Below are 60,948 nucleotides of genomic sequence, written 5' to 3'. Positions count from 1 at the left end.
GTTTCAACTATGAATTTTTTTTTTAAAGTGAAAGCACATTCTTAGAAGTTTTTTCTTCATGGTGATAACATACGGATTTGATGATCTAGGTGGTCGTAAATAACTGAAAACGAAAAAGTAGTTTACAATCCATATTTGCAAAAATATTAAAACTTGAAGAAAAACAAAAGCTTGAAAATGTATGGAATTTTATATTCTATAATTTGATGTAAGCGTGTAGTGTGAGAACTGGTGAGTTTTAAAGATATTCAAGAAAAACTAACATGGGAACCAGAAAACATCGCTGCAACATCAATACCGATGTTCGGAGAGAGCGTTGACAAATTCAGAGCAAGGACAATAGGCATTAAGTAGATGAAAAATTACCAGAAAACATAGGGTTGTCGATACTGTTTATTCAGTGAAAATCGCAAAAACAGACGCCGAAAAGACAATGAGTCTGGCGAAGAGAATCGTCCTATGAATGCAAGGATTAAGAACAAGGTAATCGAGAAGAAGACTTCCCGTACGTAAATTTTTCATGCTTTCGAAAGAAACAAAAGCAGCGAATAAGTATTCATTAATGAGCATTGCAGAATTGATGGTCGTTAAACTTCATTCGCAAACAACAAGTCATATTTCACGAATGTAACTAAAACTTGCTGGTGCTCCATCATGCCTTAACCAAATGTTCTGGCATACAATTGTCGGTGCTCCGTGCAGTAAATCCGGAGGAATGTGCTGCAAGAAAACAAGGTACTTTGTGCCGCTGAGGCATGCAAAACACGATCCAAATAGAGGACTCTGCCCAAATGTTAATGCGTGTTGTGCTTTCGACGAAATAGTGATGAGGGGATTTTCGAATGACCAAATATTCGCATTTTGTATGTTGAACACACCTTCTCTCGTAAAACAGGCTTCATCCGAGAATAAAAGTTTAGCAGAAAAGTGTGCATCTTCCTGTGTGGCATCAATCATCCAGCGTGTGGACTCCAACAGATTACCGATTTTCATTGAAAAACGTTGCCTGCGAACCTGTGTTTTCTGGTAATTTTTCATCTACTTAATGCCTATTATCCTTGCTCTGAATTTATCTTTCGAGTTTGATAACGCTCTCTGCGAACATCGGTACTAATGTTGTAGCGATGTTTTCTGGTTCCCATTTTAATTTTTCTTGAATATCTTTAAAACTCCCCAGTTTTCATATTGCACCCATATATCAAATTATAGAATATAAAATTGCTTACATTTTATATTCTATTGCTCTTATTTTTCTTCAAGTTTTAATATTTTTGCAAATATGGATTCTAATTTACTTTTATGTTTTCAGTAATTTACGACCCTTTGGATCATCAATTGGGTATGTTACCTACATGGGAAAGAAAAAAAAAACTTTTAAGAATGTGCTTTCACTTAAAAAAAATTCATTGTTGAAACACCATTTGTTATTTTTTAAAAATTAATTTTTTAGTTTCCAACAGTTCTCCGACTTTCCATATTTTTGCGGCTTTCACCTACTAAACGAGGTTTGGGACCCCATACCCCAAGTTGTATGGTGATTACTTATCGTCTTGATGCCTACTATCACCCTTCCGAATCTGTCGATCGAATTCGGCAACACCCTGTATGTGTGTGTGTGTCTTTCGAATTCAAGGAAGTCTGAAGCATGGAGATTTATCAAAAGATCGAGATGGAATTTACAGTGACGATTATAATATTTTTTATACCAGGAAATAAAAAAAAATTGGCCAACATACAACATGTACTGAAAAATGTCCACAGTAAATATCTTAGTGGTTAATGAAGGTACTTAAAATATTTATTATTTTTTTTATTAATAATGATATTATACCACTATTTTTATAGAAGCCTCATTATTTGTGCTTCAGATATTTTTTTTCCCACCTTAATTTTGTGTTATATGTTGGTACCAATTCTTAGGCTTCCTGCGCTGGTTTTAGTTAATCGAATTATTGTTATTCGAGGTCAGACAGTAACATAATGATCTGGATTATTTTTGTTGCCACACACGCAACGATCATGGCAAACATTAACTGAATCGATTTAGATAGGTCACAAATAACCCATGTCCTATGATGAACTGATTAAATTTCAAATTGAGAAAAGCTCGGTTAATATTAACAAGATTCATTTACCTGGACAAATTTAAAGGATCATGCTTCAACGCGTCATCAAATTTCATGCATCAGCTCATTATATTGGATAGTCATAAACCAATTCACATCTGATTAGTGGAATAATGAAGGTGCAGCAGAAAGTGCAAAAGACATCACTGTTTGGGGACGCAAAATTGAAGAATAAATAACTGGCAATTAAGAGAAAATAATATTTCATTTTCAGACTCTCCTTACTTAGAAATTCTGCTAACTGAATTGAATCTGAAGAATCAATTTAAAATAAATCTCTCTAAAAATAAAAGTACTCAACTTGCTACTGAAAGTATATCTAAAATAAAACTATGAAAACTTTACAATGATAAAAGACGGCAAAGAGAATGATTTTAAAAAGTAGTTTTGTCCTAATCTTTAAAATTAATAATTTTCAATTTTTATCTATTCAATTAAAATAACTTTATTAAAATAATTCATACTGTTAATCTAACATGTAATTAAGTAAATCATTTCATTATCTAGGCATCAAATAATTCAAAATTAGTTGAATGAATACAGAAAGGCGAATGATCGGAATATACATCACTGCTCCTGTAAGGTTACAGTATTGAAACCTTCTATGGAAATGAAAATAACTGTTGTTATAATAGTTATATTATTTTAGGTCTTATGAAAAATCATTAAAATTATTTATTTATTATTAAAATTTCATAAGATTATTATCCGTCTCTTCATGATTAATCAACTGTATTTTGAGTAATTGGGGTCAGCTCTGGGGAATTTCATTACTATTCTACTACTCCGATTTCTTAATCAGGATGCGTAACGTCATGAAATGTGGTAAAATTTGAATTCATTTTTAAGCTCCTTAAAAGTGCTTAATTTTCTCATGAAGAACAAAGTATGTTTTTTGTTTTGTTTTCCCCCTCACAAGTTGAATATGATAATTCGTAATCATGGTCGTAAAGGTTTGTTTACCGGATGTATCAAAAAAAAAAAAAAAAAGAAACCAACAAAATGGAAGAATTCGAAGAAGTATTCCAGGGGTTCCAGCACATATTCATATAATGCTTAATTATTTTTTCTTTCTTTTATAAATTTATTTATTTATTTTGCTCCTTTTTTTCTTCAACAACGTGCAGTGCCATTTATTAAAATACTGGAATTGAGGTTTACATGCATTGACCAGTCAGGACCTAAAGCACTGCCCATAACAGATTCTGGATGAGAATCATCTACATAAGATATAAATAAAATTTCATAATTAATAAAATGTAGAATGAAGAGACATATATCAATATAATAATAATATATCTTTCAACAAAATAAAAAGAGAAAAATATCAAAATCATGACTAATTCTAAAAGAATTACTTATTTATCAATATGCATTATGAATCTGACCCGATGATACTTTTTTTTTGTTTTATTGCCAAAAAATCCAAATCATATACATGAAAGAAATATTTTTATAAATATCATTTTATATCATTTAAATCTTAATATAGAAAATGTTTGTTGCAGAAACAATTTTTATCACAAAGCTTGCAATACCATTGTTTACGTATTAAAAAGAAGGAAAATGAAAAAAGAAGGTAAACCATTACATAATGATATACATAGATATAATTAAATAATTATATTTCAGGGAATTAATATATTACTTCTAATAGTACTATCCTAGTCAAATTTACTATTGGTTTTAACAATCAGAAGCACAAAATTATTAATAGATTTTTTTTATTAGTAGATTCTAATTTATAATAGTTTTTAGAGATGAGAAGTACAAATCATAAATAATTACTTTAAATTTTAATTGAATAATATTAATCACATATGCTATTTCATTTCAATTAACTATTTTTAAAAATTGTAGCAGTAACATAACATAATTGTAGTAGAAATATGTTTCATAATATTTGCAGTATCTGGGGGCACGGCAGTGCCCCCGCCAAGTCGAGCAAAAACAAGCGGCGCGGCGTAACATCCTTTTCTCGAAGCAGTTCAGGCCATTTTTGACCCCCTATAACTTCATTGTGAATAAAACTAGAAGCCTGAATTTTCAGAATCCAAGCAGGCATTATATAAATACGGTATGTTTCAAATTTACTTAAATTTGAACCAGTAGTTTAAGAATTATAACTAGTCAAAGTTTGTGAATTTTGTCACTGACTGACCGATCATCAAAACTCTAAGGCACTTCTAGCAGACATAGAAGCTTCAAATTTAGAATACAATTAGTGTTTAGTGTACAAATCAAGGAAAAACTAAAATATGCGTGAAATAATGGACGGATTGATAAATTTTTCGAAGTTTCGATCATTATCTATTTTATCAGCAAATTAGTCGCCAAGTTTGTCACCAAGCTCTGGGATCACTGGCTCGGCATCCGACAGCATTCAATACAGATTAATGTAAAACGGTCTTTCTTATGATGACACTATTCTCGCTGGGAAGCAAAATTACAGGTTTGTAACAATATCTAATTTGAAATAATTCAATTTGAAGCAGTGGAAGCTGCAAACGCAATGGGTGACTTTCAGAGAATCAATCCGGTAGAAGAAGAGCAAACTGATTTCCAAAGTATGATCGCAAAACTTAATGCCGATCAAAAAAGAGTCTTCGATATGATCACAAATAAAATGAACACAACTGATAATAACGCTGACGTTTTATGCTGTTTTGTGAGTGGAACTGGTGGCAATGGAAAGAGCTTTTTAATAAAAACTCTGAAAGTTTGGGTTAAGACGTATTTAAACAAAAAAAAGTGGCAGTTAGTGCTCCAACAGGAATAACTGCATTCAATGTGAAAGGATTGACAATACATAGACTATTGCAGCTGCCTGTAGAACACAAGCAAACACCGAAGTACAAGCCACTTTCTGATAAAGTGCACCAAGTTCTGAGATCAGATTTGAAAGAAGTAGTGTTGTTTATCATAGACGAAGTGTCGATGATATCCAATGTTACTTTAACATATATTCATTTACGCTTATCTGAAATATTCGACACAAGTGATGATCAGAATCGGTGGTTTGGAAAAAAACATCTTGTACTTTTCGGAGATCTCTTACAGCTTCCGCCGATAAGAGAAAAGTCACCTTTTGAAAAACTATCAACTGCTGAAACTAACAAATTGTTAGGTTCCCTCAGTATACCGAATCTGTCGATTGAATTGTTCATATGCGATGAACTTACAATTAACATGCGACAGCTCAATGATTCTAACTTTGTTGAAATGCTAAATAGAATAAGATTAGGTGTGACTACAGAAAAAGACCGCGACTTACTCTCGATTAGATTAATAACTCTCAAATCCAATTCAAATGAAAACAGATTAATTGAAATAATTAAACACCTCTTGAAATTTCCTGATGATACCGTTTGCTTATTACCTACAAAAAACATGTGTCAACAATTAAATACTGCAATGCTTAAATCTCTTCCACATCCCGAAATAAAACTTACAGCTGTAGATACCATAGATTGCCCCAGATACCTAACAAAAAGAGCTCGTGAATGCATAAAAAAATATGAAGACGATGCTTCTATGACTGCAGGTCTCAAAGAGAACATAATTATAAAAATAGGAGCAAAAGTCATGTTAAGGCGAAATATTGACGTGAGTCTTGGTTTAGTTAATGGTTCTATCGGTATAGTGCAAAGAGTAAAAGTTGTTCCGGAAAATACAAAAATAATTAAGAAAATATACATTACATTTAATAAAGAACATGTTTACGAGCTTAGTCCGGTCAAAACTAAATTTGAAATTATTAATAGAGCTTATGTTCATCGCGAACAGTTTTCCATATGTATAGCCTATGCTATAACCATACACAAAAGTCAAGGCCTAAGTCTAAATAATGCACTGATGGATATAGGTTCTGCAGTATTAACATCCGGTCAAGCTTACGTGGCACTTTCGAGAGTTACAAGTCTGGATGGCTTACATCTAATTAATGTCGACTTAGGAAGTATTAAAGCGTAGGAATCCTCAATTTGTGAATACAAGAGACTAAGAAGCATTTACCATCCAGACTTGTCAAAAATTGTAACATCAAAGCTTACGAGAAAAACCCATAGAGACAGGGAGTGGGCTTTAAGAAAAAATGTAGCTGAAGCTCAAGAAGTAGTACCGGAAAAGAAAAAGAGGAAGACTACATACAAAAAAAAAAAAAAAAAAAAATGAGATGCCATCAAAAACATAACTTGTAAAAAAAACCAAGTCTCGCACCTCAGTTCTTCTATCGTAAAAAGTTGTGAGATCCATTTAATACCAAGTCGGTCAATTTATTCAGTCCCTACTTAAGGGTGCTTCTGTCTTAAGTTATTACGTAATTAGCTAACTTAACAACATCTTATAGTAACCATATCAATATTAAAAATCTTTTATGGTTAAAATAAATAGATTGACTTGGCAATCGCTCTAAATAATCTAATTTAATATAATATGTTAATGTAATCTAATTTAATGTAAAGATACATTGTGATTTCATGCGATGGGGTCTCATCCCGAAGTTCACCGAGAAGCCAAGTCAATCTATGCGATGGTCAAGTCAATCTATTTATTTTAACCATAAAAGATTTTTAATATTGATATGGTTACTATAAGATGTTGTTAGGTTAGCTAATTACGTAATAACTTAAGACAGAAGCACCCTTAAGTAGGGACTGAATAAATTGACCGACTTGGTATTAAATGGATCTCACAACTTTTTACGATAAAAGAACTGAGTTGCGAGACTTGGTTTTTTTTACAAGTTATGTTTTTGATGGCATAGAGTTTTATGACAATAAAACATCAACAATACTTTTTGTCATTTTATAAAATTAGAAGCAATAACAAAAAATAGAATAAAACATAATTATATCAATTTGTCATCATTATCAATTTTTAAATTACTAAATGTTCATGTTGTTTATTAGTCTGCTCAAGAAATTATTTTAAATTTCAAATAAATATCAGAAAAATAACACTTTATAAAATATCATATTTTTTTAAAAAATTGACTCATAAACTGCAGAATGAAATACATATATTTACAAGAAAGTGTATAGAGAGTGAAATTTTTTTTATTCATTATAGTTTCTTAAATCATAATACACAGCAAATATAGAAATGTAGATTATTTCCCAAATTACCTTCTTTCAAATTCTTCAATATAATAGATTTCATTAAAATTCATTATATAACTATATTTAATTTAATTTTTAGTTGTCATTAATTAATTATTCATTTTTTAAATTTATTTTTTCTTATAAGTAGTATTTTTTTTTTTTTTTACAAAAAAGGTCCCAAAAATTCTTGCAAAGAGATGTTGCAAAAGTAAGCTTGATGTATAATATTAAAACAGGTTTGCACACAGTTTCCTTTTTAACATCACATGGATAAAAGATTCACATTCATTAATAATTTCTTTCATTTTACCTTCCAATTCATACTTCAGCCTTTTGGACACAGTAGGGCCTTCTTCCTTGACTTCTTTTAAACAAGGCAAAAAGAAGTTTGCTGCTCCAGCATCAAAGAAAGTAGCTCCCACAGATTTATCTTTGACGGCCCATATTATCTGACAATTTTCAATTTCATACCTTTAAAAAAATATTGTCAAAACTTTTTTCTATAAAAAAAAAAAGCTTTATAATAGTTTTAATAATGAATACAAACAAAATTATATATATATATATATATATATATATATATATATATATATATATATATATATATATATATATATATATATATATATATATATATATATATATATATATATATATATATCGATTTAAAGTTAAAATTAATGTTTTAATCAACAACTTTTCTAACACATGACTAGAACAAAAAAGACTTCAATATTAAAATATTTTTACTCAATAAATTTTAAATTATTTTTTCATTACCATTTTATAGGCTTTATGTAAAATAATAAGATTGTTTGCAATAATTATTACACTAATTCAATTGCAATTCCTCCATTTCCCACAATCAACACTCTTTTAGCAGCTGAAAGCCTTTTCTGGAACACCAATAAAAATAAAAGACATTAAAATATTTTAATTAAAAATAAGTTTCAATGTAAAACATGATGAATCTTTAAAAAAATTTCAAGAATTATAGATTACCCAACTTTAACCATAGTGAGACAATATATTTCAAAAGTTTTAATTAATTCTATTTAAATCATTTTATTTCAAAAATTTTAAATAATTTATTCCTTTTAACCTGAGGCAACAAAAAAAATTAATTATTAAAAAATCAAAAAGTAGTATCAATACAAACTATCAAAGTAGAAATATTATCAAAAAAGTTAGAACAATTCAAAACAATAAATATAAAAATTACACACACACACACATATATATATATGGTCATACTAATAATAAAGATGAATATGCGTGTGTTGGCATTCTACAGGCCAGACTGTTTGAACAACAGTTACCAAATTTGGCATATGAATATATATACCTCATATACACTCATGTCCATAAATTAAGGATAATGCAAGTTCAGGAAAAGAAAGAGTCAGAAGCAAAACAAATGTGACTTATTTGTAAAGCCTATTTATTAAACAAAAGGTAAAGAGCAAAAACGCTATATGTTTGATATCATTAATAAAAATTGCGATTTTTTACTCCCTGGAGCAAATTACAAAAAGAAACCTATTTACAAAAACCAGTATTACATGGTTTGTATGATGGTTAATACATAGTATGTCTCCCAGACGATGCAATACAGTCCGTACAACGCCTAGGCATGCTGAGTATCAATTATCTTGATTGAAGAATATTACATCACTCATCAAACAATGCGCTCCGAAGTTCCGGTAGACATGTAGGAGGTAGCTGACGGGCTGCAACTCGTCGGCCAAGCATGTCCCACCCATGATCTACTGGATTCAAGTCCGGTGAGAATGCTGGCCAGTCCATACGGGAGATATCCTCCGATCGAAGGTATTTGTTTACGATGTTTGCACGGTAAGGACGGGCGTTGTCATCCATAAACACGAATTCTGCGCCCATGGCGCCCTGAAACAAACGTACATGTTTGTGATGCCTCTATGTATTATTATTTGTCAGCAGCCGGTTTTTCTTCTTCTGTAGTGGAAACATTGTAGAAGTTTGGAAATCAAAATAAATGGAGTCGATTTTTTTTTTTTTTTTTTTCATGGATTGATGTTTGAAAAGAGTTATAAGTAGTTTAAGTAACTAACAAACTCTATTTTCTCTATCAGGTAAATATTTAAGGCGGAGCAGGATATTTTGGGTAAATATATTCCACGCTCGCAACATTGTGGTGAACTCTAGACGTGATCACAGATTTTTAGTGCGCTACGCTGATCACCGAAACAAAAGTCAGTGATTCATATTGTTTCAAATCTCTTATTAGAAGTTAAAAATGGACTTATTAGTTATGCAAAGAGCGCCTATTCGCTCTTCATTTACGAAGGCATATAATAATTTCAAGAAAAATTTAGCGGTTGAAGAACCGAGAGTCATATGGCTAACATTGAGCGTCTGTATGAAAACTTAGAAGTTCTTGATGAAAAAATATGTGATATTTTGTTGCAAGATATAACTTTAGCAGATAAATATAACTCTGAATACGAAAATATAGAAGAATATCGCGAAAAGCTTACTGAATCCCAGGCTGCTATGGAAATATTTGTACATAATTTGAATAAAGCTGTGTTAGAGCCGGATGTTTTGGTTAAGAAAACGAAACTTCTCAAAATAGAATTTTTTAAATTTGAAGTTGATTTAAAAGACTGATTAGCCTTTTGGAGCCAGTTCAGCAAAATTCATAACGAATCCGAGATGGCTTCTGAAGATAAATTTCAGTATCTAATCCAATCAATGGTGCCAGGTAGCCGAGCAAGGGAAATAGTTGAGAGCTTTCCTCCCACCGTAGAAAATTATGAGAAAATAGTTGAAGCATTAAAGGGACTATTTGGTAGGGAAGAATTGCTGATCGAATTCTATTTTACAGAGTCACATGGACTTGTTATAAAAAATGCCATGTCAATGAAATCAAAATTAAATACCGCTCAGCTATATGACAGACTGGAATCGCATTTAAGAGCACTCGAATCCATTGGTGTGACGTCAGATAAATACGCTGCCATGCTTTTCCCATTAGTTGAATCGTGCATTCCGGAAGAAATCCTTCGAGTATGACTACGAAGTCCTGTTGTAGTTAAAGGGGATCAAAATAGCTACAATGAGAAATTGAAAAATGCATTGCTTTTTCTGAAGTTGAGGGCGAAGAGCGAATTTCTTTGGCCAAGACAGGATTTAAACAAGAAAAGAATCCTAAGGTGGAAAATGTAAAATGAAATGTTCCTGTCGTATCAACAGCAAATGAGTTGCTTATTGGATCGAAACCTATTGAAAATATAAACTTTGTACTTTGCGGGGAAAATTGCAAAGTAGAAAACTGTTTTAAAGCTCAGAAAATGCCAGTGAGTGAAAAACTGGAGCTCTTGAAACAGAAAAAATGTTGTTTTACTTGTAGGTCACCGTTCCAAGTTCTGCAAAAAGTCAAATATTAGATGTATGGTATATTCCAAGAGACATTTAATCGTCATGTACCCTGAAATTGTGAAGAAAAATTCAGAGAGTGAGATGAATAATACTCTGTCTAATAAATGTTACTCTGAGGTGTTTCTACAAACATTACTCCTTAAACTTTCTTTTCAAAAAAAAAGGAAAAGATAGTGAGAGTACTACTCGATATTGAGTCTCAAAGATCGTATATTTTAGATAGTACTATTCAAGAAATGGGATTTAAGCCATTTTCTACCGAAATGTTAACCCAAGTAGTCTTCGGCGGAGTAACCGCAAGAAAAGAGCATTCAAGTTACAACGTATGTTTGAACAGTCTCCATAATGATTACTCGATTAAGATTCAAGCGCTGAACCAGCCAGTTAATCAACCAACCATCGAAATACTCATAGTATCTGATTTCGCTGGTAAAATATATACTGGAGTAATTAATGAGCTCGCGGATGGATTGTTCGCAGTACAGACGTGATTAGGATGGATGATAATGAGAAAGACTCTCGAAAAACCTGAGTAAGAATCTTATGGATCAGCTTTAACTTCTCTATTAATACATTCCAGCGATGTGACAAACTTGTAGCATTGGTATTACTGACCCGGTGGAAACTCAATCCAAAGAAGAGATGGAATGTGCAGTTGAAAAACATTTCAAAGAAACTATTTTTGTTCATGAAGAGGGACGGTACTCGGTCAGTCTTCCTTGGGTGTATGATCATAAAGAGTTACCCATAAACTTTGAAGTTGCTGAGGAAAAATTGGTTTCAACGACTTACAAACTTAGGAAGGTTGAAAAGTTTATTGATTATGATAAATCGTTTGAGAGCTATAAAGAAGATGGAATAATAACCGAGTGCTCTATGGAGGGAGGATACTTTTTAACTCACCGGGGAGTGTTCAAGAGTCATTCTACGACCCCTGTACTCCCGGTTTTCGACGCGTCGTATAAACAAAAGGATCAATTATCGTTGAACGATTGTTTAGCGAAGGATCCAAACCTCCTTAAAAGGATACCATCAATTCTTTTTAAGTTTCGAGAGAAGAAAATAGGAGTAATTTCCGATATCAAGGACCGGAATTTTCTAAAATTCCTTTGGTGGGAAAAGGAAGACCAAGCTTTGGAAGCATTTCAGCACTGCAGAGTAGTGTTTGGTTTAAACTGCAGGCCTTATCTTGTTATAGCAGTTATCAAACACCACTTGGACCAATATTCATATTCTGTACTCGCCGATATTGCTAAAAAGATAAAAGAAGCCTTCTATGTTGATAACTGTATTACATCAGTAGATACTGAGGAAGATTTAAAACGTTTCATCCAGTTGTCAAATCATATCATGAATGCAGAGAAGTTTGACCTTAGAGGCTGGGAGCATACAAGTCTACATTGCAGTTCCATAAAATCTGGTCCTGTTCCTGTGTTCGGAGTTTTGTGGGACAAATATGCTGATCTGTTGTTTTGTAACGTCAGCCAAGCTAAAAAAAACCCGGAGGATCTATTACCAGAAGGTTATCCTTTCCATCACACACAAGATTTTTGATCCTTTATGTGTAATTTGTCCTGTAACGTTGTGTCCAAAGCTGTTATTGCAAGTTGGAAGACTGAGTTGGGACACAGAGGTCCCTGAAGAAATTTCAAGAACATTTCTAAAATGGTTTGACGAATTGCAATTTTTGACTGAAGTGAAAATAACTCGAGATGTTTCTCTCCGTATCAATTCTAAGATCTCCTTACATGCATTTTGTGATGCTGCCGTTGTGAAACAGAACAGAATATTTCTGTACAACTGCTCATTGCAAAGAGTAGAATAGTTCCTTTGAAAAGGACGTCAATTCCTCGATTGGCATTGGAGCCCGTTTGACGTATTTCATGAAAAACAACAAGCAAGGATATGATTTCGAAGAGTATTATTGGAAGGATCCATCCACGGCATTGTACTGGACCGTCGACAGTATTTGTAAAAAACAGGGTTGATGAGATACGCAAGTTGACAAACACAAAAAATTGGAAACATGTTCCTGGGAAAGAAAATCCCGCCGACTTACCTTCAAGAGGTCGTACAATGACGAAACTGATCAAATCGAGATGGTGGAAGGGACCATTGTGGTTAAAATTGGAAAAGGGAGACTGGCCACATTTCGAACTCTCAGCTGAAGAAGATGAAATTCTCAACGAAAAACGAAGTAACGTAATGATTAGTGCAATAGAAAATTCATGGCTCGTTTTCTATTTTTCAACCTCAGGCAAAATTGTGAGAATGGATGGTTGGATCTTGAGATTTATCCACAACGCCAATAAGAGTAAACTACAGAGGTTGACCCTTATCACCAGATGAACTTAAAGACGCTGAAGTTAGAATTTACCGAATAGTTCAGCGCGAATCATTTGTATCAAACGATTTGAGTAGATTAAAATCTCTAAGTGTTTATGAAGACGAGACAGGTGTCTTACGAGTCAAAATAAAATTAATCGAACGTAAAGATGAAGACGAATTTAAGTAACCAGTCCTTTAACCAAGCCAATACAAACTAGAACTCCTCATTAGAGACACGTTTAAGAAAATTTCATTCTGCGTTGCGTGAGAAATACTAGATATTAAGTGAACGACGCACTATTAGTAGAATAATATCTCAGTCTGTGAAATGAAAAAGATTTGCAGTCAAACCTTTTGAGACAGTTCCAGTTCCCCTTCCAGAGAATAGGGTGCGGGATGCTTGCATTTTCGAAGTCGTCGGCGTGGATTTGGCGGGCCCTTTCATTCTAAGGAATGGAGAAAAGACATGGATCGTACTTTACACCTGTGCCGTGTTCAAAGCGATACATCTAGAAATTGTAACCTCTTTATCAATGAAAACGTTCCTTCTGAACTTACGACGATTTATAGCTCGCCGTGACCATAATAGTTTCATCTACAATGACAACGGGATCAACTTTTTTGGGGGCTGAAAACCTGTTTGAGACCATCAATCGTAGTAAGCAACAGCAAAACGAATCAATTGAATTTTCAATACCCCATCTGTCGCTTGGTGGAGGGCGGGGACGTTTGATTCAAATGGTAAAGAAATTGCTAACACGTATTTTGAGAAATGCTTCGTTGAGTTATGAAGAAAGATCACTATCCTGTGATGTTGAGTCGACAGTCAATTCTAGATCCTGACTTAGTAACAGAAGACCCCAATGCATTGATCCCATTAACACCTCCGATGTTTTTCCAACACATCCCTATAGTGGGAGTTCCTCATCTCGATCGTCTAGATAGTATTGACCTAAACAAAAGACTTAGGTATCAACAATCCTTAAGACAGCAACTGAGACGAAGATTTCGCCTAGAATATCTGGGGCAATTTGCTCTTCGTGGTAGTCAAACAAAGATAAGAACAGTTGAAGTAGGATAAGTTGTTTTGATCGAATCTGTAGACAAAGGGAGAACTTTTTGGTCGATGGCTAAAGCCATAGAGATTTATCCTGGAAAGGACGGTGCAATACGGTTTGTGAAATTAAAGACACCAACCGGAAAACTTATTCGACCTGCATGAAGAATCTACCCGCTTGAAATCCAAAGTCCTCATGAAAGATTGAAGATCAACAAGAAGACCGATAAACAGAGAGAGGATGGTAAGGTTATTGACTTCATGAAGGACTTGTCAGTTAAAGTAACGAACCCGACTGACCTTCCAGCAAAGTCGGGAAGGCAAGTAAGAATTCCTTCTAAATTTCAAGACTTTGAACATTTGAACTCTTAAATTTCATTTTACCTTAAAAGTTATGAGATGTTTTGATTTAATTCTTGTAATCAAAAGGTGGGAGAATGTGATGTCTCCTTGTATTTGTCAGTTGTTTTTTCTTCTTCTGTAGTGGCAACATTGTAGAAGTTTGGAAATCAAAACAAATGGAGTCAGATTTTTTTTTTTTTTTTTTTTTTTTTTTTTTACATGGATTGAAGTTTGAAAAGAGTTACAAGTGGTTTAAGTAGCTAACAAACACTATTATCTCTATCAGGTAAATATTTAAGGCGGAGAAGGATATGTTTGGAAAATATATTCCGACGTCGCAGCAATGGTATTTCAGATTGACGTTCCGATAGATTTGGCCTCTCATGGTTAAAATGTGAACATGCAAGTCAGTTCTGGAACCCAGAATAATTCCTTCCCAAACGAGCAATCCTGCACCACCGTAACGGTGTCGTTCAATGATGTTCTCTTGGTGGTAACGGGTACCTGGCGCTCTCCATATGAAGTTCGGCGAGAATCAGACTGCACGCTAACCCTGGACTCGTCAGAAAACATCACACAAGCCCACTATTGAGGTGTCCACAATGTATGCTCTCTACTCCAGGCTAACCGCAGGCAACAGTGAGTTGCAGTAAGTGGAACACATCTGACAGGCCTACGAACATATAGACCAATCTGCCCCAAGCGTTTGTACACAGTCTGCCTTGAAACTGTCCTACCAGTGACTGAAGAGAGCTGATGAGACAGGTCTGATGCTGTGCTCCTTCTGTTTCTTTTGGCAGCAACTTTCAACTACCGGTCCTCATTCGGCGTTGCAACTCGAGGGCGACCGGTGCTGTAACGTCTACTCACATTGCCACAGCCTTGGAATCGTTGCCAAAGCCTGGAGATGACACTCTGGGCGATTCCAAGTTCTTCGGATACTTCCAGTTGGGTACGCCCACTTTCAAGACGACCGATAATTCTACCACTTAAAAAATCATCCAAATGCGTCCTTTGTGTCATAACTATGCGGTTATTGCACTGAAAGGCTTAGAAAACGCTTGCGAACAATTTTACTTCTTTGCCTGTATTCCTTATACATCACTCTTTTACACTCTCGTCATTGTGACGTACTGTCGATGTCATCTGGTGACTTCCTGCAATTTGCATACGATTTTTGAAGATGTATGTAGTCATTTTACGGGTGATATATGTATTTTAGAGCTCGATTTCCGCGTGACTCTGAATTATCCTTAATTTATGGACATGAGTGCATATTTATATGCGAGAATATATCTCTCGGACTAATTTTTTTTTTTTTTTGAAATTTTTAAAAGAAGAATTTCAAATAATTAAAAATTAGGTGAATTCTGACACTTTTATGTGATAATTTCCAAAAATATTAATGCAAAAAATAAATGTTACAAATGTTTAATTTTTTTTCTTTTTAATGATATTGATTTAATAGTTAATCAGTTTTTCTGCATTTTGGCAATTATTTTATTTTTTTTTTAATTTATTTATTCATTCACTTTATGTTAAATTTACATCAAAATATCACATTGCTGCTCTGAAATTTAAACTATTTTCTTGTTTTATCAAACATTTAATTGTATTATCCCCCCCCCATTGTTACAAGCTAAAAGAAGTAGGATTATGTTTACTTGTAAGACAAATAAAATTTGAAGTAACAATACTCAAAAATATAGATAATCAGATATTTATGTTTTTAATAGTGTTATGATGTTATGGGATTGATCCCCATTAAAATATTGCGGGCTCCATTTTCATATACACAATAAATAAAACACAAGTAATTTAGATATATAGACTGTGGGCAAAGATCTCATCGCTAATGACAGCTAATATATATATATATATATAAGCAAAAAAGCAGTTGGTTGAGATTAGCAATCATTTAAAGTAGTTGCAATAGTTTACATCTGGTGAGCTTGTATATAAAATTTTCAGATATTTTTAAAATGATAGAAGATTAATTTAAAATTTTAGAAGATATAGAAAAGTAAGTCTAAACTGTGATTATTTAAAAAAAATATTTGGCACAAAACAGAATGGATCACAAAAAAGCGGGGGAGAGAATGTGTAGAAAAGTTTTATTCTTTTGAAACAAGATAAACCTAAGAAAGGTTAGTCATAAGCTTTTTAGTATTTCTAAAAAGTGAGTTCAATTAAAAATGCTTTTATATAAATTAAAGCAAGAATGCATTTTTTTAAACTAAGCATCATTAAAATGAGTTTGTTTAAAGGGAACAGATAAATTGAATCCACCAACATATATTTAAATAATTTACCAAATTTCCAGAAATTAATAACAATTAATATAAAAATTAAGCTACAGAATTTCTAAAAAAATCAGCCCAAAGTTACAACACAATGTATGATTAATTCATACAAATGATTCTAAAAAAGTGTATTACCTCAACTGTTTCTGTATCTCTAACCCCCAATACAAATGGGCTAGATTTAGCAATTACCTATGAAAACAAGATAAATTATAGATTAATAAAATAATGTTAAAAAAATAATTACAAAGTTTAATAATTACTTAAACATATAATAAATAAATAAATAATATATACAGGTATTATTTATTAATTTCACAGTTAATTTATATATATATATATTCTGAATAAGTCAAATGAAAATAGCATCTCACTTTTAAAAAGAAGTTATTAAATTTATATTGCAAATATCTAAAAATTATAATGATTTGATGAATGAAAAAGAATTTAAAAAAATCTCATTTATCCTTAATTAATAAAATCTCTTAAAAAGATATGTGATATAAATTATAAACTAAAAATATTTAATAATTATGTAAAAGATTTCCATCAATAGAGATAAATTTGAATAATATTAATGAAATAATTATTCATGCTACAATTAAATAAAACTTTTTACATGTAACATAAAACTAATATTATTACATAAAGCAAATTGAATTTTAAAATTCCACATTGTACATATAAAAAAATGCTTACTTTTGGAACAGCACCAGAACAAATACATAGCCGTTTATATCTAACAATTTGTCTATTAGAAAGATGAATTTCCTAGGGGAAAAAAGAGGGGAAGTATAAATCTAATAAATGTTCTTGAAACAAATTTTTAACCATGCAAACACTATTTTTTATTACATATTAACTATCGAAAATAAAACAGTATTTGAATATTAATCTTAATAATTCTTAACTAAATTCAATTTAATTATCATAATAAGGAGCAGTATTTAAAAAACAATCAGGAATCCATCATAATTACATCTGTTCCATATGACTAAAAAAAAAATAGGTGAACATTTTTCACTGAAAATCTGATGTAATTGGAAGTCTATTATTTACAGGAAAATGAATAAAAAAATGCTCCACAAAATTATTGTTGAAACAAAATAAAAATCAGGAAATTTTTCCTTTAACATAGTGGATATGGTTTTTGTAATATTTATGGAGTTTTTCATTGGAAAAAAGTGCATATATATGCATTTAATAAAATAAAAGGTCTTTCAAATAACATAAAATTTGTATTCTTAATGGTCCTGAAATATATTTACAATGGAAATATTTACATAGTCTTACATGTCTTTCATCATTTATTTCGATAGCTGAGGAATTAATCACTTTACAGTTTGGATGGCATTTCTCAACATATGCATGTGTTTCTTCTTCTACATCAAATTCCTCTAATCTTTCTGATATCTAGACAAAAAAAAAAAAAAAAAAAAAAAAAAAAATTAGCAACCAAAATAATTATAACATTGATACTAAAATCAAAAATATTTCACATGATTCTTTAAACATATCTTATAATGAATTATTTAATTTATTTAAGAAAAAAAAAAAATTTATTATCATTTTCCTCCTTAAGATTTTCATAAAAATTATTACTTTTTTAAATCTAAAAAAAATCATAAAAAATTAAACATTTATAGTGTCTCATAGTTGAAAAAAAAATACATTACCTTTGGATTATATCTATGAAAAATCCAAGATCATATCTGACTATGGATCCATTGTAAAGTTCTATCTTTTTTTAAGTCAATAAATGTAAAATCTGTACTCTTTTTAGATAATCTGTATGTCTGCCTATACTTTTCTTCCTTCATCAATGATGAATGTACCCAAAACTCATATTAAGATAAATAAGCACAATTAGTAATACTACATGTTATGTGAATGGGGTTTTTTCCTTATGTTTAACATATGTGCCAGCAGCTAAGTAAAGATTAAAAAAAATAACTGCTACATCAGTTCTATTACACAAAAGAAAAAAACTAAGGATACCCAGAATATAATGAAATATGCAGTTCACTTTAATAAGAATTGAATATCATTAATGCATTCATTCAAGAATACTACAGGAACAATTGCGGAATAAATGAGGCAGTCAACATATGTCTGCTACTTTTATAATACTAGTAAAATCATATAAGTATTACTTATATGATTGAACAAAGAATATGTAAATAGAAACTTACTTTATTGATATTTCTTGCAACTTTAACCAGGGGTGAAGCTGAAATCAAAATCACACTTGCTTCAGGGTCCTCTATAGCTAGCTAATGAAAAATAGAGGAATTAAAAAGACAGCATGCATGAAATTATATTAGATATGTCTGACTTTTAGCAAGAAAATAGATTATTTTCATGCAAGGAAGTAATTATGCTGCAATAATCCATGTCATATTTAGTCAAAAATATAAAATAATGTTGCATGGTATTAATACTTTTTCAATACAAAAATTACACTGATTAAGCTATACTATATACTATCCTTAATTTTATTAATAATTAAAAATAATAGTTGCAGATAATCTATCTGTACAGTGCTTTTATACATTTAATATATATCATATTACATTATGCTGGCAATTATAAAATGCTACTATTCTGGTTACCATATATAAATTTCAAACTCACTAGAACCATATTTTATATATATATTAATCAATAATTTCTTTTCAAATTCTAACCTAAAATAGTGCCTGAATTATTTTCAATGCTTATTTTTAAAATTACCACTTTATTTATTTATTTATTGTTATTTGTAAAAAATCAGTCAAAGAAATTATTTTCAATCTTTGGTAAAAAAAAAAAAAAAACAGCATAAGGGGAAAAAATTATTTTAAAAATTAATACAGAACAAAATTGATAAATGTACTAGGTAACTAATTTTCATAATATGAAATATTTTTATTCATACTGATCAAGAACATTTTGTAAAACACAAGGGGAATTTTCTAGGGTTGTTTTCCTTTATATTACTATTTTTAATGCTTTATTACTATATAACTGAAGGTGAAATCCATGTTACAGTTATAATTAGGAATTGCATAGATTAATTTTTTAAAAATTTATTTATAAAGTCTATATTGCTAATGAAGAAATAAAAGTAAATAGCATCAAAGATAAAATATTTTTTCATCTTATATCATCAGATATTTATATTGATATGGATTAATTTATATAGTATAGTAAACATAAATAGATCAATGTTACAAATATCATAATTACTAAATTTGATGAAATGAAGTTCATATTTGATTGGTTTGATTTTAATTGAATGGTTTATTTTTTTTTCCAGTAAAAAAGTTTGATTTGCAAATAAAATTTCTTTCAAAATTAAAATTCCTTAAATTACACAATTATATACTATTTTAGTTGAAATGCATACATTGAAATATAAAAACATAATCCACTTGTAACAATAAGTCTGTTTTTATGCTTGTTTAATAGAAAAATTAGACAGCATTCATATTTCCTAGTACTTACTTAGTTATACAAGTACAATAAACCCATAAGATTTAAATTGTATGCTCAAGAGTTCAAACAAAGTCAATGTTTTTATTTTAATTCATAAACATAAAGTTTAATTTTAAGCACAGATTTCAATAAAAATTTTTTAAATTATGTTGTATATGTCATGATTAAGAAAACTGTAAAGGATTAGAATTTGAGATAATTACTCTCCTATATATTGGACACAGGAGATTTTTTTAAAATTCAGTTTCCCAGTACTAAGTCACTTATTAAAAATTATAGATATATATTATTAAAAAGCATTTAAAGTATAATAAAATAACAGAATAATTTTTTTACTTTCTTTTGACTTTTTTTTGCACTGCTTTATAATTAATTAAAGAAGGAAAAAAAGAATACATAAAAATGAAGAAGTTCCGACTTCAAAATCTGGCTAATGAGTGATACATGTCAGCTGAAATATGCTTAGAAATAGACACTGACTTGGCAGACAAAGTAAAAAAGAAATAATGGAATGTGACAGGTGAAATATAAATGTTCTATTATTAAGATGCAAGGTTCTAACACATTACTGTATTATGAACACATAATAAAATACTTTTTTTTTTCAATAATATTAACTTGCATGTAGGAAAAACGATATTTTGCATTCTAGGCATTATTGCTAAAATTAATTGCTGCAACTTTCTACATTCCAAGCTGTTAAAGGGTTAACTAGGGTCCCCCCCCCTCTACAAAATTACAGGTACTAGCTGCAATGAAAAATAATATAGCCTCGTAAGTTTTGTCAATGGTATCAACTCAGGGGAGAAAAAACTACTTTTGTCACAAACATAGATTCTGAAATATTTGCAAAGCAATGAGTGTTTTTTAAATGATAATTCTTACTCTGTATTGATAAACATTTATATTTCACAAAAAATTAAGAAAACTATACCAGAATGACAAGGGACAGTAAATATATATTCATATCAATTAACATTTCTGCTCCGTGCTTTATGAATAAGTGGAAAATATTCAAATAACATTAAAAAAATGAAACAATTTTACTTAATTTTTGAAACAGAAATGATTTTGAAACAAGCAGTTTCAGCAGTATAATTTTTCCCTGAATCAGTTTCTTTGCTAGATTTGCATACTAACGATAAAAAAAAAAAAAGTTTATTTGCTAGATTTGCATATTAACGATAAAAAAAAAAGCCATAAATTTCTTGCAGAGTAAGAGTTAGGTTCCCTTTAATTGTTTTCATTCCGCTTACCATACTATTAAAAAACAATGAATTTGTAAATAAAATTGAAAGCAAATCAATATTTAAAAAAATTTCATTTAGATATAGTATATTTTATTACTTGCTCTGCACATGAAACACCTGCAATTCCTCCTCCTATTATAGCAAAAAAAGTTTCAAAAATTGAATTCTCTAAACCATACGTTCCTGTTTGTAAACAATGAAAGAGAAAGATCGAATCACAATTGACGTTACAAAAGGACGATGGCTTGTTGGACCGTTTTGGCCTGTTTTCCCGGGGGGGAAGGTTCCAATTAGAGTCAAATCAAAAACTATCCGAGAATAAAACCAGAGAACTGCCAAATAAACTACTCTGATGCATATTAAATTCATTGAAGTCAAATTTTCTCTGTCTTATAGTGGATTTCAGATCTCCATTAGTCAAATTCAAAATAGTCATTCTCATGCTTCAAAACAGAATAAAACACCTAATAATGAAACAATTTACCAGGAAACTGAGCAGTAATTGTTTTTAACCAGCCAAAAATCATTTTGTTCAATTTAGGAAAAATTACCATTCGCACTATATCCACTATGCGGTGTGGCTATTAATTCCTCGAAAAGTCTGGTGAAAGCAGAAAGTTTTATTTCAGATAGTTACAAATTTCAATAGAATTGTGTCTTTACCGTTTTTGCTGGACAATTTGAGATGAGGCAAATAAAGTGAGCACACATATCAAGAAACTCTTAAATACCCCCACCCCCCGCCCTTCAAGTCTCTGCCGCTCAAACAAAACCCTACCGTTCAATTTCAAATTAAAACAATTTGTTGAATCTTCTGGTTTCTCTTCAATACCATTAAAGCCGTTTATATTAAAAATTAACATCTAAAGAAATTCTTTAAAAATGACCTCCTATTAAATGATATAATAAAAGATATTGCAGTATATTTTCTCAGTACAAATACTATTTAATATACAATACATAATTTTATTTGCCATACTTCTATAATTTGTTATATCTATAATTCATACATTAACTATATCTATTCATTGTTGGAACAGTTTTCCTTTCTGATATTAAATACAATATTATAGTAATTAATATAATCACAATTAATTTAAAGTACTTGTCTAAAATGATGTTCAGTGAAACTGAAAAGCTGCTATTGAATTTTTTTTTTTTTTTCTTTCTGATTATATTTTCAAAAATTTATATAGTTTAAGAATAATTTTGAAAAAAAATATCATTTTTTATTGTATAATTTCTTAATGTTTCCTTGAATCTCCTTTCCTTTCTTATATGGTGGAATTTGTGTGTTTTAAATTATTCATTACTTACAATAATATTTTACTATAACATTTTGCATTATCATAGATTTTATATACATTATCAAGCTTCTTTCAAAATTTTGTTGTAATACAATATATATTTGCAAAAAACTATTAAATGGTATTAAGTATTTGCAAAATATAGAAAATATTTTATTTCTCTCTTTCAGCTAACTAAAAGACTGAATATCAATTATCTTCAGTAATTGATCAACATTTTCTTTAAAAGAGTTATCAGGTCTTGCAGAATTATATATATTTTTTCTCAATAACAATTGAAATTTGATCACGAAGAGTTGTTAGCACTGTTTAGAAAATGGCAAGTATTAATTTTTAATATATTTATGATTAATCTTGCAATTGTGGAAAGAATTAGTTTTTGAACAAATTTTAAATTCTTCGAGTCTTGAACTGCTCAAATAATTAGGCTAATAAAAGAGAAAAGAATGTTACATTTAATCATGAGAAAAATATTCTGAAGGGTAAGAGTAGAAGTTCAATGTGATAAATTTCTTTTACTGCCAATAAGAACTAAATTAAAATAATCATTTTGGAAAATCTTCATCATAAATACTTTTTTTAAGAAAGAAAAAGTCCCATAATTACAATGTTTGTGTTAACACAATTCTTAGAAAAATTATTTAAATGATTATAATAATATCCATACAAATATAAGTTCTCTCCTGTGTGACATATGTCAGAAAGCTTTTTGTTGTTATGAAAAATAGTTTACCACAGCATTATCACATTCATTCAAATCAAAATCCTAATGTATTTGATGTTTGTGAGTGGGTATTTCTTCAAATAAGTCATATGAATAAATACAATCTTACTCTTTCACATAAAAAGTGAGTTTTTTTCCTGTGATGTGTGTAATAAATTTTTTTCTAGAAAACATCACTTACAAGAACATTACTGTTTTCACACAATTGTAAACCATACGTATTTGATGAGTGTGGTGACACCTTTTGTTGCAAGAGTAATTTAAATATACACTGCAAGACACATGTAAATGATCAACAATCTAATGCATGTGAGGAGACATTTTCTGTGTCAAGTAATTTGAATAAACATTTTAGTACATATAATGACAAAAAGCTTTCTAAATTTGATGTTTGCAGTAAGTCTTTTACATTGAAGTCACTTATGTAAGCATTATAAAACTTACGCAAATGTGAAACAATTTGTATGTGGTGTTCTCAAATAAATATTTTAAGAACATTACTATATATACATAAATGAGAAAACTTTCTAATGTAATAAGCATTATAAATTCTCATTGGAAAGTTTACAGAGTCAAAAAAAAAAAAAAATATTTTTCATTGTCATTATATGAAAAAAATTATTTTCCATAAAATGCTAACTAAATGAATATTATCATGTTCATTCAAGTGACACACCTTTCACTTGTAGTTTATACATAAGATCCTTTTGTTATAAATGTAGCTTGAAGAAGCATTACCTTATGCATGTAAATGAAAGATTATATAAAGAAACGTCACAAAATAATTTTTTAATGCTATATTATTCATGCTCTTAAAAAATTTTACTTATTATTGCTAAAAATTTATTATAATTTTATAGTCATATTCAAAATAGTTTTCTGAATAAAATTCATCATTATTACTTTGTAAGATGCTAATGTTAATTTTGTAAATATTACATTTTGTTTTTTAATAAATGGAGACAGTTTGAGTAATATTGTATTCTCTTGAGTGCATAAGCATAATTACACATGATAAACATAATTGTCCATGTCATGTAACATCTTTCTGAATATTGTAATATCCTCCTCTGGAACATTAATGCTTCTGCTTACTTTTATTATTTTCTAAATACAATTCAAATTCTTGAACTTTCCATAACACATCTATTCTACTACAATTTTTATTATTTTTGCAACTAATTTCCTGGCTATGATACTATATCTACTACATTTGGTGTAATTATTCTTTAATTTTAACTTGGTTGATTTCTGTTGCTTTAATTCACTCCTAAGTTCTGAAAGGTCCATCTGTTATCTAATAAAAAAAATTAAATTTTTATGTTTTTATTAAGGCATTATTGTTGTTTTGATGCTAAATCTTTTTATTAAATCCCCCTAAATCCATCTGTTAAAAAAAACTATGTAAATCTAATTATATTCCATTCATAGAAATCCAAAAGAAAATCTGAGTTTATTTTTAAAAAATACTTTATCATATATGCACCATTGAATCTAAAGTGAAGTGAATTGGTGTTGCAGAAATATTTGACTACTACTTGCATATCCTGTGACAATTGAAGTATAATATGTTTTTATTATGTTCTTCAATTTTTCTTTTTTTAAAAAGTTATTAATTTGTTTTTATATCTCGTTATATATTTATATCCTTTTCTTATTATTATATTAAGTATACCCTTCTTCATTCATACTTATTGTTGAATGTTGATTCTGTGACCTTTCATTTGATGTTATGGATTTATAATCATTAAATATCTACTTTTTTTTAGTTTGGTTGTATTCTAATAATTTTATGTAATATTTGTTTAGTGATTGTTAATTTTTTATTTTATTTACTAGTAGAACCAACAATCAAGACACGGTATACTATAACATATGATAGAAAATAATTTTATTTTGTATGATTATTTTAGACTGGCTTTATATATATTTTTTTAATTTTCAAACTGCACCTTTCTCATTGGTTTAGTTATTATTATCAAAATTATAAATTGAATTACTTTTTGGTGATTTGTAAAGATTGTCGATGTTTTGCTCTAAAATATACTGTGCATAGATGTTACCGAAATATAACTGAAAAATAAATTTTTCTTTCAGATAACAAAGATACTGAATCTTGCAATGTAAATGAAGTAACATGCACTGTTTTAAATACAGATAACTTTATAATTAGTGATTTAAAAATAAGCTGAAGCAAGTATTTTCATATATAAGAATTTTGTGTTATATTGCCTACAACCTGACTGTTGATATTTTGTATATTCCTGATAAGTAAATATTTCAGATAAGTGGGAAAAGTTTTAATGCAAAATTTTAATTCTCCTGTTATGTACTGCTTTTTGAAAAAAGAGAAGAAGTGTGAAAAAGGAGAAAAAAATTAAAGCATGGACAACTTTTCTTAATAATAGTCAAAGATTGCCAATGAAGTATTTTTGCAAAATTCTTTTGCAGATGGTTTGTGGCAAATTTGTTTTATCACTGTTTTAAGTAAATTTGAATAATTTCCTAAAATTTTTCAACCATCTCTATCATGAGTACTGCTACTGAATTAAAGAAAAAGCCCTACAACTGCAATTTATGTGATAAAACATTTATTAAGAAAAGTTATTTAAAAGATCATTATAATACACATACAAATGAAAAACCTTATGTTTGTGATATATGCTTGAAAGCATTTCATAGTAGGAAGAATTTAACGAAACATTATAGCATTCACAAAAATATTAAATCCCATACTTGCGATGCTTGTGGTAAGTCATTTTCTCAGACATGTTATTTGCGTGAACATTATCTCACTCATACAAATGCAAGGGCTTTTGCATGTGATGTATGTAACAAGATATTTAAAAGCAAAGCTTATTTGATTGGACATTATCGAACTCATAAAAATGAAAGACCTTTTTCATGCAATCTGTGTGACAAGGCATATACTCTCAAAGCTTATTTAACTGAGCATTATCGCACCCACACAAAGGAGAAACCCTTTAAATGTGATATGTGTGGTAAATCATTTTCTCGGAAGAGTAATATGAGTGTGCATTATCGAACTCATACTGGTGAGAAACCGTATGCATGCAATATGTGTGATAAAGCATTTTCGCAATTATCTCAGCTTATCTGTCATAATCGTCTGCACACGAATGAGAAGCCTTACCATTGCGATTTGTGTGACAAGTCATTTTCTCGTAAGGGTTACTTGGATACACATTCTTTGACTCATACAAATGAGAAACCTTTTGCATGTGATGTGTGTGGTAGTACATTTTCACAGAAAGGTCATTTAAATGATCATTATCTTCTTCATTTAGATGAGAAACCTTTCAAGTGTGATTTATGTGGCAGATCATTTTTGAGGAGACGTCAGTTAAAGGAACATGAGCGTATTCACACAAATGAGAAACCTTTTCAATGCCACTTGTGCAGCAAAGCATTTTATCGTAAATATAGTTTGCAGAAACATATTCGCACACATGCAACTGAGAAGTTAGAAAAGAGTGAAAGTTAGTTAGCTTTCTTATTTATAAGTGAAATTTGCTGTACTTATCTTTAAGACTTGTGTTAAAAATGATCCTCTTATTTGTGGAAAAATGTAATAGTAGTTATATTAAGCTGTAAATACATTTTTTTGTCATTTTTTGTTTCCATTTTTATTTTGTCAGAGATACTTATGTAAACGTTTTTCTTAACTGAAAGACTCTTCATTATAATGAATTTAGAGATACATTTGACATTCTTTGAAATGACAAAGCATAGGTAGACTCTTAGGGTTTACCTTCTGTATTTCTTAGCAATATAAAATTTTCCAGGTTTTCTTTGATAAGCCTTCGTAAGAAATTTAATGTATGCTGTATATAATAATTCTGTATAAATTGTGCAAGTTGAGCACCTTTGAAAATTAGATGTTTTAGAGTATAATGGAACACCTATTATTACTATTCAAACAATTTATTCTTAATCATCATGTAACTGGAATTTAGTGAATCTAGCATTAATGATTTTAGAAATATTCGAAGACGATTTTTGTATGTTTAAAAAATGTGAATAAATGTAGTATAGCTTTATAATAATTTATTTATTTTTGATAATAAATTGCTTTGAATATTTTTATTTAAGATTTTCATTAATTTTTTCTAGTCAAATTATCACATATATTTTCAATCAGAAAGTTCATTTTTATTTCCTTGTGCATTTACTGATGTTTCATAAGGAAAGTCAGCTCTGCACTTATATTTGGAATTCGGTAATGCTACCAAAAGTTAACACTATTCCGCCTAAGCATCCGGAATATAACTGAAAACTCATTTTCACGACAGCAGAAGGAGAGAAGCATAGACTGGAATATTGAAAACTATCACTTACCAATTACACCCTAACCTCTTTTGTAAGAGAGACTTCTTGTTATGGAGTTGGAGGTAAGTCAACTCTACAAATGACAAAAATAAATATTGAAGCAAGAATTGTGCTTCTGAACCGGCAGTTTATTAACCATGTACTTGTGATACCCTTTCTGTTGGGTTTAGTATTAAAAAAAAAATTCTGACAAATAGGGATGAATAAATTATTGTAAATATTTATTTTAATGAATCATGTTGAAAGGTTTGAGTTCCACTTAAAATTCGCATTGAGGAATCATTGGATAAAATAAAATACTCTAACTATAACACTTTTAAAGTATTAAGCTTTATATATAATATATATAGCGAGAGAGAGAGAGAGAGAGATTGATTTAAATTTCATTGTATATTTGTTAGATGTACAAAAATTGGAGCCTAAGTCGCGAAACAAAAAAATGGACCAATAGAGGAAAAAGGAGTTATTTGCCAGCATTGTAACTGTATTTCAAAGATAAACTTCTGATTGAGAATATTAAGTAATTTAAGAATGCTATGTTGGTGGAATACTATATGCTACTATATATACTTGCTGATATCGCCCCGACGCAATGGCGATATCGCAGAAATATAGGCGAGTTTTAACCGAGCATTGCGACCATTGGCCAATCATTTAGAGACTACTCTTGCTGTTTAGGTACCCTCCTTCTTGAGGCATAAATATTGTGGATCTTAGACATGGCCGTGAACGGCATGAGTGCTCGGATTTTAATTTTCAAAATCTCACAGTGAGTTTTTTATATGTAATAGTATGGAATCAAATGTGCATATTGGACGCCTTTTTTATCAACTGATAGAAGCGAAAATTTGATACAGAACTGCAATTTTAATAAGATCATATACCAAATTTAATTTAGGTAAGTTTTTGAACTTTGGGATTTATATGCATCGAATGTATAAAACGGTAATTCCGTCGTCAGATTTGATTCAAAATTAGATACGTATTTATTCCTTAAATGCTAAAACATAATACGAAATTTATTCATCTAGTTCTTTAAAACCCTCTCGATTCCAGCGGGGCGGTTTGGGGCGGCTGTTAACCGTTTTAGGGGAGATGGGTATTAAAAGAGGCTCCTCTACTGAACAATCCAGGAGGTCCTCGTTATCTTCGACAATCGCGGCTTTTTCACAGTAGTTTCCCCTGTGCCTTAGGGCGGTAGGGGTTGAGGAGGAATTCACTAAATAGGTTGTTGGCGTATATTTTGTATTTTGAAAGGGTTTTAGTTTCTATTTTCACGTGTTGTTAGCTCAAAATTGGAAAGATTTTATGGCCATTTATAAAAGAAATTTTCCACTGAAGTTCTCTGGTAACGATGAATGATATATAAGGATACCGACACGTTGTTTATTTTTCGGACAAGCATCAGAAGCCCTTTTCAGTAGTAAGACTAATGTAATGATATAAAGACAAACCATTGCATTGTCAATGCGGCCTATTCACATCGCAGTTTTCTCACAAAATGGGTAACGACACTTGTTACTATGGTAGGAAGTCGTTTTATACTCCAAGCATCTTATTCTTTCATCAAAGGACTGTCGGAAATTCTGAGGCCGTGTACAAACTACCGCTTTTAAAATAGAATTAAAAGACAAAAAAAAAAAAAGGGGAGTATTTTTTTATTGCCCTCTTCAAAGAGTGAGATAAGTTATATAAATACTGAGTTCCTTTTTAGAATGCCATTCTGAAAATTTCTCTTCAGTTGTGAATTTCTACTCTTTATTTTATGTACTGTGAATCGGGTGTTTGGATTATCAAAGTAATTTTTCTATTGAAACGCTTATTATTTCTTCATTATGAGTAAAAGAAATCGTGAACACACTGAAGAAGAAATTAAAGCAATTTTACTTGATTCTGATGAAAGTGACAATGATCTATCAGCGAAGATGATGGTTGCCAAAAAATGATACTTTAGCTGATCTCTTATTTATTCTAAGCAAAGAAGCAGGAGATGAAACTAACGAGGGTCAGATGAACGAGAGAGATAGAGATGAGGAGTCAAAAAATGTTATATAATGTACATATTATCAAAAATTTGCAAATGATTCCCTCGTGTGTAAATTTGGGGAAATTTAATATGAAGCTTTCGATCAAAAATTTATCTTGTCTTAACAATACTATAGAAAACTTCACATAACATTTTAAAATCAGAAATTCAACTTGAAAAATTCAACATGACAGTTCATACTAAAAAAGTAATATTTATGATTAATGTAATTTTAAATGTGTTAAATCTTCATATTTAGTTTATGAAGAATGTAATGTTTTAGTAAAATGTTCAGGCTGAAAACTGAAGGAATGTATTTTCGAAATATATATTTCGCTGAGTAATTTTCCCCCCGAATTTTATTTGATAAATTTTTGTATTTCATTATTAAATGAAGTTTTAAAAATATGCTATCTCATCTATCGAAACAATTCGATAGATGAGATATATAAAGTTTGACGTAATATATTCCCTTGGTTAGAAAAAAAAATTTAATAGTTATATTTTAAAAGATTAGTAAAAATGAGTGGCAAAATAAAGATATTTTTGGAATTTATGTTTACCCTACATTCTTTTTCGATTATTTAATGTAAAAGCAAGAATGCGTAAGGTTTTGGGAAAAAAAAATGTGAAAACTTCTTTAAAAATTTAATTAAAGTTCTAAAACTTTTCTCTTAGTATCACTATTGAAAATGCAAAATAACATTTTATATTTAAAAATTCAATAAAGATAATTGTTTATACTAAAAAAAAATGCTAAAGACAATAAAAAAAAAAATCTTAGCTGAGTGTTGAAAGAACATATTATTTTCGAAACATCTTTCAAAAAGAGCAATAGCATTTTTTTTATCCAACGATTGTTTTTAATTCGGTATTAAATTAAGATTTAAAACATTATCTTGTTTATCACTGAAAAGCATTGACATCTATACTATGTAAAAAAAAAAAAAAATGTACTAATTGCATTGATATATGTATAATGTATGTTTTACATTACTATGTAAAAAAATTTTACATGGTAATATATAACATATTATTTAATTTTGGCAACAAAAAAAATGTACAACCCTATTGAGAATTAAATGAAACATAAAGATGTTTTTGAAATTGCTAATAAAGCCAGTTTTTATTTAAATGGTTTGGAAACCTAACATAAAAATTACAAAAAAAAAAAAAAAAATAATAACCCCTATTTTCTAAATTATAGAATAAATTTCAAATTTTTTGTAAAAGAAAATACTCCACAAAGATGATGAGCGAAACACTTCACACTAAAAAATATAAATACATTAGAATAAAACTCTTAAGCTGATGGAAAATGAATCTCGTTGTCGAAAACCGCAAGGCAATTATTCAAGGTAGAGCGTCGACAGTTTTATTACTTCAGAGTGCAAGGGGTAACTGCCCCTCAGCTAGGAAGAGTCCATTTCTTTCAGAGACACGCTGAGAAAGTCTGGATGTTAAAGGGAGTGCCACTTGAAAAGTGCTTGGATGTTAAAGAGTTAACTTTTGTAGTTATCGAGTTCACTTACACTATCAGACAGACAGACAAATTTCCTGTGAATGTATTTCTTTGAAAACTTAATAGAGATATACAAATTTGGTGTAAAGACACATTCTAAATTTCAACCTGTCCGGTTTCAAGCATTTTTGAATAATCGTAACATAGAAAACATAATACCAATATATACAAGTTGTTGTCGAATTCGACCGACAAGTTCAGAGAGATGATAGTAAGCATCAAGAGGATAAAGAATCATCAGACAACATATATATATATATATATATATATGTTGCCGAAATCAACCGACAGATTCGGAAGGGTGATAGTAGGCATCAAGAGGATAAGTACAACATGAGGTACCAAACGACGTTTAGTAGGTGAAAATCGCAAAAATATAGAGAGTCGGAGAACTGTTGGAAACTGTAAAAAAATAATTTAAAAAAATAACAAGTGGTGTTTTAACTATGAATTTTTTTTAAAGTGAAAGCAAATTCTTAATTTTTTTTTTTTTTTTTTAATGCTGGTAACATACGGATTTGATGGTCTAGGGGGTCGTAAATTACTGAAAACGAAAAAATAATTTAGAACCCATATTTGCAAAAATATTAAAACTTGAAGAAAAAAAAAAGCTTGAAAATGTAAGGAATTTTATAATCTATAATTTGATATAAGCGTGTAGTGTGAGAACTGGTGAGTTTTAAAGATATTCAAGAAAAACTAACATGGGAACCAGAAAACATCGCTGCAACATCAATGCCGATGTTCGGAGAGAGCGTTGACAAATTCAGAGTAAGGATAATAGGCATTAAGTAGATGAAAAATTACCATAAAACATAGGGTTGTCGATACTGTTTATTCAGTGAAAATCGCAAAAACAGACGCCGGAAAGACAGTTAATCTAGCGAAGAGAATCATCCTATGAATGCAAGGATTAAGAACAAGGTAATCCCGAAGAAAACTTCTCGTATGTAAATCTTTCATGTGTTCGAGAGAAATAAAAGCAGCGAATAAGTATTCATTAATGAGCATTGCAGAATTGATGGTCGTTAAACTTCATTCACAAACAACAAGTCAGATTTCACGAATGAAACTAAACGTGCTGGTGCTTCATCATGCATTATCCAAATGCTCTGGCGTACAATTGTCGGTGCTCCCTGCATTAAATCCGGAGGAAGGTGCTGCAAGAAAAAAAAGTACTTTCCGCCGCTGAGGCATGCAAGACACAGTCCAGACAATTAGAGATGCATAATCCACGATTTTTTGAATAACAAATAATATTGCTATTGTTATTTTTAAATATGCGTTCCAAATATCTGTTATTCCAATCATATTATTAATTAAAAATTATTACTTAATATTAAATATAAAATTTATTAATTGTAATTAATACTTAATTTACTAATTTAAGTAACGTGTGATTGAATTAATTTATCTGTTTCAGCTTACTTCTTAAATTTTATTTTTTTCCCCTCAAAACTATTTATTTAATTTATTTATTAAAGTGAACCATTTTCTGGAAAAGGTGAGTTAAAAATATATGTCATTTCTTTAAAATGTTTACTTTACTCCTATATTCTACCAATAGATAGCGCCAGTAGTAAACAGAATACATGTAATCAAAGTCAATCATGTCAACAGCAATTAAAAATGATCTGTATGGAAAAGTGCATCATCAAATACTAATATCGGTCACTCCCGTAAAGTGGAGCGGTGACTTCGCACTTTCCAGTGAAGCCTCGCACTTTCCGGTGAATCACCGCTCCGATAAATTTCAGAGATATCGTATCGATTGTTACTTTCTATCGTGATCCAAAACGTGTAATCGAAATATCTTCAGTAAGATCGTATCAAGGATTTGAATCACACCCCTTTTTGAAAAGTATTGATCACTTGTATTTGTGACTTTTTGATATTGGTTACGTAATAACAGCTCTTAAAATGTTCGTCATCCCTACAGACAATACGTGTTGTACTTCGACGAGATAGTGATGTGGAGATTTTCAAATGATCAAATATTCGCATTGTGCATGTTGAACACACATTCTCTCGTAAAGCAGGCTTCATCCGAGAATAAAAGTCTAGCAGAAAAGTGTGCATCTTTCTGTGTGGCATCAATCATCCAGCTTGTGAAATCTACTCGATTAGCGATTTTCATAGAAAAACGTTACCTGCGACCCTGTGTTTTCTGGTAATTTTTCATTGAAAAACGTTACCTGCGACCCTGTGTTTTCTGGTAATTTTTCATCTACTAAATGCCTATTATCCTTGCTCTGAATTTGGCTTTCGAATTTGACAACGCTCTCTGCGAACATCGGTACTGATGTTGCAGCGATGTTTTCTGGTTCCCATTTTAACTTTTCTAGAATATCTTTAAAAACCCTCTATTCTGACACTACAAGCTTATATTCTACAATTTCATATTCTACAAATTATAGAATATAAAATTCCTTACATTTTCAAGCTTTTTTTTTGTTGTTGTTTTTTTGAAGTTTTAATATTTTTGCAATAATGGATTTTAAACTACTTTTTTCGTTTTCAGTAATTTACGACCCTTTGGATCATCAAATTGGCATGTTACCTACATGGAGGAAAAAAAAAAAAAAAAAAAAACTTCTAAGTATGTGTTTTCACTTTAAAAAAAATTCATTGTTGAAACACCATTTGCTATTTTTTTTATAAATTTTCTTACAGTTTTCAACAGTTCTCCCACTTTCTATATTTTTGCGATTTTCACCTACTAAACGACGTTTGGTACCTCATGTTGTACTTATCCTCTTGATGCCTACTATCACCCTTCCGAATCTGTCGGTTGATTTCGGCAACATATATATATATATATATGCTTTTCGAACTCAAGGAAGTCTGGAACCTGAAAAATGGTGATTCATCAAAAGCTCGAGACGGAATTTACAGCGACGATTATAATATTTTTTAAACGAGAAAATAAAAAAAAAAGCAGGTCAACATACAACATGTACTGAAAAGTGTACACAATAAATATCTTAGTGGTTAATGAAAATACTTAAAATCTTTTCTTTTTTTTTTTCATTTTTTATTTTTTTTATGGATATTATACCTCTATTTTTAAAGAAGCTTCGTTATTCGTGCTTCAGATATTTTTTTTCCGCTTTAATTTTGAGTTATATGTTGGTGCCAATTCTTAAGCTTCCTGCGCTGGTTTTAGTTAATCGAATTATTGTTATTCGAGGTCAGACAGTAACATAATGATCTGGATTATTTTTGTTGCCACACACGTAACGATCATGGCAAACATAAATTGAATCTATTTAAATAACCCATGTTCTATGATGAACTGATTAAATTTCAAATTGAGAAAAGTTCGGTTAATATTAACAACATTCATTTACCTTGACAAATTTAAAGGATCATGCTTCAACGCGTCATCAAATTTCATGCATCAGCTCATTATATTCGATAGTCATAAACCAATTCACATCTGATTAGTGGAATAATTAAGGTGCAGCAGAAAGGGTAACAGCCATCGACTTCATTGTTAGGGGGCGCAAAATTGAAGAATAAATAATTGGCAATTAAGAGAAAATTATATTTCATTTTCAGACTCTCCTTACTTAGAAATTCTGCTAAATAAACTGAATCTGAAGAATCAATTTAAAATAAATCTCTCTAAAAATAAAAGTACTCAGATATACTTTCAGTAGTAAGCTAAAATAAAACTATGAAAACTTTACAATGATAAAAGATGGCAAAGAGAATGATTTTAAAAAGTAGTTTTGTCCTAATCTTTAAAATTAATCATTTTCAATTTTTATGTATTCAATTAAAATAACTTTATTAAAATAATTCATACTGTTAATCTAACATGTAATTAAGTAAATCATTTCATTATCTAGGCACCAAATAATTCAAATTTAGTTGAATGAATACAGAAAGGCGAATGATCGGAATATACATCACTGCTCCTGTAAGGTTACAGTATTGAAACCTTCTATGGAAATGAAAATAACTGTTGTTATAATATTTATATTAGTTTAGGTCTTATGAAAAATCATTAAAATTATATATTTATTATTAAAATTTCATAAGATTATTATCCGTCTCTTAATGATTAATCAACTGTATTTTGAGTAATTGGGGCCAGCGCTGGAGAATTTTATTACTATTCTACTACTCCGATTTCTTGATCAGGATGCGTAACGTCATGAAAAGTTGTACCATTTGAAAACCATTTTTAAGCTCCTTAAAATTGCTTGGTTTTCAAAAAAAAGTACTTAATTTTCTCATGAAGAACAAATTATTTTTTGTTTTGTTTTTTTCCCCACAAGTTGAATATGATAATTCGATATCATGGTCGTAAAGTCTTGTTTACCGGATGTATCAAAAAAAAAAAAAGAAACCAACAAAATGGAAGTATTCCATATGTTCTAGCACATATTCAGATAACGCTTAGTTATTTTCTTCTTTCTTTTTTAAATTTATTTATTTGTTTATTTATTTTGCTCCTTTTTTTCTTCAACAATATGTAGTGCCATTTATTAAAATACTGGATTAGTTATCTGGTACCGGCAGTACGAAATGCATACTATGCCGTACTTATTGCGAATCGAAAAACATTCTAATTTCAATTTTTAATGTTTTAAATGTCGAAGAATTTATTTAAGTTATGCCTGGTATGTATATATTTAAATTTTTATTGGTTGTTAATGAATATTCAATATGTCCGATCAACGGAAAATATGAAAATAACAGGATGAATTTGATGCATCAAAACGATATATCGAAGTTGAGAAAAGCTGCTTTAGAAACAATAGCATATATAGTATAACATATCATCATATATGTAACATCAGTATAATATATATAGAATCAGTAAAAATATTTAATTCACGCCTAGTGTTAATATCCCCTAACTATTGTATGCCAATGCCACACAAGGCATTTCCTGGAAATAAACGAGAATATTTTGGGAAGACTCTCTGCTGATTTATTTCCATTTTGCTTCTAACAACAAAACTTTTTTTTTTTTGATTTTATGAATTTGTTTTTGTTATTTATAAAAAATAGGATTTGTTAAAGTATTTTCATTTTTTCGTAAAATATATAACGTTTCTTTTGTAATTTTTTCTAAATAAGAATTTTTGCTTAAAGGTTAAAGAGTCGGTTTTAATTAAATTTTATGAACTTGAAACGTTCGACAAAGACTTTTACTACACTTTAGAAATAAGAGACAATAAGACAATTTCTTTTTAGTCTGATCATTTGCTATTCTTTTCCATTAAAAATGATTTAAAAAACTTATTTAGAACATGGCATTGTTCTATCATCAATTTTATGACAGTTTTGTCAGTCTTATAATGATAACCATAGGAATGCTTTAGTTCTTGGCTTTATAAGATTGCAAATAAAATTTCTTAATAGAATGAGACAGTGCAAGGAGAAATTTACTCTGTCCATCTCAGCCATATTGTATCCTAATTGTTGTTGCTTATAAAAATCAAATACAAAATTTGTGGTGATGCTGAGCTTCTATATCACTATCGACATTTTAAAAAATGTTGATAGAGCTCACAGTTCTTTATTATTAATCTTATAAAATTTTACTTCATTTTTTTTTGGTATTAATAGTTTTTTTTAATGATCAATTCTGTGCTTTTGTCAAATCTAAAAATGCATAATTTTACAATTGTAAATGTTGTGCAAATAAGAAATAAAATTTAAAAAATCAGCATTTAAAATTAATTTTTAAGATTTTTTTTTCCAATAAAAACTATGCATTGTTATTTAGCAGAAAAAAAAATACTATGCTTAGAAAATATGCAGTTTATGTATGCATACTTATACAAAGATGCTTATTTTTGGGGTCTAGGGTGCTTAAAAAGTGCTTAATTTTTGCAGCAGTTTCTCAACCTATTAATGCTTTATGCAAAATCATTAAAAAGTTACACTTTTAATAATCACAAAAACGGTGACACATTTTTTTTTTTTTTTTTTTTTTTTTTAGCAAAGTTGTTTTTGAAGGCTGGCGATTCTTCAAATTCTGATTTCGGTACTACATTCCTAATATCAACGAAAGCAGTTTCAAAAAACAAACTTTTTCATGTATACTTGTAAGCATTAGATAAATTATTTTAAAAATCAACAACAGTTAAATATAAAGTTTGAACACATTTATATTTTCATCAAAAATATAAATGTGTCCAAAATGTTAAAAATAGCGCATTAGGAAGTAAGCGTAAAATGAATCACTAAATTCTCTCTTGTATGTATTAAGCGTCAAGTTAAATGAAAATGCATTGGAAAAAAAATATTGGTTTAATCAGGATTCTATTTAATTTATATTAATTTTAGAAGAAGATTAGATTTTATTCAAGAAAATTCAGTTTAAAACTATAAATTGGCGTAATTGTTCGAAACTAACTTCTAACTTTCATTTTGTAAGACAATAATAATAATTTTTTTCTTTTTTTAGATTCAAGAAAAAGGTTTCCATTTTTAATATTTTGGTATAAAAAAATGTGGTAATTATAAAAGAAAATTACATTTAGTATAAAATAAAATTAAATTAAAAAATTGCTAAGACGGAAAAGAAAGAGGGCAAGCTAAAACCTTTGCCGGTAAAATAAATGTCTGAATTACAAAATACCTAGAATTATTTGGACTGAATATGCATAAATTGAATCTTAGTACATTTATATTAAGGGTTTTTTTTTAAAAATCATTTTTCAACTGTATAGAATTTTTTTCATCACCTGAATTGATTCGAATAGTCTGTTCTTTCATCAAAAGTAAGAAATTTGTTGAAATTTTAAGTTGGGAAGAAAAATTATTCCTTGTTTTCAACATAATACCGTAAACATTAAAAACTTTTTTTTTTTTTTTTTTTGTATTCGTATTTCGAGAATTAAGTGTTTCAACTTTAAAATTTGTAGTGATTCTGAGAAGACGAACTTTAAGATGTAGATCATATATTCATTATCTCACGAATATATATAAGGAAATATTATGTAAAGAACTTCTAGAAATGGAATGTTTCGCATTTATTTTTGCAAAAAAAAAAAAAAAAAAAAAAAAAGACTACATTTTAATTAGAAAAAAATTATGAATTAATTTAGTTATAAATTAAAATATTAAAGGAGAATATTTGAGTACGTCTGTTAGCTCACCAAAAGTCAGAAAGTGACCTAGAGCTAGCATATTTGGCTGAAATGCACTTTGGAAGGAAGAAACTGGTTCTATCGGTTCTATAAGCAGCTTTTTTTTCTTAACATTTTATTTAGAAATAGAATTTAGTGAGATTTCGGTATTTTTTATAACCACTTACTTTTGCATCATGCATTTTTTTTAGATTTACTTATTACAATTTTTAATGATCTTCATCATAATTTCCGAAAATACTATTTCAGGAAAACAATTTTTACGAGATTTTAAAAAGAAAAAAAAATCCGTTTTATATCAATTTATTTATCATGTAATTCCCCTCCCTCTCCCCCAGTTTGAACAGTTTTTTTTTTAAACAGATTTTTTTTCACAATTTTCTAAAATTCATTTCTTTGTTACATTGAAAATCCAATCGTTTTTATTGTTTCATCAAATATTTTGTCTTGGGTGTTTCATGCATTGCTGAAAACTAAAGATGAATTCATTTATTCCATGAGAAAAAAGAATGTCAAAATATTCGCGAAATATAAAGTCCGCTTAGAGGGTAGATTATCCAAATATGAAACTATTAAGAAAGTTCTTGCATACAAATAACACTGTTTTAATGCTCATGACAATTTGATGAATATAAACTTTTGATGAAGGAAGTATGAACAGTAAATTATACATAAGAGATTTATTGAAGTTAAAAAGAAAGAAAAAATATTTCCGGACAACCAGCTGATTGATAAAATCAGTTAGTTTTTAACAAATTGTAGAACTAGTTGCTATTTCAAGCATTTTTCTTACAATTATTGAATTAATAAAAAATTTTATTGATTTAATTTTTCCTATGTTGAATCTATTTCATAGAGTATGAAAATTCACTTTTTTTGATATCATAAAATAAACTTTAAACTGCAGAAGCTTTTGAGAGAGTGCAAATCAAAGTGACGAAGAAAAAATAGTCATAAAATATTTTCTTTATTAGAAAAAATTTTCTTTCAAACTCAACAACAGTGAAAATTTATGTTTAAAATTTAATTGTTAAGTAATCGTTTGGCATTTAATTTACAAATCGATTAATTTGTTCTCATCTCATATCATTTGTTCTCGTAAGATAACGTATTTCAGTGAGTTTTTGAAAAGTTGGGACGATTTTATCATGCTTGGGGTGAAACCAGACACTAATATTAAGAAGTCTTACTTTATACCCAAACCAATGATACCATGTGACAACTTGCACATGTCTATTGTCATCTAAATATATATTCTATTTACTGTTGTTCTTTTCCTATCTGAAAGATTTTTAATAAATTACAAAATGCTGATGGAGAGTATTTTTATGTGCACCATTATAATATGAATTGATTTCATTGGAGCTATCGTACTTACTATCGTACTTTGTGATTACAAGTTTTAACATTTTAGATAAAAAAAATTGTTACATAGATGCCTGATTCATTTACTAGTAAAATAATTATTTCATCAGGAAATAAATGTTTGGAGGAAAGTGAAAAATAGCTATTACTTTAAAAACAGCCAACCTTACGCGCTATGCAGAGCTACGAAATCTCCTTCGATATCATAACTGGCGTCGTAAAAAGCGCCAAACGATATCTTCCGAAATATGAGGGAGATTCTTCACGTTGTTTTTGCCGTCATGATAATTTTTTTTATTTTAAATAGCCAAGGTCGTTTTATGCTTATCACTTAAGCATGATCTAACCATAATGCCGATACACACATTTAAATTAGATATAATAAACATTGGTATTCAAAATTATTGCACTTCCAAAAGTTAACATTTAGGAAGTCGTATGTCACTATGGAATATGTGCTGCCACAAGAGTAGCAAAACTATGCATTTCGCTTTTTTGATGAAAGCAGAATTTTCCCAGGCTACTAATTTCTAAATTTCATGAACGACCCTCCCGGTAGGAAAACTATCCAGACCGGTGACGAAGTTGTCCGTGTCAATCATCCTGGAGGAGGCGTGGCTATGCTTGAGGGTTCGTATAATAAGTAAAAGTGACGAAGTTGTCCTCTTTTCTGCGCATGCGTAAGGATTGAGGGTTCGTATATATCTTTAAAAAAAGTAAAAATAGGTCACTTCTTAAGTAGATAATACTTATTTTAACAAAAAAACAAAAAAAAAAAAATACCGGAGAGCGAGATGAAGTCAACAGTAGTTAAGCCAAATGGATGAGTGATATTATTGTGAATTTAATGAGGACTTTTTTTCTTTTAAAAAAATAATTGGAAAGTCAGAATAAGTTGAAATTTTACACGCCGGGCAGAAGATTTCGATGATTTAATTCGAGATAGAAATTTTGATACTCAGTTTTTTCCAATTTAATTTATAATCATGTGATTAATTCAAACAATAAAATAACTCATAGTCAATTAATTTTAACTTTTTAATGAAACTAAAAATAAATTCCTTAAATTTATAATTTCTTTTAAAAAATTAATGAATAACACATGCAAAAAAAAAAAGCATAGATCGTCAAAGAAAGAATTGAATGTCGACTTTTAATCAAAAATATCTAATATTTTTAACATCTACTTTGATAAAGTTTTATCTATTAAATTATTTATAGACAAGAAACATAGTTTTTAAAACTAAAAATTTCAGCGAACTCCATTAGTTTAGAACAATATCTTTCGATGACAATAAATTAATATTTTTGATTATACTAATAATTATATGTATTATTTCAATACTTGTTTTGTAACTGACTCTTTAAATAGAAACATCAAACATTTTCATTTATTAATTACTGATTGTTACAATATTTGTTTAAAATAACGCTGAAAATGAAGGTAAACATATGAAAATGTAATCTGCAACATATTTTAAAACTCTCCAAATAAATAAATACTTCAAAATATTCTATTTTTCCAATAATTTTTAAAAACCAAGTTTTTGCTTCCGAAATATAAAAAATGTATTTCGGAATTATCCCAAAATTAGGACATTTACATTTGTGACTTTTTTGAGGACGAGGATGGGGGGGAGGGGTATTTAGTAAGGAAACATTACAATGTCTTTCAGATAATCGGGTAAAAAGTAATTTTAAAGTAAAGGTAAAAGTATGGAAAGTTTGTAATACAATCTGAGTATTGGACTTAAGAATACTAGTAAACTATATAGACAGGGCCCTGGCTAATAAAAAACATTCTTTTAAATTAAATCTTATTTTGAAATTAAATAAGCCAGCTGGAGTGATCTTCCCAAAACTTCATCGTTATGCTTTAATAAGGGTGTCATCTCTTTCCCTATTCCCACATAAAATTGCGGATCTTGGATAAAGGCTTGTATTTTTATTATAATATTCGCAAAGAACGGTTATGAAATATAAATCTTTGGCGTAAATTTAGTGTTTTTACTGAATCTATCGAGTGATTTTCGACGGTTTTTTTAGAAGGATTACTCCATAGCATGCTGTTAATAGAAACCGAAAACTAAACTTGGGTTTGAGACGAATTTTTTCCAAAATCCATTGAAAACAAAATTTTATACAAAACTACAATTGTTGTCACAAATTCATAGAGTGCTTGTGAAAATTCTATTTTTAATATATGGAAAAACAGACGGTCAACCCCTTGACTGATTTGGTTTCGAATGAGATAGATATCTAAACATAAAATGTTAAATCTATGTACCAAATTTTATCCATCTAGCTCTATTCCTTTTATCATGTTAATTTATATTAGCGCAGCTGGACAGATAGACTATATCTGAATGGATTTCGATCAAAATTTGGTAGAAAACAAATTTGGTGTAAATATCATGAACCAAATTTCATTTGTCGAGCTCAAAGCGCTATTGAGTTATCGCGTTCCAGGACAAACAAACAAACAGTGAAACTTTATACCAATTTCTTTTCTTTTGTACTTATTGAGGTTTAAAACGAAGACATTCGTCAAAATCTCAAGTCAAATGTTTTAAAGATTATAATACTTACTCTTTATTTCGTTAATGAAAAAAAAAATTTAATTAAAAAATAAATAAATATTTTATTGTTGTTGTTTTAATGTTGGCTATTTGTTTATTGCTAGTGTTTAAAACCTGATTTCGTAGGATTTTGTTTATGTTTGTGATGTACAAAGAATTATATTTTAGGTACTTTAATAAAACCTTATTATCTAACTCTTAACGCATTTTTACTTATTATGTTCACCTGTACTCAAGTAGCCCTACAGACTTCCTAAGAATGGATTGCGTTCAAAATTTTAATGAAATCTTCAAATTTAGCATAAAATTCATGCACCAAATTTCGTACATGTAGCTCAAATCATTTTTCAATTATAATGTTCTCAAAACATGTTTTCAAACTCGGGAAGATCTGAAACATACACAGTAATCAAAATCATGACTTTCAATTTACTTAAATTTTATTTTATTTATTTATGTATTCTTTCGAGAATTATAATTGTATGTACTATCTACATGTACAAAATTTGGTGCATAGTTTTTATACTAAATTTGTAGATTTCTATCAAATTTTGAACGAAATCCATGCACAGGAAGTCTGTACGGCTATTTGAGTACAGATGAACACGATAAGTACAAAACGTAGAGAGATAGATTATAAGATTTTATAGAAAGCACCTAAAATATAGTTCCACGTCATATTTTAAATAATATCTAAATGCGATAACTGAAATCAAAATAAATGAAATTTGGTAGGTAATTTTGTTACTAAAATTGCAATCCTGTTTTTCTGTTATTTTTGGGATTCGGGGTACAATCGGTAGAAGAAACCGTTCCTAGAATACACACGCAGTTTGCATAGCTGTATTAAGAAGCACAATGGTCTCATTTACGGGGCTCTGAAGATAAAAATTTGAATACTCGTGATGTATACGACCTTTATTAAGGTCCATTTTTGTGGTAGGAGGAGGGATGATAACATCATTATTAGAGAGTATATGAAAAAGTTTCAGGGAGACTATTTCTGTTAACATTAAGTTTAGCTGCGTTTTTTATTTTTATTTTAAAGTTAAGATTGCAACTTAAAAAAATATTTTGATTAGTATGAATATTACACTGCAAATCGACAAAATTCCTCGAATTACAATAAAATATCTCCATTTATATGATGTGGAAGTTTGAAGAAATCGTAATACTTGAAAACCACTGATAAGACTTTAAATTAATACTTTAAATTGCCTATATGCAAATATTTGTCTCTTCAGAAAAAAATTTCACTTTCCATTTGACAGGTTATGAAGAGAATATTTGCAAAGATGCGAATTTTAATTTTCTCATTTTTGGTTTTTAAAAATTTTAGTCGGTAAACTAGAAGACGTTGAAAAATTTTGTTTACTAAGCAATAAAGTAATAAAAAATACAGCTCTTCCGTCATTTTCCCACCAACTTTTTAAAAATAGAGCTACGAAAATGAAAGAAGATGAGAGAGAATGTAAATAGTATGAATATTCTAAAGAATTGTCACAAGCAAGGCTTAGAAAATTTAAAGAATATTCATACTTCTAATTCAAAAACTGAGTGCATGACAATTTATTAAACTTGATTAGTTATTATTTTGAAAATTTTCTCCTTATTAAAATAAATAGCAATGAATATGTACGAAAATAAATGTATTTAGTATAGTCACTAAGTGCCTGAAAATAAATAAAATGACTGAAGTAATAAAAAGTATTACTATAACATTAAAATCTTGAAAAATTAAAGAATTGACTGGAAATAAAATTGATTTTACTGAAAGGTGCAGGTGAACACGATAATTCAAAACATAAAAAGCTAGATAGATGAATTGTGATAGAAAGATTCAGCACATAAAATATAGATACGTATCATATTTAGAACTGAGTCCATCAGGAAATTAACTATCTGTCTTTACTTTAACATACATATAAATGCAATACGTTAAGTCGCAACAATTTAAATAAATTTGATAGATTATTTTATTACTAAAATTGTAATCCTTTCTTTTTTATGTTATAATTCGAATTCTGGTTTCAATCGTTAGAAGAAATTATCTCCAAAAATGCATATACGGTTTCTCATTACTTTCATATACGGGCCTCTGAGAATAAAAATCTGAGTTTTCGTGATGTTTATGACTTTTTATGTTATATTTGGTGTCGATGAAAATTATTCAAGAAAACAGGTTTATATAAGTCGAAAAAGTAATTAATAAAGATGATTAACATAGTGTTAGTATCACGGAATTTTTCCATTACGGAAACAGATTTTTCAAAATTTTGGGCCCAATATGCCTTTATATATAAGTGAGTGTCAAATTCCATTCCGAAATTTTCAGTAGTTCTTGCGTTATAAATTAATTTTGTTTGCTTAAATTATGCAATAATTAAATAATAGTTATTCAGTAACAGTTAATATTACTATGTGTTCCCTGTTTTAAATTCTTATATAAAGATAATTTTGAAATTAAAATTATTTTTCTGAAATTCTTATTCTATTGTAGACTTTATAAATAGAAAATTTTATTTTGCATAAAAAAAGTATTTTTACACAACCCTGTAGTTTTATCCTTTCACAACTTAGTCATAACTTCAAGGTTAAATTTATTAAAATATTTGATGCGTTTAAATTATATGCTTATACTTTACAATACATATACGCACATATGATATTTTGCATTACCAGTTTTACCTACAATCTGCTTTAATCCTATGAGTCCTGACCGCCCCAGTCGATAGGCGCCTATCGAATGGGGCGATATCGGGCGGGCAGGGCTCATAGGGTGAAATATTTCTTTGGAATCAACATTCAAAAATTTTAACTTGTACATAATAAAAAACAATGAAATAAGTAATTAGCTGAAATCAAATTATCAGTATCAGTTAGGTGACATCAAATTATAGGTATCATCAAACCAACATTTATTTAATTAAAAGGATTCTTGATTCATGGATTCAATAATTTATTTGAAATATTTATACAAAATCTTGTTCCAATTGCATTGTAAAGTGATTATCATAAATTCCACTCATTCTTTATAGCAAATATATCAAACTCATATTAAACAAGGTTTATATAGAAGACAAAAAAAAAAAAAAAAAAAAACTTTCTGGAAATGTTGGTCTATTTTAAAAATGTCATATAAAAGAAGAAAGACAAACTGATATCAATGCTTCCTTCTTTGCACGAGGAATCTTCAACTACCCTCATTCCTATTTCAGGAAATAAGTTGTGAATAGTATTAATTTCAAAATGATACAAGGTGAATATTAGTAATTCTCTATCTGACAGTGAACTTATTTCATGTCAAGTGAAAATAAGTGCTCATATCTATAATTACTTCAGAAGAAGGAAATAATTTTATATTTCAAGTTTCAAATCTGTCTGCGAAATATACATTCTATGTCTATGGAAAAAATTTTAAGAAATGAATAAAACTATGATTCCAAGGATTTTAAATCCTGAAACTTGTTCCATATACAACTCTCAGCCTTAAAATGTTTTTTCCCCCTGTATATTTCTGATACCATGCAGTTTCTACTGAACTTGATCTGTTAAAAGAGTTTAATTATGAATTTTAAAAATTACAGTAAAAATGTATTATTTACAATTTTATTATATAGTGTTATGGCCACTGGACCATTAACATATTTACTGTGGATCAGACTGTTGTTTTGAGGAATAAGATATGTGATAGCTTAAAAATGAATAATTTTTTTCACAATTTCTTCCCTCAAATTTCTAAAATCATTCAATAATATAATTATAAACTTGTATGATAAATGTATACTTGTATATTTCTAAAAATTCTCATCAAAAATGGTATTCAAAGCAAATAAAATTATTGTAATGATTATCACTACCACTGCTTTTGCCATACACAAAAATTGTTATTACTAATAATGTTCTATATTATTTAATGGTGTTTCTGATCCTGAGTGTTGAAAGAAATTAAAAAGTAATGAACATATATATATATATATATAGTCTCTTTCTTAGTGATTTTATTAAAATTTTATGTTATTAATATAAACATTTTTACAAGACAATTATTGATAGATGTGCTTATGAGAATATATTTTCTAAAATTAAGTCCCATTTCTGTTATTTGTTAGCATGTGTGCAGAAGTTTTCTCTTAATATTTCACCTTTCTTATTTCATGCCATACCATTTAGAATAGTACAGACATATAAACTTAGTTACATTATACAGAAATAAAAGAGGAGTAATGATTTTTTGCCAATCTTCCTTGCATACTTTAGCAAAACATATACTGATATAAATCTTTAAATAAAGTATTTTATAGATTTTAAATTTAAAAAAAAAAGACACCTCTCATAATCATAAAGATACATTTCTTTCTTTTTTTTATTGGTTCTTTTATAATATATAACTAAGTATCATTTGATGTAAAGTAAACATTTTTTTTTTCATTTAATATATTATATATTTACATACTATTAAAATTATTTTACTGTCAGATAAGGAGGAAGCACAAGATTTATCACTTTTGATCCCTTTTTTTTTTTAAAAAAAATAATATCTATTATAATAATAATAAAGATGAATGAATGTGTGTTAACTCTCTACAGCCCACATCATTTGACCTACAGTGTCAAATATGAGATATAATTGAAATTAAGTACAACCAATATCCTGACAAATCAGCCATGTTGTCAAAGACATCAAATAAATAATAAAGTTGACAATTTTAAATTCCAACATGATTTTTTTATTGGCTAATTTATTACTAAATTTAGATGAATAAAATCACACCTTTTGGCATTTATACTTTATTTACATGTACTTGATTTTACAATGATCAAATTCTTATTATACATTAATATTTAGAGTTCTAAAACATTATCATTTCAAATAATAAAATCTCAGTTTATATATCAGTAAATATTTATATTGCAATCATAAACATTAATAGGTCAAAGAAAACTCCAAAGGTATTGAGCTGACTATAACTATCAAATTAATAAAAGATATTTTAAGTTACAGAAATCCTTTTCTTGCATTTGTTCTTCTAAAAAATATGTTTCATATTTTATTTCATAGATACATGTTAAGAATTACATTTTCCTAGATTTAGTTTTTTTGTGAGAGTTAACCTATTACTTTCAGCTTTTGTTAACATGATAACAAAACATAGAAAGATCATTTTTTTTCATACAAGCATAATGCATTTTTGCATGTTATATGGCTTGTATGTGTGTGTGTATGTATGTACACAAACATATTGTTGAAACACATGTTTAAATTATTTAAGAACTGACTGAAGATTGAAAACAATTATTTTATGTTGTAGTAATATTCAAAAGTTATTGCCAAAAACAAAGACAACAACAAAAAAATAAAATATCTAGAAATAAGATTAAGAAAGTGAATAAGGCTTTTAAGTTAGCTGTTAATTAATAAGTTTATAAATAACAAAAAAAAAAAAAAAAAAAAAAGCAACAATTTTAATAAAAAATGATTACATTTTTAATTCCTATAAGAGGATTATTTCAGATGCAAATGCAAAACACTTTTAATTGAATTTTCATTTCCTATTACTCAAAAAAATTTACAGTACATTTCAGCTTACATTAAATAAAGCTTTGCATATTTAAAAGGTTCTTGAACATCCATGAAAATTAGTTCTCCATTCCAATTTCAATGCAGAATTGATTACTTCAGCTGAATCTAAAATATTAAAAAGAAACTTTCCTAAAAGTTAAAAGCTTAAGAGAAAGCTAGAAAATATCTAGGCAATCGCTTAAACCTAACCATTGGGAATGTTATTCCTTTATTAGAAGACAAAATAAATAAAATGGGATTTTTAATAATATAAGCAACAACATGAATAGTTAACAATTTTTTAAACCCTTCAAAGCACACATTTCAATATCTAGAATTCACACCATAATCTTTTAATTTATATTACAGATTTAAATTTCATATACTTACTAGGAAGTCAGGTTCTCCATTCTTACCCCAATGCAACATTGATAATTCGCATTTGATTGTTACTGAAACTGAAATAAGCAAGGAATTTTCCTAAAAGTTAAGAGCTTAAATAAAAGCCAGAAAATGTCTAGACAATCACCTAAACCCGACCATTGGGAATTTTATTAATTTAAAGTTAAAGTTAATGGTGTACAGTTCAATTCACATTTTTTAAAAATTACTTAAAAGAAATTACTTAAAATTACTTAATTAAAGAAATGTAGTGAGCATACAATGCTAAAAATGTGTATTCAAAACAAAACTAGCATTTTAAAAATTTAAGCCTGCAGTTATTTGTACAAGCATTAATGCTCTAAAAGCAACTATATCATAATTTTCAGTCAATGATAAATTGTTTAATTTTTGATACACATAGTAGCTAATATAAACACCACAATTAAAATCATCTATTTGTTTTACATGAGGTGGAAAAACAATCTGCCAGTGGCTATTTGAATTAAGCGAATTATTTAATACTGTACACCAACGGTTTATTAATGTTGAGGTATCCTTATCTGGCTTATAACAAAGTGGGTCAAAATATTCAAATATTTTATTTTTCAAATCAGCTATAATTAAAGTCCAATGGGAATTTAAATTTACAGGAATTATAAGAAAATCAAAATTTGCTATTTCTTGAATCCAAGGAAATTGAAGAATGTTTTTTTGATTAAAAATCAAAAGAGAGTGTAAAGATTCTACAGCTTTGAAATTTGTGAATCTTCTGGTTTATACAAAATTAAATGCATCAATGACTGAATCGTATAGCCAACCTTTTTTGAAATTTGACCATATTGATTTAAGATATTTTTCTTCTTTGATAGTAACAAATGGATCTAAAGATTTTAACATATAAAATGAAAGATCAATATTATTAATAGTTAATATTGTAGCAGTAGGATTTGTGACATTAAACTTATTAAATCTATGAAACACATCAATATTAACACATTCAGAATTTTTAACATTAAAGGATTTTAAATCTGTCTCTTGCTCAGAAAGATTATTAGGTTCATCAAGAAGTGCTTCATTTAATTTTTGCTTCTTATTGCAATTTTCACGGGTCGAGCAGTTCCTTTTTTTTCTATGAGAAGTTTTAAAAAACTTAATCTGTAGATTAATTTTTTGATTAGGTGCAACATATAATTTAGGTGTAACAGAAGCCAGATTATTTTTAAGATTCAAAACCCCACGCATACCAGCTACTAAATTATTCAAACAACTAACTACATTATTTAACATGATTTTTTTAATCTGTGGAATTTCTATTAATTCTAATATTTCCGAACATAACTTTATGCACTCTGCCTCCTTCGATCTGCACTTCTCATTAGTAGATAACATGTTGGGATTTAATTTTTCACTCAAAATATCAGAATTAATTGTAATACTATTTTCTTCATCAAATTTATAAAAATCATCAGTTGTGTACATATTAGGTTTGGCAGACATTAAATGAATTTTATGTATGTGCTTGCACAAATTGCTGCAGTCTTCACAAGAGCAATGATACAAATGACTGCACAATGCCGCACAATTAATATTTGTACATTTAAAGCTGCAATGATCCAATAAAATACAAGCATCTGCAATTTTTCTTACTACATATATCTTTCCTTTTACAGATCGAGATTTAACCTCCCAATGATTGGCATATTCAATGACATCTGTATTCTGAATCTTTACAGCCCTGTCATGTTTCTCTTTAACAGTTTTAGTGAACTTGGAATGAGTAGGAATATTATTAATAACATTACAAGAATATTTTAAAAATCGATCCTTTCCATTTCCAAAAGAGTTGAAACAAGATCATCTATTCGCCTATTATACTTACGCTCAAGATATATTGTTTTTAACTGATTGTGAAAAGATTCGCAATAATTGTTAGTATTAGTATTACCATGTTGAAATTGTCTAAAACAGGTTGCCCATAATTCTTTTCTCCCAGAATAATTTCTAACAAAATAATCAATAAAATTTTCACATTCATTTGAATTGTTGTCGATAAACATTAAAAGTTTATTTTCAAAATTTATTTCAGACACTTCCTTCATTATTTTTAATAACTCGTCTAACATTTTTTGACGGAGAAACTTATCACATACTTTTGAAGATAACTGCCTTTTCCAAGCGCGAAAAACGTGCCATTGGCATAGTAGATGCTTTATATTTGGACCAAATACAGAATTAAATGCTTTAAAGGAATAACCATCATCATCAGTCATTACAGTATTTACATTCAGGTCAGGAATTCGACAATGTAAACTTGAAAATAAAGCAATTAAGGTATGGTAATCTAAATCATTAGTGATAAAATGTGCAACTGGATAACCTTGACCATACTCATCCTGAACATGCAGAGAAAGAAGATAAAAGTCATAAAAGTTTGTGCCACGAGTTGCATCAATACAAAGAATTTTATCTGAATGCTTAACTAACATATCTTTTTGTGCTTTAGTCTGTAAACCTAATGCAAAAGAACTTTCATAGTTTTGCAAATTATCTAAATGTGCAGGGCCCCAAATTGTTTTCGACTTCTGCAATTTAAAAATTAAAATAGGATTGCATGGCTCTTTCCTTAATTCCTTTACTATATAAGAAACAGACATAGCATCATTGGCTGGCTGAATTGAATTGCATAAGCGCCTTAAATAATTCTGTATAGTTTTACGAGATATGAAGGCTTCCTTTGTAAGAAAAAAATTTCTATTATCTCGACATCCAACTTTCATCAGTACTTAAAAAAATATATTATTATAAATTGCATATAAACAATAATATTCATACATACCTTTCGAGATGCATTATCTGAAGAAATGCATTTCTTTAAAAACCTACAGAAATAATTGGCCAAGCGAAGATCACCACTTTTATTAGGATGTAAACCATCTTTTCCCAGGAAACCAGACCAGGATGGCTTGTTAGAACTGCAAAAGATAAAAGCATCTTCATTATGGCACAACTTTTCTAAAGCTTTATTTACAGCTTCAATCTTATGGTTTAAGATTTTTATATGTTCAACAGTTTTTCAGTAATCGTTTTCAAAGTAATTAAAATCTCTAGGAATGATACTGGAGAAAATTCTTGCCTTTGGATTGACTCGTAAAATCTCATTAGCCAGTGACCTATACTTTTGAAGTATTATTTCTACACTATCAACTGATATGTTATTGGTGCCCACATGCACTAAAATCCAATCATAGTGTTTCTTTATTTTAGAAATTCTACTGGTTAACCTCTCAATGGTTGTTCCACCGCAAAAAATAACATCCAAATCCTCAGATAAATGCGCTTCCAAGCGTTTAATCATCGAATCTCCAATCAAAAGAATATTCATTGTGACACAGTTATATATTCTAAACTGATTTCCTTATAACAAATGACTAATAGCAATAAATATCTGAATAATATGCACACAGATAAGCTAATCCAAGATCAAATAGAGCAAAGTCAATACAATACTGAGATATTTCCAAATTCTACTAGCTACCACATGAATGATACACTTTCTACTGTAAGACAATAAATAACTAGTCACTAAAAACATTTCTATACAATGTACTCAAAAAATTTATGAATGACAATAAATAAAATGACAAAAGCACTAGTAAAATTCCTCTCACTATTTAACCCTAATTAACACTATAATTAAACAGAAAAATATGACAAACAATCAATGAGAAATAAATATTTAAGGCTATGCAATTAAATTTAGATACACTTATTACATGAAAAAACAAAATATCAAATAACACTCATCAAACTCCTCGTTTACTCTTAACCCTAATTAGCACTATCTTAAAAACAACAGTTTTAAGTAAACGAAAAAAATTATAACAAATTTTCTTAAAGAGATTAAATAAGAAAATAAATAAAAATAAGGCCTGTAAGAGTTTTCTTCAAAGTGAATCACTCGCTGACAATCGTTAATCCTTCTTTCCTCTTGAAACAAAGAACGAATACTAATGAATCGGCACACTCAGTGACAGAATGATTAACACGTTATGATGACGTTATGACGATAACAAACTGCGACTTCATTTTATAACCTCGGTAGGACAACTCCGTCACTTTTGGCAGCGTGCCAATAGACTTACGGCCGTATTCACCAAACCGGTTGCTAAACATCGGCTGATGATTAAACGCTGTTCAGCAGTCAAATCGGTATTCACCACACCAAACCCGTTGTCAATTTCCCCCTGTTTTCCCCCATTTTTTGATTCATGGACTTCCGATGATCACATTTGATCAACGGTTTTCCGCATGCGCAGTTCTCAAGAAGGACAACTGTTACATTAGTTTTCAAACAAACATGGAGGATTTAGATACATTGGAACTATTGCAGTTGATATCAGATAGGAGGTGAATAATTTACACTGACAGAGTTTCTGATTTGGATTTGTTAGATGAATGTGATTTTGTTTCCAATGCATTTTATCTTTGAGAAGGAGAAATTAAGCATCAATATTTTACGAAACAGTGCTGTAACTACTGAAGAGAAATTGTGTATTGCCTTACGTTTTTTTGCTTCAGGAAGTCATCAACAAATAATTGGTGATTTCAATCAAACTATCCAGTTATCATGTTGCCGGGCTATAAATGAAGTATCTAGATGTATAGCTGAAATGAGGCCAAGATTCATTTACCTACCAAATAATGAATCTGAGCGACTTGAGGTATGTTTACATTTATCCCTTTTACATCGTTCATATGGGAATCCCTTTTTATTGTTATTATATCCGAGTTGATTTTTGATTATTATTTTCTGGAATTAAAATTAGAATCTGTCATTTGTATAATTCCGTGAACATTCAAATTTTTGAAGCAAAGGAATTATAATTAAAAGAATTTTCTAAACTTATTAATACCTTTTAGAAAACTCATCAAGTTTAGTACGATTATACTGTTTTTTGTCAATACTGTTTTACAGTTTTTTGTTCCTTAAAATACTTCCATTAAAAACATTTTATTGCATATTTTCTATCTGGTTAATCTAATGACTTGCTAATAAAATAAGTTATTTCATATCTATACATATTCATATCATTTGTGTAGTCTTATAGTTTTTTTTAATTATGTTATTATGGCGATATAAGTTATTAAAAATTGATAATGTATGTATGTAATATTTTTTCAAATCATTTTTAATTAACTTTTAATATTACTTTTATAACTAGAATTCATCTGTAACAGTTTTTGCATTTGTTATGCTATAAGAAAATTTTCCCATTCTTTACATAGACAGTGTACATGTTAATCAATTTTAACCTTGCTCCTTTTATTTTTCAATTTTGTAAATCTGAAAAAATATAATAAAGAATTCAAGTATTAAAGATTATTTGCAATATAAACTTAACATTTTAATTATGCTTTATTCCATATTGAAAAATCTTATTCTTCTACCCCTACCATTATACCACTGTATATCAAAGATTACGGCAGATTTTTGTATGAATAAAGCAAGAAGGGTTTTTGAGAAACAACCACCTAAATAATAAATATGTTTTCGTTGAACAAATAATATTTTAAGATTAGGAAAAAAAATATTCTTTCTGTAGAATATTTTCCAAAGTTATCTGCAATCACTTACAAATATTTTAGAATGCACATTTCTAGTGATTGAGAATAGAATATCTTATGTCTTTTTTTTTATATATATAAAAAAGTTTTAAAAAGTACTGTATAAATGAATTCTAAATTTAGTTACAAAAAATGGAATTTTTGTCTTATATCAAATATTATAATATTTAAAAAATTTAATATTATAATCAAATAAATTATAATATTTGTGTTTATACTATCAATTTTTAAGTATGTCATGTAAGTATTATTGTTAAATTAGCAATTTTTTTCATTAGTTATTTATAATATAATTAATTCTTATTTCACATTTCTCAGATTATAGACTTGCAAAGATATGGAAGAAATAAGGAACAGCCTTTTCCTCCTGAAAAAAAAAAAAAAAAAAGAAAGAAAGAAAGAAAAGCAACAAACAAAAAAATCTTTTTCATCTGTCTGGTGATGATTATACAGGATTGCTTTTTGTATTTTTGAAACTTTCCTGTATGACTCATTTCCATGATTGTACACTGTTTTCACATGGGTATATAAGTTTTTTTTTTTTTTTTAGTAAATTGATTTTTTATGTTATTATTTATTTTATAGAAAAAGAATTATTGCAGTTTTTATTATGATTAATAATTAGAAATTTAAAGAAATTACTTTTGTTACTTATAAATTGTGTGATATAATAATGTGCTTAGTTACTCAATATAGCTAATCTCTTTTACAATATCAGTTTACTTCAGCTTTAATCTTCAACAATGTGTATAAAATTAACATTTTTTAAAGAAATCAAATTTTGACCTTTGTTATCTGCTGAAAATGATTACCAATTTTTATTAATGTTTTCCTTCTCATTACATAACAAATTTTAACATTATTTCTAATGTATTCTCTACCTGATTATTTTTTGAATTTATCTGTATAGAAATGACTAAATAATTCCTTATTCCCATCTTTGAAAATCAAATGTATTTTTAATTTGATGTTGTTCTTTTTATGATTTATAGAAAATGACATGCATGTATGACTCATATCAGTGTAGTTATTTTTTAGTGGTTTTATGTGCTCATTATCTTATTACAATATGTATATGTATTAGAGAAATAAAAAGACACATATAGAAGAATTTTGTATTAAGAATCAGCATTAATGTTGCACCTCTATTGACACTTTCTTGTAATTCTTGTAGAAGAATTTTGAATTAATAATCAGCATGAATGTTATATTTTAAAGTACCTTTAATGGAACTTTGTTTTAATGCTTGTAGAAGCTGTAACTTCTCTGTCAGAATTTTCTTTTGTAATTCATATATGTTACTTTTCGAGTCAAATTTGAATAAAATAGATTTTTGTATACAGAAGTCCTTTTTTAATTTTGCATATTTTAAGACATTCTGAGAAGTGTGTGAAAAACAAAGAAAATAGATTAATTGTGATTTGAAAATTTTGGAATTTGAAAAACAAGTATAGATAATAACTTATCCGAGTTAATTCAAATTTCTACAAATTATGATGCAAATATAAAATTTTAAAAAAGAGGTTTTTATTTTAAAAATTCAACTTAATTTAACTGACAGTTTAATGTAACCTATTAGAATAATATTTAAGATGATTTCAAGAAAAAAAATTTTGTGAAAAATTCTTTTACTTTTTTGAAACATTTCAATTTGGATCATCTTTCATCAAATTTAAATATAGAAAGAGATTCCTTATTTAAATACACAAGATCCTGAGTTGAAAAATTTGACAATTAAACAAAGGAAATTATGCTGACTTAACAGTATTTAGTTAGATGTTGTGCTCATAGGTTTATGATTTCAGGAAGTAATGATTGCCATGAAGATATGAATAATTAAAAACATCGTTGGAAATTAATATAATAAAGTGACAGATATTATTCAAGTATGAGTAGAAACTAAATGTTAAAATATCAAAAAATTAATAACTTTTTTGGTACAAAATCCTGGGAATAAGAAAAATAAAAAAAAAAAAGGCAAAAACTTGTTGAAACAAATGGAATTTCACATTTACTTGAAAGAATTAAAATATCATTACTAGTTTCTGACAGGCTAATCAAGTTAAACTGTGTTGCTTTTTGATTAAGTTTGAATCATCAAGCAGAAAGTGTTAAAAAATTTATTGTTGGTTGTTGATGTTTTTCCACTCAATTTATTTGTACAAAAGTGAGTGGTGAGTGCTTATGATGTACAAATTAATCATTTCTTTTATTCAAGGATAGCAATTCTAAAATAAGTATGGTTGTCATCAATATTTATATTATTTTTATGCAGATTTGTAATGGCAAGATTGTGAAGTACATGTTGTCGAACTGACAATTAACTCATTCAAATTTAAAGAGTTGTTAAATTCATTGTTTATAAAAAGTTTTAGATATGAGATACAAATGAGCTAATTCACTTCCACAATAATAAAATATTATAAAAAATTATTGCATGAATATTTATTTTGGCAAAAAAGGCTCTTGTTTTTCATAAGAATTCTTCATTATTCATATACAATTTTCACTGACTTTTGTTTATAATTTGAATTTTCTGATTTGCAGCATATATTCTGAATGTATATATTCTTCTTATATGTATATATTCTGACATTTATAACAATAAATTTATATCTTTTTTAACAAAATATATGTAAAAATTTAATATTCTGATAGTTAATAAAAGAAAATTTTTCCATATTTGCTTTTCGATGGAAATAAAAGCATACCACAGAATAAGTATTTTTTACTTTTATTCCGCTTTGAGGGAAAAAAATTATCTCAAACACTACTGAATATGTAGACAGCTAATACATATTTAAATATTGACACCAAAAACAATCTTAGTATTTTTTTTTAAATATAATATATTGTGGAAGTTTAAAACCTATTTGTTTAAAAATAAATGCTGAAAGTCTAATAACAATCTTAAAGAGAAGTTTGTAATATATGCTATAAACTTCATGCAAACAATTATATGGGATTGCCAGAGATATCATTGCAATTTAAATAACCTTTGGAAATTGAAATATTTTGTGTAAATGAAAATTATTTACTAATATGAAAGTCATAATACTTGTAAGCAAGATTTTATACACTACATTTTCTCCTCTTTTATTATATTAAAAATACAGGATACTACAATTTTTGTTAAATTCATTGTTTAGAAGAAACTTCAATGAACTCCTCACTTGCGAAATCAGTTTGCAGCAGTTTGTTATTTCTATTGTTTATGTATATACTCTATAATTATATAAAAAATGTTTAAATATTTCCATAAGTAAATGAACTAATTTAAGGTTAATATGCATTTTTTTCAAAAATTTAATTCAGATAGACCTTTTGTAAAAGTTTAATTCATTGGAAAACTATTCAAAGCACAGCTAATATGCATATTCTCAATTCAAAAGAGAGCAAATGCTCAAATGTTTTATTACATAATAATAGAGTGGAAATTTAAAATATACTTGGTTAATAATGTATAGTCAGAGAAACAATCCTACGAAAAGCTATAATATCATGTAAGCAAATCGGTGAGATTATCACTAGGCAATATCACCTTCGTTTTCTCGTTTGATCCTTGTACACATCTGGGAAAGAAACAAAATAACAACAAAAACACGAAACAGCGCCACCCATCAGCTGATAATCATGTGATATATATAGACCAATGAAGATCCATTTCCGGTTGAAAAAGGCAGAAAAAGCTGATTGTCGTAACCTTGATGCTTAGTCGTGAAATTACCGTTCGTGAATACCAATGATCATTGGTTGATGATTAATCGTTGATCATGGGTTGAACGATCCGATGTTTAGCAACCGGTTTGGTGAATACGGCCGTTACTACCGGGAGTAAAAACCATAAAATGAAGTCGCAGTTTGTTATCGTCATCATCTTTGACGATCTATGCTTTTTTTTTTTGCATGTGTTATTCATTAATTTTTTAAAAGAAATTATAAATTTAAGAAATTTATTTTTAGTTTCATTAAAAAGTTAAAATTAATTGACTATGAGTTATTTTATTGTTTGAATTAATCACATGATTATAAATTAAATTGGAAAAAACTGAGTATCAAAATTTCTATCTCGAATTAAATCATCGAAATCTTCTGCCCGGCGTGTAAAATTTCAACTTATTCTGACTTTCCAATTATTTTTTTAAAAGAAAAAAAAGTCCTCATTAAATTTACAGTAATATCACTCATCCATTTGGCTTAACTACTGTTGGCTTCATCTCGCTCTCCGGTATTTTTTTTTTTTTTTTTGTTAAAATAAGTATTATTTACTTAAGAAGTGACCTATTTTTACATTTTATAAAGATATATACGAACCCTCAATCCTTACGCATGCGCAGAAAAGAGGACAACTTCGTCACTTTTACTTATTATACGAACCCTCAAGCATAGCCACGCCTCCTCCAGGATGATTGACACGGGCAACTTCGTCACCGGTCTGGATAGTTTTCCTACCGGGAGGGTCGTTCTCATTTTATAACCTCGGTAGGACAACTCCGTCACTTTTGGCAACGTGCCAATAGACTTACTACCGGGAGTAAAAACCAAATTTCATAAGGAAATATATTTGTATGGGCCGATTTTCTGGTTTTCGATATCGAAAAAGATTTATCTATTAACAATGGGGAAAACGCACGGGATGTTTATTAACATAACTTATTAAAGAAGTAAGTTCTCACGTTGCTGTATGCTGTCGCACTTCAGTATTGCTTAGTGAAGTATCAACCTGAAACTGACATGTAATTGAAATAATGATGTAAATTAGGAAATTTAAAACTGAAAATATAGATGCAACATAATCACAAAATTTAAATGTGTATTAATGGTAAATGTGAGAATTTTATTGAGTGTCTATTACCTATACCTATTGAGTACCTAGAGCAGAAGTTTTCAACCAAACGTATGTTTCCGTGAAAAAGCAGTCAGTAGAAGCAGGTTTTTGTATAATTACTTGAAAGCCTCTCGTACTTATTAAAATTAATTTCTTGAACTAAAACGACCAGCAAAATGATAATTACGAGTTGTATTCGCCACAAATTATTGAAGGTTTATGCTTTTTATGGAAAGTTTTATTTATAATATATAATGAAAAACTTAAATTTCTATATCTGCCTTCCTTTTAAAATTCAGAAAATCAAATTATCTGCTTCAGCAGTAGTGACTGAAAATAACTTGCATCTATTGGGGTTAAATGCAATATAATGATTTTAAAATTTATTTTAGTATATTATTTACATAATGTAAAATTTTATATTTTATGCTTTTTTTTTGGTATCGAAATATTTTATATATAAATCAGTAATTTTGGTTTGCACATGTAAATTTGCTTCTATGCATAACCATTTATATCTCACAGGGGCTTTTAAATATTATAAGAAAAATAATGTGAAGCATTTTGTAAGAAAAATAACATGAAGTATTTTTTTCTTATCCTTGATATATTATTTTTATATTGACATTGATTAATTTTTCAAAAAATCAATTATTGTGAAAAAAAACTTCAAAAACTGAGAGTTGAATTTTACATATTGATAAACTATACCTTTTTGTATAGAATAATAGAATTATTTGAAAAAATGCAAATAAATATGATATTTGCATTTTTATTCTACTTTTTATATAAACTTGAGATTGCTAATCATGCAGTTTTGGGTTTTCAATGATATTGATAAATAATGGTTTTACTATTAAAGTAAATTGAAAAAAGTTGGAAAAAAAAGATTTTTATTTCTTTTTGATAATAATTGAAATATGTATATGGTGAAGTAAAATATAATAAACATTCCTATGCAATCAAATCATTTAATTTTTCTTCTAAGAAAATTTTGTAATTGCTTGTAAAATGAATAAGAACAAAAGTTACAAAGCTCAATTAAAAAAATTCCTTTTAATGAAACTCAGTTTAAAACTTGTCAAATCTTACCAGTGGATATTGGTGATAATGGAATAGCTTTATCACATATGTTTCGCAATGAGTGGGGTCTTAATAATAATGATAATAATAATAATATATATATATATATATATATTCCTTTTCGTTTTTAATTTTAATGCTGTTATTGTTTTTATTGTTATTGTTTTTATTGTATTTTTACTTTGTGGTTTTTTTCTAATTTGTTATTTTGTATTTCCTTTCTGTTAAAATGGTATATCTCTTGAGCATAATTTCGGGGGATTTTCGGGTCACGAGGAATCATTATTAGACTTAATGTCTGTATGTCCTCACAGAAAAAATCCCTTTATTTGAATCCCTGCCTGAGGGTGACCCTTGAAAAAGTCTTCAGGCCGGATTCTTTTTTAATATTTTTTAATAATTTTTTTGGTTTAATTTTTATTTGGTTTTTGTTTTTCCTATTAACTTGATTCTAATACTTTTCTATCAATTCATCTGTGTTTTAGAAGTAGCTGCAATTGCGCTCTCTAAATACTATGAAGTTCCTTTTTGGTTTTAGTTTAAATAGGTAATAAATTTTAGTTGCGATTTCGAAACTGTTTTGTTTCGTTTTCAAACTTTTTCTTACTTTAGATTGGTTATATATATATATATATATATATATATTGATCTTTCTAAGCTGAAGAATATTTTTCTTTTTGCTTTCAAACTTGGTGATAAGAATAATTAAAGTTAGTTCAGTTTTTAAAGCTTATTTTTATAAGATTTATTTTAATTTTTATGGGAAGAAATTAATTATTGAAATTATTAAAATTATTGCATTTTTATTTAGAAGGAATATTAGCATTTTCTTTAAATTAACAATAAAATATTTTTTGTAATATTTGTGTGTAGTTTTTATTCTGCCAAATCACTTCTTCATTTATTTATATTAATTAACTGCTAATAAAAAGTCTGAAACTAATAGTATATTATAGTTGGAAATAAAATTTGTTCTAAATTTCTTATATTCTTATTCAGATTTTTTGTAGTTTTGAGCAAAATATAATCCTGAAGTTGTAAATAAATATAAAAGTTTAAGGTATTATTTAAG

General features: G+C 28.6%; 2 protein-coding genes across 8 annotated transcripts in view; both read left to right on the top strand.

Moving 5' to 3' along the window:
- Positions 1–24,956: 24,956 nt before the first annotated feature.
- LOC129968445 (gastrula zinc finger protein XlCGF7.1-like) lies at positions 24,957–27,448 on the top strand. The gene is made up of 2 exons (XM_056082308.1): positions 24,957–24,997; positions 25,534–27,448. Exon 2 carries the CDS (start codon positions 25,967–25,969, stop codon positions 26,939–26,941), a length of 975 nt encoding a protein of 324 aa, XP_055938283.1. The 5' UTR covers positions 24,957–24,997; positions 25,534–25,966; the 3' UTR covers positions 26,942–27,448.
- Positions 27,449–58,457: 31,009 nt separating this feature from the next.
- Positions 58,458–60,948, top strand: part of LOC129969337 (zinc finger protein 26-like) — a 9,615-nt gene continuing 7,124 nt past the window's right edge. For 2 of the 7 annotated variants that reach the window (XM_056083865.1, XM_056083864.1), the window contains exon 1: positions 58,458–58,629. The gene's annotated coding sequence lies outside the window, so the exon portion shown is untranslated. Of the gene's footprint in view, positions 58,630–58,650; positions 58,702–58,768; positions 58,794–58,851; positions 59,009–60,387; positions 60,424–60,948 lie in introns of those variants that run through there. The other 5 variants (XM_056083870.1, XM_056083871.1, XM_056083868.1 and 2 more) reach the window with 5 other exon arrangements.

Source organism: Argiope bruennichi, chromosome 5 (genome assembly GCF_947563725.1).
Source record: "Argiope bruennichi chromosome 5, qqArgBrue1.1, whole genome shotgun sequence".
NCBI lineage: Eukaryota > Metazoa > Arthropoda > Arachnida > Araneae > Araneidae > Argiope > Argiope bruennichi.
This window is presented reverse-complemented; position numbering and strand designations above follow the sequence as displayed.

What these genes read in the sequence shown, in the direction of transcription:
- LOC129968445 (XM_056082308.1), top strand. Translation starts at nt 25,967, where the DNA reads ATGAGTACTGCTACTGAATTAAAGAAAAAGCCCTACAACTGCAATTTA.